General features: G+C 40.4%; 4 protein-coding genes across 7 annotated transcripts in view; 2 read left to right on the top strand and 2 right to left on the bottom strand.

Annotated features, from left to right (window-relative positions):
• The window catches only part of LOC140335395 (C-X-C chemokine receptor type 2-like), an 18,563-nt gene extending 1,597 nt beyond the window's left edge, over positions 1 to 16,966 (bottom strand). Inside the window, exons 1-3 of one of the 3 annotated variants that reach the window (XM_072417979.1) lie at positions 16,835 to 16,867; positions 4,630 to 4,690; positions 1 to 1,978 (exon numbers count right to left, since the gene is read on the bottom strand). The exon at positions 1 to 1,978 is cut by the window's left edge and continues 1,597 nt beyond it. In XM_072417979.1, the coding sequence (XP_072274080.1) occupies positions 902 to 1,963 (1,062 nt within the window). In that variant the 5' untranslated portion in view covers positions 1,964 to 1,978; positions 4,630 to 4,690; positions 16,835 to 16,867 and the 3' untranslated portion in view covers positions 1 to 901. Of the gene's footprint in view, positions 1,979 to 3,167; positions 4,315 to 4,629; positions 4,691 to 16,834 lie in introns of those variants that run through there. The other 2 variants (XM_072417978.1, XM_072417980.1) reach the window with 2 other exon arrangements.
• An 8,908-nt stretch (positions 16,967 to 25,874) lies between these two features.
• ARPC2 (actin related protein 2/3 complex subunit 2) lies at positions 25,875 to 42,553 on the top strand. The gene is made up of 10 exons (XM_072417977.1): positions 25,875 to 26,033; positions 29,162 to 29,196; positions 31,796 to 31,908; positions 36,205 to 36,250; positions 36,978 to 37,164; positions 37,716 to 37,809; positions 37,905 to 38,031; positions 38,648 to 38,748; positions 39,310 to 39,410; positions 42,217 to 42,553. The coding sequence occupies exons 1-10, from the start codon at positions 25,960 to 25,962 to the stop codon at positions 42,239 to 42,241; spliced, it is 903 nt and encodes a 300-aa protein (XP_072274078.1). The 5' UTR covers positions 25,875 to 25,959; the 3' UTR covers positions 42,242 to 42,553.
• Positions 42,554 to 43,977: 1,424 nt separating this feature from the next.
• Positions 43,978 to 54,003, bottom strand: LOC140335392 (keratin, type I cytoskeletal 18-like). Of its 2 annotated transcripts, none has more exons than XM_072417976.1 (8): positions 53,452 to 54,003; positions 49,736 to 49,818; positions 49,456 to 49,612; positions 47,868 to 48,032; positions 47,554 to 47,679; positions 46,797 to 47,017; positions 45,754 to 45,797; positions 43,978 to 44,120 (listed from the first exon to the last, which is right to left on the bottom strand). In XM_072417976.1, the coding sequence occupies exons 1-7, from the start codon at positions 53,821 to 53,823 to the stop codon at positions 45,761 to 45,763; spliced, it is 1,161 nt and encodes a 386-aa protein (XP_072274077.1). In that variant the 5' UTR covers positions 53,824 to 54,003; the 3' UTR covers positions 43,978 to 44,120; positions 45,754 to 45,760. The 2 variants fall into 2 exon arrangements, with proteins under 2 accessions (XP_072274077.1, XP_072274076.1); XM_072417975.1 differs by having other exon boundaries at positions 45,769 to 45,797.
• Positions 54,004 to 54,726: 723 nt separating this feature from the next.
• On the top strand, positions 54,727 to 68,541 carry LOC140335391 (keratin, type II cytoskeletal 8-like). Its single transcript, XM_072417974.1, has 9 exons — positions 54,727 to 55,120; positions 59,683 to 59,891; positions 59,977 to 60,037; positions 60,280 to 60,375; positions 61,573 to 61,737; positions 62,266 to 62,391; positions 63,849 to 64,069; positions 64,598 to 64,647; positions 68,128 to 68,541. Exons 1-9 carry the CDS (start codon positions 54,833 to 54,835, stop codon positions 68,265 to 68,267), a joined length of 1,356 nt encoding a protein of 451 aa, XP_072274075.1. The 5' UTR covers positions 54,727 to 54,832; the 3' UTR covers positions 68,268 to 68,541.
• The last annotated feature ends 3,227 nt before the right edge of the window (positions 68,542 to 71,768 follow it).

The following is a 71,768-nucleotide window of genomic DNA, read 5'->3' as shown; positions in this document are numbered from 1 at the left end:
GCCTTCAACCTAATAGCAGAGACTGCACAAAACCAAGGAGAACAAATAGTACTTGAGAACCAAAAATCCATGTAAATCACTAGACAAGGGATGCCAGATTTACTTATACTGGCTGGAATTCCTGCCACAACCCGAAAGCCCATGGTAATCCATGAACAATAACTGTCAGGTCCAGCTTCTAATAAAACTTTGTTAATGATATTGACAGACTGAACTATATGCTTTTTTTTCACAAACTTGTACACATTCTTACACTTAAGGTAATGTTAAGCCCCATCTTCTCTATCATTATATTAAACCTTCTTTAAAGTTTCAATGTAAAAATGCAAAGTACATTTGACATTTACAAATACTTATTTTAAATTTCCTGCAAGGTCCCGCCCCCCAGCGCATTGCCACCGCATGCTCACACATCGCATGCCCGCCCGGCATCTGCGTTCCTGACTCTGGCGATGCCACAGGCTTGTAGGGACCGGGTAAGCCCTTTACAATTCTACCCCGAGTGTGGCTCAGGGTTACTGCTTTTGGTACTGAAAGTCAACTCCAGGCCACACTCGGGAATACCGCCAGGGAGGTAAATGGTGATAGGAGGCATCTTGTCTAAATGTATTTTCTTAGGCTGGATGGTTTATTTCCTCTTTCTCAAAGTTTTTACCCTTGAGGAACCTTTAATATAATTTTAAGGTCTTGGGGAACCTCAGCTAAAACCAATTTGTTGGGGTTCAATGAAAAAAAAATTTTCTATAAACCTCTATAAACCTTTGAAGAAATCCTACCTCTAAAAAAACATAGCTTTCAGTTTACATTTCAGTCCTAATTTTGGAATGTATAAGTGATTGTAGAATCTGCATGGCTTCAGAGCACTCCTTTGAAATACAGTCCAAATTCTACATACATGCTGCTAGATTGTGGTTGACGTGTTTCCAGAAGAGGACATGACTGAGGAACTCCGGCCATAGTGAGATACAATTTCCTTGCTGATGATGCCCTTGCTGACCAAGATCCTGAGGAAGCTTTGTCTGAACTTTTGGCCAATAAACGCGTATAGAATTGGGTTTATGCAGCTGTGAGAGTAGCCAAATATTTCCGTCACAGAGAGGGCCACATCCAACCTGTTCCGGAACTCACATGTCTCATTGATGTAGTTTGTCCTCATTAATGAATCCATAATCACAGTGATGTTATAGGGAAGCCAACAAATCAGAAAGACCAACACAACTGCCAAGATGACCCTCATGGCTCTCTGTTTTTGGTTGTTTTTGGTTTGAAAGAGAGTTTTGATGGTGAAGCCATAGCAAAAGAGCATGATAAGCAGAGGTATGAAGAATCCTACCAAGTGACGTCCAATCCTTAAAATGATCCTCCACTGTTCTGTGTCTGCACCGCCAATGTTCTCATGGCAGACCAAACCGTTTTTGGGGCTTTTAAACACAGTCTTGAACCAGATGGTGGGAAGGGCTATAACGATAGAAAATACCCAGATGGCAAGGGCAACATACTTGACCAAGTGTCTCTTTTGTGTCACAGACTCTGTGGCATGGACAATAGCCAGGTATCGGTCAACGCTTATACAGGCCAGCAGCAGTATACCACTGTAGAAGTTAACTTCCTGTAGGATACTCACAAATCTGCACATGAAGGTCCCAAAAATCCATTCATTGGCTTTGTAGGCTGCCCAAAAGGGCAGAGTCACGGCAAACAGCAAATCGGCAATGGCCAGATTCAGGAGGTAGACATCCGTGGTTGACCTCTTGAGCTTGTTGTAGCTAATTACTAAAATGACGAGGCTGTTGCCAAGGATATTAAGAAGGAAAACTATTGAATAAATCAGAACATATATATATTTGTTTACATTCTCTGGTGACTTGCAAGGGGCTGCATCCGAAGATGGGTAATAATAGATTGTTGGATCTATTATATAGTCTTCAAGCCAGTCCGGATTTATATTTATTGATTTAGCCATGTCTGTCTTTCAAGTCTGCAGAATGATAAAAAAAATAATGAAATATGAAAAATCTTAAATAATCTTGCATTTGCTTTATAGGAATATTTATTACATTTAATTTATATACATTTAGGATTTTGAATTATCATGTGCCATTTGAATTCTTTAATGGATTCTTTATCTGACCTTTTTAAAAGCAGAGTGAACAGAAAGAGAAAACCCCTAAATAAAATGAAATAAATAGCAGTATATCAGATCTTAGATACGGTGACTGCAAATGTTTCTCAGTCTAGATCAGTGTTTCTCAGACAAGATTTCTCCAATGAGCAGTTTCTGCCTCTCAGGTCAGTTTAAGTGACACCAATGATCTTTATGGCTATCTGTAAGGGTGACATTCCTCGCACTGGCTAGCAATGTTAAAGGCATTCTTCTTACTGACCACCATGCTAATATACTGTGATCTGTGGATATAGTAATTATAGAAGAAGTTCCCTGAAGACCTGAAAGTTATCACAAGGGTTCCCTCATGTTACAAAGTTTGGAAAAACTGATCTAGACCCTTTATTTTCACCCAATCATCCTGCCATTTACAAATTTCCCTTCTTGGGGTGATAAAGTTGCTTTAGTCTATGGAGAAGCAGGGTGGTCAGCCTACGTTTCCCTTATTGTTTAGACAAAAAACTCCTTTACTTCTCATCTCCAATACATAGATGGAAATTGTTGTACAGTTTATAGAGAATAGCTGAGAATTTTCGGGGATTTCAGTTCAGTGCACTGGAACCATGTCAGACATTTGTCCAGCCAAGGACTGCACAGACAGCAAGATTTAGATGATTGTTTCATCTTGAGCCAACATCTCAGTCCAAGAAGTAGATGTCCTTGGATGATGGCTGAAGAGAGATGGCTCTGAGAGAAATGCAGATGAGGGCTCTATCAGGGGGAAAACTGTGATATCTGCAAGAGGAAATAGGCACCTTGACGTGTTACATGTATACAGGGGTGCATTAACCATTAAGCAAATAAGCACATGCATAGGGCATCAGGGGAAGGGGGCACCAAGGAAATAGCTGAATTTACCATGGTACATTTTTGTATCACCACCTTTTACACAATTGTTGACAAACTTGAAACTGAGATGAAAAGAAGAGGAGAGATATACAAAGAAATAGCAGAGAGATTTTCTTTTCTAAGTGATGTGCCACATAATGTCACTTCATCATACCATTGACAGGTATTCTCAGTGCTGTCAAAAGCTGATTGACCACAGGATTTCAACAGTAATTTCTCAGGTGCGCTTCAGCAGTTTCATGTGTGCCATAAGTTCAGTGCAACAAAAATGTAAAAACAAGATTCAGTCAAACTTTATAAAATAATTGTACAAGACAATATTGAGTGTCACAAATTGCTCAGCTGAGCGTTCATTTTCTCAGTTAAAGTATCTTAAAATTCCCAAAAACTATGCAACAAGGCAGGCTGGATGCCTTATCTCTATTTAGTATAGAAGCAGATGTGGTACATAAGATTAGTTTTGAGGATCTGATCAAAGACTTTGCAATTAAAACGTAGGAGAAAACGTTTCAAATATAAATAAAGTGTAAGTATACAAAAATAAACATTATTTTCAATCTTACTGTAAGTTTTGTTTAATTTCGATAAATACAATTTTATTTTATGGTTTATTATTGGTTATATTTTGAATTACATATATATAGGGGCACCAAAATCTTTTAAGTGCTTAAGGCTTTCAAGGGTCCTAATCCGGCCCTGCACCTATACATTACCATCAATGCACCTAACATGGAAAATACGTGACATTAGGTCCACTCTCATCCTAGTGAGCAAGGCACAAACACATTGCTCCACAGCCACAGGCATTGCATGCATTTCCTGACATGGGTGATGAAACCTTCAGTTGTGAAACACAAGGATGAATTAGCTGATAAGCATTACAAATCCCTCTGATGATGTAAAAATGACTAATGCTTTCAATGACTAATGATTTCAGTTTTAGAAAGGGCTATTGCATCTTTCTGTTACTTTTATCCAATGGCTTTGCAGCCATGCCAGTTCTTTTCCATCCTCATGCTCATCCGCCATGTTAACCCTGTTCCATCCTCATGCTTATCAGCCATGCCAATTCTTGTCATTCCTCATGCCGTGGCAATAAATTTATTTATATAAAAAGATTACATTGCATGCTGATCTATTAAAATGAGGACATTCTGAATAATAATTGATAGATACATCCATCAAACATTGATCAGTAAACCCATTCTTTGTTCATTTCATATGCAGCAGGGAGCGCTCCCTAACACCTGCTAGCCAATGGGTTGCACCTACACAGCTATGCCAGTTGTCAGTACATACATTGGGGAGAGCTCCCATTGGCTGACTGTAGTTAGGGAGAACTCCTGGCTGCGCATTAATAGTAACAAGGTAAATTAATAATATCTAGAGGCTATTGATCATTTACAGTGATTGTGCACCCATTGACCAGCTTCAATTCACAGATCAATTTTCCAAGTGATTAAAAGAGTTTTAACTTGACCATAACTAATTTGCATTCCCAAACTTTTTATATTTTTTAAATTCACATAAGGTTTATTATTGGTACACTGCTTTTATAAAAGCATTTTTAATATAGGCTGACAAGTGTATTAAAATCACAAATAAAAATTTCTTACCGGTTTTGTTAGCAAATTTGCAAAGCTTACCCGCTGAGCACTGCTTATCCTATGCTGATCTCTGCAAATGAGATATAATAAGATTTACATGACTTGTACTATAAATACTTTTAAATACCGTTATTGTAACTGACAATGTTAGCCCCAGCCAAAGTTTATTCATTGGCTGGGTTCTATTATATGGAAATTATCTGGGCAGCTGTAAAGCTGGGGGAAGCAGTTTGGTACGCTTGCCCTCCAGCTATCAGATCCTGGCTGGCTGTGATTGCTTGAAATGTTGGGAACTAATTGCTGTGCTGCTTTTCCTTCAACTGTCCAGTTGCAGGCTGGAGGTGGGTGCAGGGTGACCTGGGCTCAGAGGATGTTAGTTAAATGATGCCGGCTATCAGACTGAGGGCATCTAGAGGCAGAAGTTGGTGCTGCAGGAGAAATTGCAATTTTTAAGAATCCATGATCAGGCGGGTCATTAGTGCAGAAAGGGGCAATTGATGTCCCTTCTGCAATAATCCCCCCTTTCTGCTTGATCACTTTGGGTATCTGTCAAAAAGGCAATCCTGCATGTTCCCAAATTAATAAACTCCTATGCACCACTGGAGGAGTTACATCTTCCCGGCCAATCAAGATGACTAAAGATCATCTACAGCAAGTGAAGAAAGAAGAGATGGCAGTGCCCTCTAAAAGATTGATGAGCTGTAAAAGGTTTCCAAAACACTAAGGCATTTATATTTTTGTTCTGCAGTTCTGCTTTCAGGTTTAATAATTAACAGCAAAATGTCACTTGATAGCTCGAAATAGGAACCAGTTAATTAAGGAATTCTTAGAAACCGGAGAATTGTGCTGCACAATGGTAATATATATGCTGTGGGTGGGAAGGGGTTATTGTTCTCTATAGATATTTTAATTTAAGGGACAGCTTAGACCAGGGATCAGCAAACTTTTTGGACTACTAGGCCATTTCAGCTGGTCAAGAAGGCACACTAGGCCAGAAGAAACAAGGTGTCCAATGAAAGGTTTTTTCCAACCGTGACTGCAAGCGAGCAGCCTCAGTCTTCCGCTCATCCGCGGTGTAGTCCCTGTACGTGTGCGCGTGCTTGGCATCCAAATGCCCCTTGAGATTTGACTGCTTAAAAAAGTGCTGTTGGTGTCCTTGCACACTAAACACAGGGCTTTGTTGCCGCCTTGGATGAAGAATAATTTGTCAGTCCATTCGGGGTTGAAGACATGACATTCGAGGTCAACCTTCCGGAGACTGGTAGCTGCGCGCTGCTTCTGCTCTTTAGGCATAGAAATTGGAGTTACTGTGCGGGAACTCGATGATAACGTGGGAACTCACAATAACCCGACAACTCAATTAGGACAGATCCAAAAATAAATAACTAGGGGGCGTTAGGCCAGACTGGAATACTGGCTGGGCCGTATCTGGCCTAAATGCCGGAGTTTGCCTACCTCTGGTTTAGACCCTCAGGTAGTTAGACAAATACACAATATACCTTCCACCATGCTTCACAGTTGGGATGTTGTTTTGGTGTTACATTGTAATACCTAATTCTTCCAAACATAGCACAGTTCTTCCAAACAGCTCAGCTATATTCTTAGGTGTAGTACACATAAGTCACAAGACATTGTCCCTGAGACCTTGAGAAATATTCAGGTTCTCTTTTTCAAACCAGACAGGAGCAGCATTTTTTTTTGGAAACAGCTTTCTTCATCGTGGTATGAACACAATTTGTTTGTTTCAGTCTTTTTGTTTTCAATGCACGCAAGAGCACAGACATTGGCGAGATTAAGAGATAATGAGGAGGTATTAGACCATTTCATATCACCTTTCTCTGTTTACATAAGATTTAGAAAAAATACCTAACATTTTTTTTTTATTAACAAACACAATACAAAAATTTCACAGCACAGTTATTAGCTCATCAGAAAATAAAATGTTTCAAATCTCTAATCTATGGAGCTTCACCTTGGGACATAATGCAAAGAATAAATTGGATTGGCTGCCCAGAGCTCCTTAATGGTGGAATATCAGAGAGGAGATAACAGTAGCCCATGTGAACCTTTGCATGGCCTCTTCCATAGGCTAACACTAGTGCTTGGCCAATGCTGTCCATGCCCAATGCTATAAATCCTTTCGCCATGTGTGAGGGATTACCTTCCAACACACTTTTTACCAAAAGGTATTTCAAATTGCACTTCAATCCAGGGCATTCGGCCCACTTCTGTTCACAAAACATAAATCTTTTTTTTTCTCTTGCAAGGGATGAGGAAACCCAATTGGGCTCTATATTGGTCCAACAGACCTCAACTTTGGGAGACCTCCTGGGCTCTCTTAGCATACAGGTTACACTCAGCCTGTCCACTAAGCCACCTGGTCTCATGCTCAAACTTCCCTCTGTTTCAGAGACAGGTGCTCTTTTATTATTATTGGCCAGGTGCTCCAGCAATCTTAAATTTCTAGCATGGAAAAGTGAGGAGTGCCTGGCCCTCCCATTCCTTCCAGGACACTCCAGGCCTGGATCCCAAATAAAGAGCCACAAATCTGCAGCAACACAATTACTCATGGCCATATCCAGGCCATTTAATACCTTTCCACGTGAGAGTGAGGTTGATGATGCCAAATACCCTCTGAATTTTGGCATCACATATTTCACCTGGTACACATTCTATAGTACTGAACTTTTATGAACCCTGTGAGAACTTTTCCATTGGCTAGACAAATAATGCTCAATGGAGCAAAATGGACATGGAAAAAAAGGACCCTGCAGTCCAGAAGACCTGGGACCTGACATGTCACATAATTTGGGTAGGAGAATGGGATCTTATAAGTAGATTTATTTTAAAGTTTAGATTAGTTAGAATATGCAGGAGATTAGCTTTAAGGAGAAGGTCATAACTGGCCATTGTTAATCTACTGAGGAAGTTAAATTACGTGATGAGTAGCAGTGATTCAGAGCCAGATTGGTTGTTAGAGAGGGAGAGTGAGAGTTGCTAATTTTAGAGAGTGATCTTCCTCAATACTTATTTAAATAACTTCTGGAAAGTACACTGCAGTCCTGCTAGAAATGTACATTACAGCTTGATTACTGGAAATGCATGTTCTGCCCTTGTAATTGACTTTTTAAATCCAACTATGTAACTATGAAAAGTAAGTGAATGCAATCCAAATTTGACTTGATCAGTAGTTCTTACATAAGGCGTGGTGCATTCTTTAACTGATCATTATGACCATGTCCAATCTATCTCCAATTGGAGGTTTGCTTACGGTTGGCTAATAATTTTGCTTTAAATTTGATTTTGACTTTACACCAGTGTTTCCCAAGCAGGGTTCCTCCAGAGGTTGTTAGAAATTCCTTGAGCAATGAGCAGTTTGTACCTCTCAGGTCAGTTTAGGTGACCCTACAATGATCTTTTTGGCTGTAAGGGTGACATTCTTCCCAATGGCCAGCAATGTAAGAGGGAATTTTCCTACTGCCCACCATGCTAATGTACTGTGAGCTGTGGATTGAGTAATTATAGCAGGGGGTCCCTGAAGACCTGAAAGTTATTTCAAGGGTTCCCCTAAACCTAAAAATGTTGAGAAACACTGCCTTTAACCATTAATTTCTTTAAGGGACCCAACTAATGAGAATTTTATATTAGCTTCCTTAGTCCGTAAGCTGGAAAGGGCAGGACTATCTATACCAACCATTCCCAATCTTTTTAACATGGAGGAACACTTGAAATAGTTTTAGGAACTCGAGAAACACTTCCTAAGATTTATGATATGCCAAAATCATGGTACAATAGCCTTGTGGTTAATGGGAAGAATTCTTCTTACATTGCTGGCCATTGGGAGAATGTCAACAGATAGCCAAAAGATCATTGGTGTCAATGGTAACTGTCCCAAGAGGGACTAATTGCTCATTGCTTAAGGAAACCCCAGCTACCTATGGAGGAACCTTCTAGTTACATGGAACCCTGGTTTAGAAACACTACTCTCTAGCCTTGTGGTTCCAATGATGCCTTTTTTAATCTCTGTTCCACCTCTTTGTGCAATATTCAGGTACTTGTGGTTGTGCACTCTCGATATCTTCCTCATTCTTTATACCAATGTTGTCTTTTTTTTCTACATTCAATTTTGAACAAGGCAAGGTTCAGCAGTACATCATTTGTACCTTTGCTCATTGTTTGGGCAATGTACTACTGTATGTATTGTCCATTATACAGAGCCACAGAAGAGGATGCTATAAAAAAATCATAAATGATAATAATAAAAGTATTTGGTGAATATTCAAAGTTTGCACATCCATAGGTCACCCCTAAATAAAACCCAACTTGGACATAACAATTTTCTCCTTATCAGATATACTGTTATTCATGGACATACATTTTATTTTGTCACTATATCCATCCAAAGAGCTTCTCTGAGAACCTGTACTTCTGAAAACTGAAGTAGGTGTTTGTGAAATATACCACAGAAGCTGGATGAGGAAAGGTCTTTCTCAAGGAAGGTTTGGGTATGACTTTTTGCTTCCTCTTGAAGGAAATTCCCCCAAACAAAATGGGTGCAAATCACTTTACCATATTATACAAAACGAAAGTCCAACTTAGGTGCCTTCGTGGCTCAGACAAAAGTCAAGGGGAATCATATTCATCCTTAAATGATATGTTGATTGTCTATTCAATGAAAACCATTGGCATCACTGGAAGGCCACCTGTGTTCATACAGAGGTTGCTAGGTGTTAGTCGAGCAATGTAAAAAGGCCAGTTCACTGAAGTGAATCATCTTTGTACACCAAACTTGTCAAGTCAAGATGGAAAGATTTGTATAGTTGTCCTTTAAATCCTTTAAAAAAGACCATCACCAGGTCTTTTCTGTATACAAACCCCAATAGATCGACCCTGGAAACTGTGTATGCTTGGCAGATCCTAACCACGCCTAAGGAGCGTCCAACTACTCCCAACCTCTCGTTGTGTCATAATTTGTATGACCTCAGTTTAGGAATAAATGACATTTCTTTATGCATGTGCATAATGCTTCAGAACTGTGCAGCATGGATCTCCTAGGAGCATAGATATTGACATTAGAAGGGTAGGAAATAATTTCAAACATAATCGGGCAACACAGTGACTCAGTGGTTAGCACTCTGGCTTTTGCAGTGTTGGGTCCCAGGTTCGAATCTCGGCCAGGACACTATCTGCATGGAGTTTGGAGGTTCTCCCTGTGTTTGCGTGAGTTTCCTCCCACATTCTGAAAACATGCAGTTAGAATATTTTCTTCCCCCAAATTGCCCTTACACTGTATTAAAGACATATGACTATGGTAGGGACATTAGATTGTGAGCCCCTTTGGGGGAAACCTATTGACATGACTATGGACTTTGTACAGCACTACGTAACATGTCAGCACTATAAAAATACTGTGTAATAGTAAATTATACAAAAGTATAGTTATTCTTTAAAATCCAGCACCAAAGTCGCCAAAAGTTGAAAATCCCATGGGATTCTGGGCACTGTCCAACAGAATCCAAGACCATTGCATAGTATGATGGAACACTCTACAATGCTCTGGAAAAGTTGCAATTTTATGTTTGGCCAGAAGTTTTGACACATATTGCTCTAGGGACCCATCCACATTGGTATATACATTGGCATGAACTGCATTAGCTCCAACACACCATACATGTTACTATATTGCATTGCTATTCATGACACCCCAACATACTAAGGCAAAGCAACTCATAAAATATTAGGAATTCTGATCTGCCTGACTGTCATGGAGTTCTAATGATTACACAAGGAGAGCCCCATTCTCCGTGTGTAATCTGTGAGATTTAGTGATCAGTTTCTCAGGTCCTGAATTACTGTTATACATCCATTAAAAACCAAAGACAGCTTTTTGGCCAATTTTTACCCTTAGGTCTCATTCACATCAATGGAGTTTGTAATGACATTGATTAGAATGAATCGTCTAACTCACTAAAACTCACCCAAAGGTGCACATGGGGTCTCTGGCAATGCAATGATGTGGATTGTCCATGGGCATTGTCTAATTAGGTGCCGTTCAGAATCACCAATGCATACAACATGTGTTACTATACCATGCATTGCCACAATGTAATACTGTATATAGGCCACAGTGAACAATTAGTAGTTTTAGTATGAATTAATTGATTGCCCCTCTTCAGAGATTTGTTTTGCATTTGCGTTTGTTAATGTTTGTACATAATGAGCTTCTTTAAGGTGACAAATTGCAAAAAGTGCAGTTAGCCCTAATTAGATTTTAAAATGTAAAGCTGAATTTTAGGTTAAACCTTATCATTTTTATTATTCCTTATTTCCCCTCCCCTAGCATTTTTTTACAGTTTTGAATTCCATTTAGTTTTTGTGGCTTCTACACTTGGGGTTATCATTACTTTATCTGGGCAGCCAGCCTTTAAATCTAATGTACTATCACTGCCAGATGCCATTACATCCTGCCACTGCAGAATATAGTACAGGACATATCCAGTGAGTCTATCTGCCCACAGGAAAACAAAAATCACAGATCCTTACAGGAAGTCAAAATACGTTACTTAAAACAGTAAGGTGTGACCACATCTGAATAAGAAATATCTGTGACACCAAGGGCTCACGTAAACTAAACATGTGGCAATGTTTGTGTTGCGCTAACACGCATTGCAGTGCTTTCTTTTTCAATTTTATTCTTCTGTGATGCAGTGGTCTACAATATGACCAGAGGTCATAAGGCACATTAGGCCTGATTTATTAAAGCTCTCCAAGGCTAGAAAAGATACCCTTCTATCAGTGAATCTGGGTGATCCAGCCAACCCTGGAATGGAAAGCTATTTGTTAGCAAATGTTTTCTATCCTGGACCAAATCCCTTCCAGGTTCACAGGATCATCCAGATTTACCAATGGAAGTGTATCTTCTCCAGCCTTGGAGAGCTTTAATAACGTCCCTAGCAGTTCATTTCTTTCTGGTTTTATATGTCTAAAAGCAGTACATTGTTTTTCATGAAAATTTATTTTACAATATAATATAATAGTATGAGTATAATAAAGTTTGAAACACAAAATCATGTAAAAACAATAAATTGAATAAATTAAAAAATCTATAAATTTAAAAAAAAAATTTTGTTTTAATTTTTTTAAGTTTTTTTTTTAAAATACACATTACACTCATACTATTATATATACTGTAAAATAAATGTTCTTGAAAACAATGTACTGCTTTTACACATACAAATCCAATGTATTGCATTCAATACAGTTATGTTGTATTGAATGCCATACAAATGGATTTTGAATTTCACGCCCCGCCCCGCTGGCAATATACATGTGCACCAATGTCACCGGGAACTCTCCGGTGACTCATCGTGTGCAGAAGCTGGCCGGAGGAAGAAGAAAGAAGACGCAGATCGCGGCGGTGGATCAGGCAAGGCTCTATTTACTAACCTTCCCATAGGTTTACATACCCCGAGTGTGACTCGGGGTTACCACTTTTATCAACTTTTTTCTACCCGGAGTCACACTTGGGGTTACCGCTAGGGAGGTTAAATCAAGCCCATTGCCTTGTCCTTGTGATCCTTGGATCATACTGTGCAATGAATCCCAAAGCTCCTGCACTTAATAAGACCTTAGAAATAATTTATTGACTGAAGAAAGGACTGTCTGTGTTGCTTTAGGGCGTTGGCAGAGAGCAGAACATCTGTTAGACTGTCAATGTAGAAAAGCTTTGTAATTTGGAGATGCTGGAGGTATCTATTTGGTTTGATTTTGTAGCAATGGGATACCAGTGCTGCCCATCTGGCTTCGGTAGGAAACAATACAGCATCAAAACACTACTGTTAAAGTTTTGCAAAGGTTTTAAGTGGATGAGATATGCCAATGGAACAGTCTCAGAACTCCTGAAGAGGCAGACTCTGTGAAATGCAAGTTGACACTGGATACATTTTGTTGGTATACTTGTCAAAAGATGCAACATATGTCTCTCATGTTAATGTTTAACATGGAGCTAAAGTGAAAATAAAATATTCACACTTATCTTTAATAGGTCTGCAATCTCCTAAAATTCTTCTTCATCCTGGCGCTAAAGAAGCTCCAGGAGCCACCATCTTCACTTCTCTTCCATCTTCTTCTTGTCTTCTTGCTACGTCGCCCGATCTCGCACTGCGCAGGTGCGAGATTGGGTGACGTAGCCTGCTGTAAACGGGGAGAACAAGAGAGACGATCTCACTGCGCATGCGTGAGATCGGCTTATCTTTCCCCTTAGAGGAAAAAAAGCCCCTTCTGCTCATGTTCGAGATTGGGCATGTGCAAAAGGAGCAGCGATGGCCTCCCAGGATGCATGACGTAGGTATCTCAAGGTAGGCTCTGTGCATCCCCATGGCGATCAAGACTTTAACGGGTATAGTGGGGGTGGGGTTTGACAGGCGGGAACGCTGTGCCCTCCCTTTTTTTCAGAAATGGGCATGCGTGCCCACTCCTATTTCTTTGGTGGTCCGCGGCTCTGGCTGGTGCACCCCCGAGTGGGGTCAGGAGAAGGACCTCGCTTTGCGTCTCCCATATGCATCGTAGGCTCAGGGCGGTGGGCAGGTTGTGTCTCTAGACCCACCCAGTCACCCATTGCAGGCTCAGCTTGCGATGGCAGAGTGGGCAGGTTCTGGCATCATGAGGCCACTCTGGGGGAAGTTCCTTCCCTTTTCAGTTGCACATAGGCAGGGGTGTAGTGGGGCAGGCACATACCGGTAATTTTTTACGACTACACCTCTTGTGCTGCACCTTTTGGGTGTTGCACTTAAATAAAAAATACAATTTTTACTTTACATGTAAGGGTTGTCTGTGATTGGATAGAAAGGTGCCTTTAAAGTCCACTCAAACAGATAATACATTGTAAAAAGAAATTGGATGTGACACCAATATATCACAAATGTCCCTGTCAAATGAATAAAGGTTGAATATTGCTTCCCAATGAGCAATTATATTCAAATAATTAATTGGCTGGTTGGATGATCATTGGGTTGTGTACCATACTAGGCAATTATCAACTAAATATACCTGCTATTGGTCAAAAGGCAATTCAAAACTAAGCAACCATTTTTAAAATGTGCAATAAATGGTTACAAAATACCTATTTAGTTACAGTCATTGCGAGAAAGAATATTTGCTCTGTCATAAATATCAGCCAATAAAATATTAGCTGTGGCAACATATACATTTTAGTTTTCTGCAAGCAGTTTGATAACCAAGAAACGCAATAGAAAAATGCAAGGCAAATTTAATAGATTGCTAACAATTTGTAGCTGCTGATCACATAACATATATGGGGAGTCCCAGTTTCTTTATCAACACACCCTCCCCTCCATTGACTAGTGTTGGTTGGGTGATTGGTAGTCCACTCAAATTGAACCCAATTTTCAGGTGAATTCAATAACTGCATCTGAACTGCATTGCAGTAAATAGGGGACAAATCCTGATGTACAGACAATTCAACCTCAGCCTGTCATAGACATCGGCCCTGATTTAATAAAGCTCTCCAAGGCTGAAGAGGATACACATTTATCATTGAAGCTGGGTGATCCAGCAAACCTGTGTCCACTTGCTAGCAAATAGAAAATGGTTTTGAAAAAATCCATTCCAGGCTTGCTGGATCACCTGGCTTTACTGATGAAAGAATATCCTCTCCAGCCTTTGAGAGCTTTAATAAATCAGGCCCATGGTGTTTAGCTCGGCTAATCCATTTAGTGGACGATAACAGGCAGAACGTACAATGCACCTATCATTGCCCTAGCTCCCAAACCCAGTCTACAAACAACAGCAGTGTTCAGCTTTATTTGTTTGTTTGCTTTGGCTGGATGACTGATGTTCAAATGGAATTTGATGCAGACCTGAACCACAACACCAAGCCTGCAGCTCATCGGAGCCCTGTGCAGGAAGGATGGGGAGGTGATGGATTGCTAAAGCCCCAGGCTGCGCAATTGTGAGAACAGAGATCTAACTCTCCAACATGCTGCCAGCACAGGATATCTTTATACTTGCTTCAACTAAAGTTGTAGGTACAGTAAAATTCCAACTTAAGAAATCTGACCAGATGTGGAAATTCTAAATGGATCTGGTATTTTTAATGACAGGTATATTAATGGACCTGATTCATTAAATCTCTCCATAACTGGAGAAGATAGACGGTCATTGATGCAGCTGAGTGATCCAGCAAACCTGCAATAGATTTCCTAAAAATCATTTCCTATTAATTGGCAAATATTTTCAATCCTATAGCAGATCAATTCCAGCTTTGTTGGATCATCCATGAAAGTCTATCTTTTCCAGTCTTGGAGAGTTCTAATAAATCAGATTCAATGTCAGATTAGAATTTGGGTTGCTTAAATTCTGAGGTTGTATTTGACACTAATCAGAACTATTCGACCACCACTAACAGCAACCAAAAGGACAGTATAAGTTTTATTATATATATCCAGCCCGACCGATTCCCAGTATTATTACAGAAGGTTTGATTGAATGTTAAACTGTTGGCTATAATTATGCACAGTACAATCACCGGGAATATTCACCATGTGGATTTGCAGAGTTGGAAATATCAAAGGAAAGAAATGACTGTAAAAAATAGTTTGATCCACCAAACACTTTGAAATAAATAACAATCTCAAATTTCTAGACATACTGGTTGCTCATCTATCTAATTTAGAAACAATATAATTTAAACAGGATCATAGGGAACACCATGGAGGATTTTTCCTCAATCACATGGATAAATCAATTTGTAACACCTGGTAGGCACCTTTAAAACTGTCATAAATGTAACGCTTTGCAGGTCATTTCAACTGCTTACATTGTACCTAAGATTGTAAATGCAATCATAGGTAAGAAAGGCTTTAATCTGCCATATTCAGATTTACCATTACTAAAAATCCAACTGATCATCCAATAGGGATTCATGGGATTAGAAACGCTCATACAAAAAGGATCTGTAGGATTAGAATGCAGTAAAAATGTTTGCATTCTAATTGAGACAATTGGATTTTCTAGTCTGTGAATGTTTTGATGGATAAATCAATGGTCAATTAAAACCCTTGAGACATTGGATAAGTTGTATTAAAAGAGGAATAGACTGCAGAGATGGAGACATTATCCTGCCCCTGTACAAAGTATTGGTCAGACCACATCTGGAATATGCAGTCCAGTTTTGGGCAATAGTTCACAAAAAGGACATTGTGGAATTAGGGAGTGCAGAGAAGGACAACTAAATTAATAAAAGGAATGGAGGAGCTCAACTATGAGGAGAGGTTAGCTGAACTGAATCTATTCTCCCTTGAGAACAGACATTTAAGGGGGGATATGGTCACCCTGTATAAATATATAAATGGTACTGTCCAATTATTCACTTTGAGATTATTGGAGGAGGAAGTTTAAGGAAGTTTAATCTCCGGATAAGGAAGGGATTCTTCACTGTGAGGTCTATGAAAAGTGTGCAAAGAGCCCTGGGGAAGCCCCCCCATGGGGGCCCTAATTTAGTTCAGCAGAGAAGGGTCCCAAGTCAGTTCTGCACAGGGGCACACTGTTGGCTACGTCTGCCACAGGCTGCTCCTTTATGGATACAATACAATATATGAATGTTATCACCCAAGAACAGAAAGCATGCTGCTGACAGGCTCATTCATTAAATATAAAGAAACATCATTTTTTTCATTGCAGTATGTTGCCATTTGAGCTGATATTCATTGTGTTTTAGAGCAGCTCCTTCACTGTATTGGTCTGCCCAATGCACCACAATGCAAAGAAGAGTTAAGCATGCTGCAACTGACTAGTGCACAGCAATACATGGCAGTGCAAAGTATTACACTGGTAAGACACATTTGGGGTGCACTGGGGTGTACCAATGCATGTGATGCAGTGCTGTGCCCATATACACACAAAAATGCATATAAAAACAGAAAACAAATCACTACAGAATTCACTACATCTATGTATTGGTTATCTGCAATATTTTGCATGTTATCCTGCTGATGTCTAAACACAAACTGGAAGGTTCTTGGATTTCCATTCATACTGGTCCTCATGGCAGGTTGGAAGCTCTTGCAGTTTCCAGACTGATAGAGCTGGCTCAGTGTTTTTTATGCCAGCCCCAAATAAAAGAAAAAAAAAAAAACATTACAAATAACTAAACATTACAGATTTAGTTCAAATTATTGGAAGGATTGGCACTTACCTGGGGTTAGGATGTCCAGCTGCTGCAGATGTTCCTCTCACTACTGGAAAGACAAACTTAGGAAGAGGAACTTCCTTGCCCTTCCGTGTCTTCTATTTAGGGAAGTGTAGGAGAAAACTACAAACTCAACAATTTTGACGTGTTCAGATTTGCTGGGGCAATTTTAATCACTTGCCACAGAGAGATTTGCCCACTGCTTGCAAATCATCATCCTTATCAGCAGATAGATTTCCAGGAATTGTAAATGTGGTGGGTACATAGGGTCTTATCTCTTCTTAGAAAGACCCTAATTACCCCATAAGGCTCTCACCTCAACCAGCAGGCTAGGAATTGCATCATTCTGAAGAAATCTGCAATCAGCTTATCTGGTTACCAAAAGGAAGGACCCCAGTAGTAAAAGTGAGTGCTAAGGTTTCCTAATTCCATCCATTATGTTATCAGGATGGGTCATTTAAAACAAAGATATAGATTTCAATTTTGCAGATAGGTCACAGGACCTTGGTCCACCCAAAATTAAAAGTTCCATTTTTAGGGAGGATGGGGAGTTCACTTATCAAATGGTCTCTATTGGTAAAAATTCTCATTCTCTCCCTATACTTGTATACAGTCTATTATTTAGATTAACACAGCAGTTTTTGTTTTCTTTTACATAATTTTATTAGTTTTTGTTCTATATTTGTTTTTCTTTCTGTAACGGGATGACAACGCTGCTCATTCTGCAGTAAGATTGTCAAGCAGTGTGGTCACCATATGGGCACACATGCACAGTAGATTTATGTCTATCTGGAAGCCCACGATTCCTCTCTTACACCCCGGCTTTTCTATGTCTGCAGTGAATTTTTGTTAGGCTTATAGACACATCATCCTTTTACCTTCTCCCTTTTCTTCTACTCCTTTATAGATTCCCCCCTTGTTTTCCTACTCTCATTGCCCCCCTTCCCATTGGCCCTACCCTCATGCACCCTAACTTGGGTTTTCATTGAGTATGCTGAGCCAGCTAACCCACCTCTACCAATACTTTAATGCTTATGACTTATGTCAGAAATACTTATTGCTTCATGATCTGAGGGGCACCACCAGTTGAATGTCCAATGTCACCCTGTGCCTTATTTTTTTTTGTGTCAATTGCTGTTTTATACATTTTGCATCTCTGCCCTTTCTTTTTGCAACTAGTTTTAAGCCACATGAATTAAAACTGACTGTTATGTTTGCTGATTGTTGTTTTTTTTTTTATGATCTTATAATTTGTAACACTAGCCATATTTGATTGTAACTTTGTCAACTAGCGATTCCATTGTTTGTGATATTTACTATGGCACTACTTTACAGTATTTGTTTTGTTTTGCATATTGTATTATTTCCTCTCAAAAAATGAATACAAATATAAAAAAAAAACTGACTATTGTAAGTACCCTCAGTAATGAATGGTAAAACCCAACCCCTGTAACCAGATCAGTTTTAGGATAAAGAAAATAGGGCTATTCCCCTAGAATCTCCACCTTCTCCGTTGGAAAGAATGGCAGGGGGTGCAGGGGGTTGGAGTGCATTGCAAATATAGATCTAGTGGTAGGATCAGCAGGCGCAACAATTGCTAGTGGGGGAAATAAAAATAGACAGTCTGCATCATGTATATATGTTTTGATTTTGCACATGGTTAGATTTTAAATAGAGACAGTTGAGGGTCCATTTATAAAGTAGTGAACCTGACATTTAATGTAACATTGCCTGGTGGAGAATCTTTCAAGGCCATACGTTTCAATGACAATAATCGATTTTCCACCTGGGAATGTTTCAGTGAATGACAGATTTGCTTGCTATAAATTGACTCCTTACTATTGTGCCAATGCAACAATCAGAATTACTCTAGCTTACTCAATAGGCCCCTTACTTACTGAAATAAATGAGAGCTCACCTGCCAGCTGCCTAAGTCAAAAAGTTCTAAATTGCCTTCTGTATAGGCTTGCTAATACTTACTTGCTAATACTGACAGATTCAGTTTCCTTCCTTATTTCCGGCATGAATTTCAGATCGCATTTTCAATACAGGGATTGTAATACACTGTTTGGCAACTTATGTTCTGATGGCGCTGTTCTCCAGAAACAGCTGTTGCTTGCTACACTAAATACACGATGAGACGTCCCTGCTGCCTGCTCTCCAGGACTGTGCCAGATGTCCGCAGGTGCGACAGGAGGATGGCTGACCTGTGTGTGGAGGTAAGTATAACCTTCAAAAATTAGGAACTTTCGAAAATCCGGCACTCCTCAGGTATGGAAGTTGCCGGATTGTTGAATGTCAACTGTAATTAAAAAACCAAGCAGAACGGGTCCTCCTCTTGGATCTGGGTTGAAATTACAGAGCAAACACCCAACAAGTAGCTGGTTTTGCAAGTAAAAGTTGATGGATTACATTGTTACTTTTTAAAGTTGTTCACCTGTTGGTATTTAGGGCTCTATTTATTAAACAGTGAATCAGACATTTCCTCAAACATTCCCCGATGGAACTCATTTACTGCATTAAAACACATGGAACTTGAGGATTCCCAAGAGGGAGTGTTTGCAGGGATGTCTGGTTCCTTTTTTTTATAAATATAACCCTTCAAGGCATCTTTATAAAAAAAAAACAAAACAAAAAAAAAACATTTTTTTTCTGGATTACAACATACACATTCAGCTGTTCCAGAAAAGTTCATTAAAATTTGTTTATAAGATTTTTCTGCTATTCTGGGACAGTAAATGTCCAATGGGATCCCTGTGCTATATAATATGAAATATTTGCTAATTTTACAGAGCAATACATTTGACATTTATCCCTGCATCTAAGCATTCCCTAAAGATTGCAATTATTGGAGATCACATTGCTCCTTCACCTAAATCTACATAAATCTGTACAACCAAGGACTCTGCAACATTTACTGGACAACTTTACAAAACAAACATATCCTTCATTCGCCTGATCTGATAATTATTATTATTATTACTATATTAATAATAATAAACAATATTTATATAGTGCCAACAAAAGCATGCAGCTCTGTACAATAAATTGCAAATGACAGACAGATACAGACAGTGACACTGGAGGAGGAGAGGATCCTGCCCAGAGGAGCTTACAATCTAAGAGGAGGGGGAAGTATCACACAATAGGAGCGGGGATATGGATTGGTGGGTAAGTAGTGGGAGTTTTAAGAGACAGAAGTAGATGGGTAGGTGAGTTTGAAAAGTTGGGTTTTAAGTGCTCCTTTAAATGTGTAGAAAGCAGCAGCAAGCCGAATAGTACGAGGAAGACCATTCCAGACAGTTGGGGCAGCTCTAGAATAGTCTTGGAGCCGTGCATGTGATGAGGTTATGAGTGAGGAAGTCATTAGGAGGTCATTGGATGAGGGGGAAGAGCAGCTAGGGGGGTATTTTTCTACCAAGTCAAAAAGGTAAGTGGGACAAGAACTGTGGAAGGATTTGGATTAGGTCATTGGAGGTGCAAAAAGAGCAAACTATGGTCATATGAATCTTATTCTGCAACTAAATTCTATATATATTCTAAGTCATCCCAAAAATGTTAAAGAAAACCTTCACTCAGTATGCTTATTTTATGTCATTTTTGGCAAGCAGATATATATGTTGTAGACAGACATATACCAACAACTTTTAAAAATTGAATAGAATTACTTGTCTCTTCCACTGTACTTTGCACATTGGAGAATGCATTGCAGCAAGCACAAGATGTGAAGAACCCAGGCCCTGGAATGGAGCTGCCGGGGCAAGAAGGAGGAAAGAAGAATTTAACAAAATACAAAACATTGCTGGACAGCATCAGAAGGTTATATCTGTACTTTGTATTTCTTTGTAGTATATATATAATATATTATAAAATAAAAAGCATCATGTCTCTTTCATAACCAGTATTAGTCCCTAAATAATATGGTTCCCACAATGTTCTGCATTCTATATTAATACAAAAAAAATAAATTGTCAAAATATGATAAAAATAGTTTTCCTGCCTTCACTTTCTGTTAGGGGATTTTGGACTTTGGCTTTTTTTTTTACTGACATACACATTTCACATCTAACTTCAGAATAAGAGTACTAAAGAATCAGAAGCAGAAGTAGAATAAGTGTTCATGGGATGATTACTGTTAGGGTACAGAAAGTGTTACGATTGGGGTTACAGGTAGCTTATTGTTGGGATAACAGGGAGGGTAGGTGTTACAGGGATGGTAAATGTTATAGGTTGGTTTGATATAAGGTGGAATGTTCATATCAGAAAGATACCTCTGTTGACCTCCTTCTGAAAATACTCACTGACTTAATATTTCTCCAGTTTTATAAATTAAAATTAAAAAAAAGTTAAAAATATGTAAAAGATTTTTTAAATACATTTCTGTCTTCTTAGTAACAATATGTTTTTATCTCAGTGGAAAACTACCCTTCCAACAGGGCTACTGGAGGACTGCAAGGGGTAAATGTTGCACGGGAACACAGACACCTGCTCTGGGGACAATATTTCTGGGATGAAAACTTTGTCCACTTTGGAGAGATTTTCTATCATTTCTTGTTGCATCTTAAAATGGGAAGTGAAAGAAAATCTTTGTATGTGGTGCAGACTTAGACCCATGCACTATACAGAGAAACAACAGAAACAAAAAAACTGGCTTGACATACACTTTAAGCCTTACAGATGCAGTAGGTACAGAGCACTGAGAAGCATCATAAATCATTAATCTGTGCAGGATGTAGGAAGAGCAGGTGAAAACATTTGGCAAATAACAGTAAATTATTTAAAAATTCTATTCAAGGTTTGCTAAGTCACCCAGGTTCTCCCATGATAGTCTATCTTCTCCAGTCTTTGCAGAATGTTCATATCAGAAAGATACCTCTGTTGACCTCCTTCTGAAAATACTCACTGACTTAATATTTCTCCAGTTTTATAAATTAAAATTAAAAAAAGGGGGGAGGGGAGTCTGTACTCTATATTTCAGCCAATAAACTCTATAAATTGCATTTTTTTTAAATAAATAAGATGAGGAGATAATGAAAAAATATTAGGTCTAACATCTCACAGAATATAGGCAAAAAATTGAATACCAAGTACTAATATGTATTTATTTCATATCCTTTTTTTAAATAAAAAAAAGGATATTGCTACCAAACCCCCATACATATACAAAATACAATACCAATATACTCTGCCTTGACATTATGATGGGATGGGGCAAATATGGATATGAACCAGGTCACATCACCTTAGAGTTAATTTGTATTTGTAATTCATCCTGGTGAAATTAATATTTCTAATTATTTTTTTTTAAAGCAAAGATAACAAAAAGGAAAGAATACAACTTTTTTTTGTAGATTGTTTTATACAGCGTTCCTGTTTATGAATATTTTATACCAATGTACCAAATAATGCAAATACAAGTTCCTGGCTATGTAAATCAGTAAGCAAAGATTCCTTTTCCTGTGTGTTCAGTTTGTTTAACACAAAATATCCAGAATCTCTGTATGGGGAAGAGATGACCCAGATAAATGTTCAACCCAGAAATCATTTTAAGCTGGGTGGGAAGAAATTGCGGGTTGGTGGTATTCCCTGTACCACCCTGTTCTACCCAAAAAATAACCGGGTGTTTACTGAGAAATGCCAGGTGGTGTGTCCAACTAAGAGGCTGGGGAGAACACTGCAGATGAGATCTCCCTATCTAGATCCTGCGGGAAATCTCCAATTGATATCGGAACAGCTCATAAGGAAAGGATGGAGGCTGCCATTGCTTTGGATCGCTTCAAAATACTGGTTGCCTGGTTGTGGTTGGCTAACAAATTTTGGGTTACAAACTGAGAGCAAGCTTTGGACTGCAGTCAGAGCATCAGCATGACACCTACAGTATAGAACTACTCAAAGCTGCTGTTTATGGCAGCCCCTATACATTTCCCATGCCATTTTAGGGAGACCCTGTTAGGGTTTACATCGACGGGCATTAGTGTCCTGTGTTTGATATCTGTTTGACAGCAGTGGAAATACATTGTCCCATTTAGTGTTTGTGAATTGGACCTGTGCAGAGATATATGCAGTTAACTTTAGATAAAGGTGCAATTAGGCTTCACAATTGCTTAATTGAAAATAAGTGTGTTTAACCTAAAATGTAGCACTAATTAATACACTTCACTGATGCTGTGGTTGGATCAACTTCTCCCCATTTGTTCTATGTCAAGTGGTGTGCCTGTACTGTCCTCAGCTATAGGTCAAATATGGATGGGGTGATTTGTATTTTGTTGAATTTTATTCATGTTAGTCATTTGGGACAAAGGTCTGAAATGCCCTACTTTGCTCCTGAAGAAGCAGACATTATGTGTGAAATAGAGATTACCAAATGATTGATGATTTTAATTCACACTATTGTCTTGTGTTGATGTTTTTTTTTTCATTTTTGTATATGGATTCAATTAAAGATGTTGATTGCTTTGTTCTCAGTAAGTAATTTGTATGCCTCTAAAGTCCCTGGTATTTTTGAAAAGTTTTCCTTTCTTTTTCTACTTCAACACAGCAGTGAACGTAGCCAAAAGTCGACCCCCGGGCAGAACTGATCTGGGCTCTCCCGCCAAACTGATTTGGTGATACCATGGGGGGTTCTGTTGGCTGAGAATGGTCCAGGGCCCTCGTGCAGCGGCACATTTTGTACCTCCCTATGTCTGCCCCTGCATTTGGAACGAACACTAAACATCAAAATCCAATTGACTGAGCAACAGACATGGCAATTCCAAGGCTGCTTTTTCCCAGGTTTGCACTGTATCGTTTTGCACACACACAAGTGGCATTTGAACATCAACTGTGCATGCGTATCTCAGTATATGAGCTGGCACATAAGAATTAATGAATTCGAGTGTTGATGTGCGGATCAAGATGGCAAAAGGTCCTGAAGCTGGAAGAAGACCGTGTGGAAATGCTGGTGCCAGAAAAGGAGCAAGAAGAAGTGAGTATAAAATATTGATCATGCAGGTAAGTTTATTTTATTGCAGAAGATGAATACCCTGCCCCTTCTGCAAAAAACAACTTACCTGCTCGCAATATTTTAATGTGTAAGTTTTGCTCAGCTTTAATAATCAGAGTGAGAACAGGTTACACAGGGTGGCCATAACAAATGTTAGCATTACAAAAATAATAACCACCTCCCCAACCCTTGCCAAACACAGTGCCTTTCATTTCTGGGAATGTAAACTTTACACTGACTGATTAGCGGATTTTGAATCTTCAGAAAAAAATGAAGAATTTCTATCACTTTATTTCAGTGTCTGCTGAAGGTGCGGTCACTGTGACATTACCAGATAGGCTTATCTGCATTACAGCTCCATTGAAGGCGCAGGGTCAGTGTGTGCAGAGGATGGTGCAGGAATACGCCTTATCTGCATGCCTGGGGGATCAATTTATGAACAGGAGACTCGGGCTTTGAAATTTTCTCAATGACACCCCGGGTCAAGATTTTTACATTTACTTACATACCTAGGAATGTTTACAACCTTGTGAGTCTGAGATTCTAATAAGGTGTGTGCGGGAATCTTGAAATTATATTTTTAGGCAACAAATGGGCATTTGTAAGAGCACATGAGAAAGAAGCATGGGCAACAAACTAGGTAGTATTGTAAATATAAAGGTATTAGGAAGACAAAATGTCAATCCTGACACTAAGCGGGCAAGAAACAAGCAAACATGGGCAACAAATAGCTGATTCTGTCAATACATGGGCAAAGGACTGGCAAATGTGCAGCAAACAGGCAAGAGTGGTTGTATGTGGGCAAATTAAAGATTGTATTGTAAATGCACGTGCAAAATAGGCAATTGTGGAAATACATGGGAGACAAACTGACATTTGTAGAAAAACAAAGAAAACAAGCAGAAAAGCCTGACCACACCTTGGCAACAGACAGATAATTGTGGGAACAAATGGGAAAAAATGGGGCAATGTTGACAATACATGGGCAACAGCTGTGGGGGTCTGACAATACAGAGGCAATAAACTGGGCAATAAAAAGGTAGTAACGTAAATTCAATGAAATTACGAGGTCAAAAAGTGGTCAATCCTGACTATACATGAGCAAGAGATGGTCACTTGTGACCATTATTAGGCAATAAATAGGCAGTTGTGGCAAAACACAGCCAAAAAATTAGTAGCTATAGTAATATGTGGACAACATATTGTAAATTGGGGTAAAACGTGAATAAAAAAAAGGCAAAAAAGTAGTAATTGAAATACATGGACAGAAAACAGGTAACAGTGGCAACAACAGATAACTGGGCCCTGGAAATGCGCTGACGTCCCTGGTTTAGGTTTGGGACTCTTACAGGTCTGCCCTATTTACATTGCAGCTAATCATCCGATAGCCGCCAATGTACATCTGTGTCCTTCCATGGAAGGAGCGTTGTCACCCCATGACAGGAAGTGGAAATTTATTTACCTGGTATAGCTTTAATGGATGCTGCAGATTCAAAAAATATAAAACATAAAATATTTATTAAAAACTTATCAGTGTGATCGGGTTTACATCTGAATTTTAAATTTATTGAACTTTATCCTAAACTTTATCCTAAACTTTAATCCTAAACTTTAAACTTTGTCCTAAACTTTAATAACACACTGGGACGGTCCCCTTAAATCCTGAGCCTTTCTGTAACCATGGTGATGCGCAAATCAGATAAATGTCTGACATTCCGGGGAATGATTGGGCACGCCCACTAACCACGCCCTGTACATGTCTGTACCTGGCCAGTTAGAATCAGGCAGCTCTAAGACAGCTTTTTCTTGTGGGCGCGGGGACCTTCCGATCTTCTGTACGGCAAATGCAACCATATTGTTGTACGGCGGAAGTTTTGGCTTTCAGCCTAAAACTGAGAATAAAAAGACTCATACAAGTGATAAAAGCAACCGCAAGCGTATTTTACCCAAACAAAAGCAAAAAGGCAATTTATTGACCTAAAGAACACAGTGCGCTAGACACATACCGGGGAAGGGCGGGCTTGAATGGAGGCCGCCATGTTGGATTAGGGCGGAAGAGACAGGGAGGGCGGTGCCATATCGCGGTCCGGGTAGAGGGAAGTGGCGGCCTGTCAGTAAGTGACACCGGGAATAGAAAAACGCTGCCGCCATGATCTTGCTAGAGGTGAACAACCGCATCATCGAGGAGACCCTCACCCTCAAGTTCGAGAATGCGGCGGCAGGGTACGTTGTAGGGGCCCACTTTGGCCCTGGAGTGTGTAGTGTGGCCCTGTGTGGGTGGGGGCAGTGTCCCCTTAGTGGGTGAGAATGTAGATTTTAGTAGGCGGTGGAGGCCTGATAGGGTGCCAGGGAGGCCCTGGGGTGTGGTGGCCCTGAATATATCGGTGTTGGCCCTTGTGGGAGATGATGGGCCCTTCCTGGGGATGGGAGTGGCAGTGCAGAAGCTGGCCCTGGCACTAAAGGAATGTAAAGAAAGATAAATGTTGGCCCTGTGTGGTCATAGCTGCCCGGTAATGAGATCAGTCACCTGACCTGGGTGGTGGGGCCTTACCAACCGTGTTGGTATTCTGTAAGTGGCCCCAGGTTCCTGCCAGTGGGCATCAATGACTCGATAATCGGTAAAGGAAGTGTGCTTTGTGGCAGGATGCTATTAGACGAGCAGCTTGCTAAAAATCCAGACCAGGTGAATGTGATGCCAATGTAGCCCTGTGTGATTGTGGCTCTGATAGCGCCAACATGTTCCACTGCGCTGTACAATAAACTGAGCAGGTGACAAACCTGCATGGGAGGGGAAGATGATCCCATGTACCCAGTGGCATGCCATTGCTAGAAGCATTGGGGAATTGCACCCATGCAGCAGCTTCATTCCTTATATCTGACACCATGGTGTCCCTAGTTACACCTTCATGGCCTGGGCTTGTCTTTCACACTTCCTTATTATTGCACCTTAAACATGGCGCTCATGATGTGACCCCCTCCTGCCCTACATGGGAGCAACATTCACACAATAAATCAGGAGATTTATAAATCTTTGAGAGCTGTAAGAGTAGTGCTGATTGAATTTTCTTTTGTTGGGAGAATGTTAAGCAAAGGTTAGAACTGGGTGAACTTGCCTGGGTTTGGCTTATGAAGAATCTGGCTTTCCTTAATGTGGAACTAAACCTTTGCTACTCGCCTATCTATGTTCCATCGCCATCTTCCTTCTTTTCTTCCTCCTATAGATGATCTTTGGCCATCCTGATTGGCTGTGCCAAGATGACGGAATTCCCATGGAGTTCATTCATCCCCGGCGCATGCATAAGTAGTTGGGGTTTCCCTGGCAACCAAAGCTGACGTTGCGCATACGTAGCTCATCAGTTTTCTGCCTGATCATGGAAACCTAATCTTTTATTCAAATTCGATTAACCCGAAGGTCTATGGGAGACAAATCCTAAAAGATCAAATGTTCACTTTAGTACATTCACCTTCAAAGAACATTCAGTCACCCTGCATAATGATCACCACCACTAAAGTACATTTTAATTGAGAATCAGACATTCACCCTTGAAAGAATGTTGCATGAAATAGGGTTAAGGAACAAAAAAAGGGGGGGGGGACACTGGGTGTTTTTTGTACCTGTTGTGCAATTGTTGCAACATTCACACAGCAACTTGGTTTTAAATGTAAAATACTTCTCACCACACAAGAACAAATCGTTACCCAGGCTGGGTGAATGTTGAAAGCTCTTGGGATATTCTTAGAAAATTGCTCATTCACTCATTAGAAACAATAGGACCTGAACTTTTTATCTTTTTAGTAAAAGATTTGTCTTCTATATTAAACTTTAATAAAGAATGACCCGACTGAGGAACTGAGGAAGTTTCCATGTACTGGGTAGTGACCTAGAAATGCCTAAAACCTTTAACACTGTAGCAGAATGAACATTAACGCTCTGCACATTCACGTTGTTTCCGCGTTTTGCTGGCAGTCACGTTTTCTACTTTGGGTTTCCGCCCATAAAATAAATTTTGTAGCCTTTTTGCGGAAATAGTTTTTGTGAGCTGTAGGAAGGTGATCTGGGACTTCCTCTTCAGAGACATTTCAGTACAAGCCAGGGCCCGTATACCACAGATTCCCCAGCGAGCTGAAACAAGTCCCACAGGGAGGCTGTGACAGATTATTCTGTCATTGCAAATCATCTGCAAGGATTTTTCTATTCACCGTGCATTATATCTGATCATATTGGGTTTCTCAAACTTTTGGGAGAACCCTTGAAATAACTTTCAGGTCTTGGGGAACCCCTTCTGTATTTACTAATATACACAGCTCACAGTCCATTAGTGGTGGTCAGTAGAAAAAATTCCTCTTACATTGCTGGCCATTGGGTAGAATGTCACCCTTACAGATAGCCAAAAAGCCACTGTCACTTACACTGACCTGAGAGGTACAAACTGTTCATTACTCTACGAAACTCCAGGGATCCTGCCAGTAACAGAACTTCCTGTTGTAGGAGAATTAAGTATTAAGCAGCAGTGGTGTCACCCTTTACTGAGAGCTCCTTCAGTTCGCCGCAGACCAATAGACAAACCGAACAGAAGGAATGCTCATGGGATGCAGACATCGCCGCTGCTTATTATAGGAAATGGTTTAATGCCATCAGCCTGCAGCAGGAAGTTCTGTTACTGATAGGATCTGCAGGTAAGAAACCTTTTACCACTTTTTTATTATTATTAATAATAATAAACAGGATTGATAAAGCACCAACATATTATGCAGCGCCGTACATTTAATAGGGGTTGCAAATGACAGACAGATGCAGACCGTGACACAGGAGGAGGAGAGAACCTTGCCCCGAAGAGCTTACAATCTAAAAACGCTGAAGAAAACTGTACAATAGGACATATTGCAAAAATAAAAATGCACCACACGTGCAGAGCTCAGCAATGTGGTTTACAGATGCACCCATTGTTGTGCTGGCTCCAAGACGTTAAATGAAGACTGAATGAAAGCTGTGGGATGGGATTCTGAATGGTGTAATGCATCGTGAATATCAGAGAGTGAATAATGATTTCTGGTATAAATGAACCCCATTGTGTGAATGCAGCTTTAAAGGGCCAGTCCACCAAAAACATACATCTGTTTAGAAGCAGGTAAGTACTTTTTGTATCTGGTCTGTTTACCTACATCTGCCATTGCAAGGGTCCCACTCTGTCTTTTGATTTTTGTTTTATGTTATGGGGAAGAACAAGAACACTGGGAACACCCAAGCATTGGTGGGGCAGTGCAAACAACTGAAGGGAACACCCTAAACTCTGATTTCTTTTTTTCTGTAATATAGAAACGCCTGTAAAGTGTCCAACTTTCTTTTTTAGGAATAAACCAGAGGCAGTGGAGGTGACGTTTGCAGGTAATTATTTTGTTTTCTTATGTATGACCCTTTCTTTGTAATCTGGGAGCTACAAAGAAGATTATTGATATTAAACAGTGTTTATATAGTGCTAAGATATTACGCAGTGCTGTACAATAAATAGGGGTTGTTAGTGACAGACGGATACAATGACACAGGAGGAGGAGGGGACCCTGCCCAGTTATCTAACTTGAAAATCCTAAAATTGAGTGTTGGAGCAATCTAATCTATGTGTGTTCACAAGTTGATATTAAAATGATTTACATAACACTGACTGATTGCTAAACTCGTGAAAGGGCAACTTCCCTGCAAGGGGGGGGGGGGGGGTAGATGAGTTACCTTTATGGTGGCCATGTCTCCTCCCTTCTGTTTCATTGATCAATTTGTGATTCAACACTGCTCAGTTTTAGATGCATTTACCTCTCTTCCTGTTGGGATTTTCCGATAATGTTGTATTGGGTCAAAGAAAGGAACCATTGCACAGCAGGGAGTACATGCATACAACACTCCTGTAAGGGCCCAACAACTAAAATTTGAAGGAAGTTGCAGGACTAGAATGAAAGGGTGTGGGGAGACTTGAGGGGGGAGAAATATTACCTTTCCCCCAAGTGTGTGAGGTATGGGCACCTGGAATTCTGGACACCAGAGGATTTGAACTAAAGATTGATTATGATGGCTTTACCTAGTCTTACCTAATCTTTCCCTTCTCTTACATCCAAGGTTAATGAATGTATTCAATATACTGAAACACCCCCCTGTAAAGCTAAGGCAAATTATTGTTCTGCTGTCAGAAAAGCTCTCACTGATTTCTGGGAGGGTAAAAATAGCTACAATTCTTCAGGTGCTGCTTTAAGATCAGACCTGCAGAGCTTTTCAGAATTACAAATAATTCCATTCAGTAGAATAAACCAGCAATATCACAGAGTTCCCTATTATAAGGGAGGAATTGGCTTTTCTTTTTTTATCAGATTCCTTGTGGGATAATATTGAGTGAGTCATTTTCATCCTGTGCCCAGTTCTGTGTCAGCAGGTTTTTTTCTTTGTCTGTTTCTACATTTGTAGCAATCATTTTTATTGCAGTCATATGGTGCAAAATTTCTGCATCCATAAATCAAAAAAGACAGGAGAATACAGGAAATGCTTCTCTTTTTTTAAAAAGGGGCATTTAAAAGGCAGGAATAATCTGAGAAATGAGACTAACCCAGTGATAAACACAGACTACTGTTTTGTGTTAACCCCTTAAAGCCCAGCTGAAGTCACAAAAATCGATATGCAGTCGGAAGGCAGTTTCTGGCATTGCAGTTGTGTGGAGGGTTTAAGTGTAATAGGCCAGTAGGCAAAGAAGATAAACCCAGCACACATATTAATCATCGCCTGATTTATCAAAGACTAGAGAAGATCATGGGTGAACCTCTGTGATTATTATTATTAAACAGTATATATAGTGCCAACATATTACCTAGCGCTGTACATTAAATAGGGGTTGCAAATGACAGATATAAACGGTGAGACAGGAGGAGGAGAGGACCCTGCCCCGAAAAGCTTACAATCTAAGAGGAGAGGGAAGCAGGACACAATAGGAGGGGGGATATAGAATGGAGGGTGAGACGTGAGTGTTTAAGAGACAGAAGAAGATGGTAGGTGCGTATGAAAAGATGGGTTGGTAGGGCTCTTTTAAATTAGCAGAAAGTAGGAACAAGCCTTAATAGGATGACGAAGACCATTCCAGAGAGTCGGGACAGCTTTAGAAAAGTCTTAGAGCCGTGTGTTTGAGGAAGTCATTAGTAGGTCAATGGAGGAGTTAAGCAGCTAGGGGAGTATTTTACTTTTAAGGGGTGATCCAGCAAAACTGGAATGGATCTGGTTCAGGATTGAACACGTTTGCCTACTAATATCAAATAACTTTTGAGAACTCTATTGCTGGTCTGTTGGATGATCTGATAGTTTATCTATTCCGTTATTGGAGAGCTTTAATAATTTGGGTGCATTGTCTTCCTCTATATAAGTGGACACTTGTGATGAGGGAGGTGTGCATTACTAAGCTCTGCAGTGAGGGGCATGAAGTGGCATTTTCACTTCAGGGAGTGCGAGATTAAATTTGGTTAAAGCAGTTTATGTGCAGATTTGGTGAATATAATTCTGTAAATATCTCAAGGTTGACCAGTGATAAGACATCTGTCCATTCTGGAACCGTTTGCAGAATCTATATCACCACCAAGGTGGGATTTATCCCCTCTAAAAATGTTTAGTACATTTTAGTAAAATCCCCCTGCTTCTGACATGGAGAAGTATAAAGAAATATAATGTCACTGGACCAGCCAGATACCCTTGGGTAGTATGTATGTATGTATGTATGTATAAATGTGCGTGTGTATGTATATGTGTGTGTGTGTATATATATATATTTATATTTATTTATACATATACACGTGTTCTTTTCTGCTGCATACAAGCAAGTAGGGTTCTATGGAACATTTGCACAACCCTTTTTTTTTATCCACTGCTTCTGTGTATTTGTGTTTCATAGTTCTGACCTTCGTACAAAAGATCATCGTTTTTGCTTACTTCAGATTGAGCTTTTTTTTTTTTTTTTTTGCAGACTTTGATGGCGTTCTGTATCACATCTCCAACCCCAATGGCGATAAGGCAAAAGTGATGATCAGTATTTCTTTGAAGTTCTATAAAGAGCTGCAGGATCATGGAGCTGATGAGGTAAGGTTCGATGAATTAGAACATATACAGTATTCTCCCCATTATTGTTGGTGGGAAGGAGTTGTAGGTGGGTGGTGGCCCCTGTATTGTGACCCAACTTTTCAGTAACCACTAGAAAACAACCAGGTGGTTACTGAAAGGTGCCAGGTGGTGTGCCAAGCTAAAAGGAGCTAGGAAGGACACTGATATATGATGCTTTGTGTAAATAAATCTGTAAAACATATGTACTCACTTTGGCTGAATGCATGCAGCACCTATGCACTTATACATTTCTTCTGAGTGCTTCCCCATGCTCTGTTGCTCTGTTAGAGCCTTCACAAATACCTAGTGTTTCTAAATGTGGATGAACATGGGATCTTCCCCCAGAATCCTTCTTGGTACTAATTGAAGGTGGGGTAGAGAAGACCGTTCAACCTGTGTGAGCTCAGATAATAAACTGTGTGGAGTTTAAAAAGGTAATAGACTTGCAGCTCTAGGGAATGTGGAGCTGCAGGGAACTATGGAGAAGATGACTGAAGGAACCTGTCAAATAAACCGGTCACTTTGAATGGGCAACATGGATAGTTATGTTTAAAACCCATTCTCCCAAAAAAAGTTCTAAACTTATTTTTACTTACCTTAGTCAGTCTTGATACCCTCCTATGCCCCCTCCATGAGTGAAGCCTAGTGATCCAGGACTGCAGGCTGGGCGCCACTTAAAACAAGTTATGTCATCATATTGCAACACCTAAAAACTTTGTTAGGACCATGCCAACGGACTGAAGTATGTCTACATTCTGGGAACATCTAGAAATGTTAATTTTGCCTAGGGACTACCCTGATAGTTATGCATTTTTTTTTTTGAATACCCCCTTATAAATAACAGTTCTTCCTGGCATGGCCTAAACTATCCTACTCAGTAGCCTCATAGCTGTCATACGCTGCTGCCTCACTGTTCCTTTTTTGAAGATTCTGACATGAGAAAGCAAAGCCTTGCTTCTATTAATATGGCTGCCCCCACATATACAGTGCAGAACAAAGCATAACAAGTCTGTATAGGGGAAAATAACAGCTGCAGGGAGACATCAGGCATTACTGGTACTTTTATTTATTTTTTAGTGGGGTGGTGCAGCGTTCTTTAAGTAAAATGATCCAGTTTTAATGGACAATTTGCTGACTTCAGCACTTGTTACACAGACAGCTAGCACAGTACTTGAAATATTGACCAATAATTCAGGCTCACAGTAGTACCTCAGGATGTGTATAATGTTCGGTAGTTTCCCTAACACTACAGTAATTGTGTTTAGTGACTGTAGTGTGAGTTGTTGAAGGTTCCCTGGGCAGGAAAATATCTGTGATCAGAGGGGACTGTCAAACATCTGGATGGGATTCCTGCAGAAAGCTGTCATTGTTTTCTAGTATTTATAGATCTGTGTGTATACCTCCCTCATGTCGGAGAAGCAGATGTTCTTCTAAATGCAGATGGGTCGTGTACAGATAATCTTCAACAGCACAGGTCCTCATTGTCCTCCAAAAAAAAAAAAAGAAAAAAAAAGGAGAGTAAAGGACAAGTTACCAGTATTGCCTGCATCCTGCATCCTGCATCCTGATCATTTACCTAATATTGGCTTACCATGCCTTGTTCTGCTGTGTCCCTGAGAGGTTGCAGCCATCTTTGTAGAAGCAAGGCTTTTCTTACATTCCAGATGGCTGGTGATAGGATTTTGGGGTGATGATTTGGACCCAGAAGGAGAGGTGGAGGAGGCACAGACCTGCAGAATTCTTAACATCTAGAAGTTTTCACTACAATCTGTGCCTCCATCCTTTGCTTACTAAGTAACCATAAGGAACAGCAGTGCAGGTATAGAGAGGGAAAATGTAAATATGGTGTAGATTATTATTATTAATATTAAACCGTATTTATATAGTGCCAACATATTACGCAGCATTGTACATTAAATAGGTGTTGAAAATGACAGACAGTGACACAGGAAAAGGAGAGGACCCAGAAGAGCTTACAATCTAAGAGGTGGGAGAAGTAACACACAATAGGAGGGGGGATATGGATTGGTGTTGGTGAGTATTTTAAGAGACAGAAATAGATAGGTGGGCAAGTTTGAAAAAAAAATAGGGTTTAATTTGGGGCAGCTCCAGAAAAGTCTTAAAGCCGTGTGTGTGATGAGGTTATGAGTGAGGAAGTCATTAGTAGGCATTGGAGGAGCTAACAGAGCGGCTAGGGGAGTATTTTTTACCAGGTCAGAAGGGTAAGTGGGACAAGAACTGTGAAGGAATTTGAAGGCAAAGCACAGGAGCTTGAGTTTGATCCTAAGGTGAAAAGTCATGAAGAGAACTTCAAAGAGAGAAGCAGTAGAAGAGGAGCGGTGGGAAGGATGGATGAGTCTGGCTGCAGCATTCATAATATATTGTAGAAGAGAGAGTCAGGTTAGTGGAATACCAGAGAGGAGAATGTTACAATAGTCCAAGCAAGACATAATAAGAGCATGTACAAGAAGTTTAGTGGTCTCGGGGAACAGGAAGCTATTGGTTCCTCAGTGCTATGAAGACAATGACTACCAGTAAGCCTCTGTGCAATATCTTCATAAACAATCCTAGTTCTGTCATTGTTAATCAGATTCCCTCTTTTAAACCAGCAATGATTCTGTTTACAGGCAGTAGTTATTTTCCAGGTTTGATGTACTGCACTGCATACGTTTGTATCTCTTGGCTGGAGCAGCCTGTTCATTCAGTGTCAGTCCGCGGCTGGGCCGGGTTCAGCACGCTGTGTGTGCGAGCGAAAGCAACGAGCCTTTTATGGAATAAACAAAGCTTTGTCTTCAGTAATGTGTGCACACGCAGCAGTGTGGTCAGAGCAGGAAGTGTGTCAGACTTCCTGAGTCACAGCCCCAAAGCCGGCCTGCAACACATTTACATCTCCTATAAAAACCCAAATGCTGCTGGGATTCTCAATCAGCAGAACACTGACCAGATTGTTTATCCATGTGTTCCATGTCCGTCCCCCCGCAGAGCGCAGCCCGCTGGATGTGTATAATCTACCGCATTCATTCCTTCCTCCAGTAATACCAGAAGGCAATTATCTTTAACTAAAGAAGATTCTCACATTTTCCTGATTTTATTTCTTACAAATTTTCTTTTGTTTTATGCCTTTTACAAGATTTGTAATGTTAGCATGAAAGGATCAACCATCTCCTATGTTCTGAATACTCATTACAGCAAGAATTCATTGCAATCATTTTTTACTTTTTGAGTGACTCTGCTCACATTTGCCTGTCCCAGCTCCTTGTGTTACATTCTCCATATTGTAAAATAAATTATTATTACACAGTATTTATATTGTGCCAACATATTACGTGGAGCTATACAAAGTCCATAGTCATGTGACTAGCTGTCCCTCAAAGGAGCTCACAATCTAATGTCCCTATCTTAGTCATATTTTTTAATACAGTCTAAGGTCAATTTTGGGGGATCTAACCTAACTGAATGTTTTTGCAATGTGAGAGGAAACCGGAGTACCCATAGGAAACCCACGCAAACACAGGGAGAACATACAAACTCCATGCACTTAGTGTTCTGCTTGAGATTCGAACCTGGCACCTAGCTCTGCAATAGCCAGAGTGCTAACCACTGGGCCAACGTGCTGCCCAAGTAAAATAAATGAACAAACTTAGCAGGCATGCTGGGAATCTTATAGTCCCTCATAATGGGCACAACTGGTGTGCAGGGATGGGAGCGACCACTCATAATAGGCACAGCAGGCGTGGAATTTCAAAGCAGGGATGACAGGGGCTCCTTATATGAGGCACGGTATTTGTTTAACAAGGGGAACACAATGTAGAGATAGTCAGGAACGCACTCCTAATGGCTGTAGCTGGTGTGGACCTGCAAACACAGTGCAGGGATACTGGCAACGCCTCCTTATGGTCACAACAGAGGTACAGGCTTAGAAACCCAAAGCATGGTGAAACCCTCTTGTAAAGGGTAAAGCAATTGTGCAGAACCAGGATCCCAGCACAGGAATGGTGGGTACTCTTAATGAGCACAGCACATGTACAGATCTGGGAAGTCAGCACAGGGATAGTGAGAGTGCTTCATAATTTTGCACAGCAGTTGTACCTATGTGGAACTTAATACAGGCATGGTGGGTACAGTAATAATGGCACAACAGATGTACACATCCCGGCACTCAGTGTGGGGATGGTGGGAGCCCCTCATATGGGCACAGAAAGTGTTTATTTTTATACTGGAATTGTAAATAGAAGAACATTGTTTTTATGCTGGTTTCATCTTCTTTTCTGACAGGTCCTGAAGAAAGTTTATGGAAATTATCTTGTTTCTCCAGAGCCAGGTATGGATTTTCTTCTCTTTGAAATTATAAATAGTTCCTGTATTTCTCAATATATTTGCATCTTGCCACCAAATACAAATGGTAAATAAAAACATCTGGCATACAAGAACATTTCCCTGTGTACAGAAAAATACTTGCTGATCTGTAAAAATACACTCTGGAAGTCCTAATGTTGATTTACAACACTGCCTTTTTTAGACTGAATTAGCAATAAATGGTGTCAACCCTTCCCAGAATATTGGTTTGGTCGGGGAAGGGGGGGGTTATAATCCAAGATAAAAACTGTTCAGATGTCAAATACTAAACAAACCGTGAACTGGACAGCTCTGAGTTTATGGCATGATGTACGGGTGATTTTTACACCAAGGCTATGTGCAGTGAAACATGGTAACCAACTGGCAATGTCTGATTATAGTTTAGTGTAGCTAAGGGAACCCCTTCTATAATTACTATATCCTTTGCTCACAGTATATTAGCATGGTGGTCATTGAGAAGAATGTTACCCTTACAAAAAGATCATTGGTGTCACCTAAACTTACCTGAGAGTCACAAATTGCTTAGGATAGCAACCTCTGGAGGAACCTGGTTGAGAAACACTGGTTTAGTCTGTGATAGGTGAGACCTCATTGCCATGGGCCCCTTCATTTTTTTCTGTTGCTTTTTTTTCTGCTGCATTAATAATAAAACTGATACAATGGTAACAGGTTGAACTGTGTGCTTTGTGCAGGTTACAATGTATCTCTGCTGTATGATTTGGAGGCATTACCTCCAAACCGAGACTCCGTTGTTCACCAGGCTGGAATGCTGAAAAGAAATTGTTTTGCCTCCGTGTTTGAGAAATACTTCAGGTTTCAGGAAGAAGGTAGGGATGGAGAAAGGAGAGCTGTCATTCACTATCGGGATGATGAGACCATGTAAGTTAACTTTTCTTTCTTTTTCCCCTTTGAGGGTATTCAGTTTTTTTTTTAACATTTTGTCCGTTTAATGGAGGTTTATGAAACATATGAAGCTAAATATAACCATTTCGAAAGCTGCCTCATGGCTGAGAGATTAGCCTATAGCAAAGCAGGACCCCTTTGTATTCCCTATAGTAAATGGGCATAGCTGGTAATTCTGACATATAGGAACAGTGGGCGGCACAGTGGCTCAGAGGTTAGCACTCTAGCCCTTGCAGCACTAGGTCCCAGGTTTAAATCTCGCGTAGGACACTATCTGCATGGAGTTTGTATATTCACCCTGCATGGGTTTCCTCCCACTTAATTGGCTTCCCCCCAAATTGACCTTAGAATGTATTTATGACATATGACTATGGTAGGGACATTAGATTGAGGGACAGCTAGGCACATGACTATGGATTTTGTACAGCTCTGCGTAACTTACTGCCACTATATAAATACTAGTCAATAATAGTAACGTTTTAAAATTGAAGTGCCTGGCTTTAATTACGTCTTGGAATATTTGACAGGTATGTGGAAGCCAAGAAGGATCGAGTTACTGTTGTTTTCAGCACAGTGTTTAAGGATGATGATGATGTGGTGATAGGAAAGGTATTTATGCAGGTAAGTGTGTTTGTACAAGACTCATTTATTCTCATGTAATCATACGCCATCTGTGACATCCTGTGGATTGTTATCACTCTGATATTTTTTTGTAGGAGTTTAAAGAAGGGCGCCGCGCCAGTCACACAGCACCTCAGGTTTTGTTCAGCCATCGAGAGCCTCCTCTGGAATTAAAGGATACAGACGCAGCAGTGGGCGACAACATTGGTTATATCACGTTTGGTATGTCTGTCAACCAATCTGAACTATACTGGCGAGTTGTTGATGGTGCTTTGTAGGGAAGACATGACCAAAAATTGTCTGACCTAAAAATACAAGATCCACCTATGTCACTGTACCTCACATCTGCCTCCTGAAAAGCTGAGTGCTATAATTTCCAAGACAATGTTTTCCCAAGGGCCTTTAGGATAAAAGTCTAAAGAGTTAAACAGGAAGGCTGTCTTGGCTTAATTGTAGTGTATATGTAAATGTGGAGAGTGCAGTGTATGAATGTAGAAGGTCTTCAAACTCCATTCTGTTGGAGAACATTGGAGGGAGGGCTATGAGGACAGATTTATATCCCCAATACTTTGACAACTGTTTAGAATCGCCCAGACATCATGCTAAAACTTGGCAGATTTTTGCCTATGAAGACCCAATAGACCTGATTTATTAACGCTCTCTAAGACTGTAGAAGATAGACTATTATGGGTGAACCTGGGCGATCCAACAAACCTGGAATGCATTTCCTAAAATCATTGATTTCAGGAAGATGTTTTTGTGAAGTTTAATAGAAGTGTTGTTATTGTGTTCATTGATATTTAGTACTTTTGTCTAATAATTCCTGTCTCCTTCTCAGTGCTCTTTCCTCGTCACACCAATGCCAATGCCAGGGACAACACCATCAATCTCATCCACACATTCCGGGACTACCTGCATTACCACATTAAATGCTCCAAGGTAAGCTGTCCAAACCTGATTTTGGGTTATAAAGTGTACCTGTGCTTTACTCATTTAGGACTCTGTATGGGACGAAACAACATTCCACTTATAATATTACTCCAACAAAAGACTGCATAATTGTAACTCTTGATAAAAAATAAATAAATGCTGGTACTTTTTAAATAGTAGTCTTATTCAAGTAAAAAATTTTATATTCCTGACTGTGATCCTTATATTTATCATACATACTTGTTGGGGTCTGTAAATAGGCTACACTGTAAAGATCACCCTTTGTTCTTCTGGAATGTGTATGAACACTTACACCTTCAATTCCTGCATTAAAAGATTTGAATCTGAATGCAAAGCCACAAATATTGTATTTTATTATTTGGAGATTGTATTGTGACCCAACTTATCAGCAACCACCCTAAAACAGCCAGGTGATTACGGATAAGTGCCGGGTGGTGCACCCAGCTACAAGGGGCTAGAGGGAACACTGTGTCTGATGATAGGTGATAGTTTATTACTCACAATTTGATAGGAGACTTGTTTTTTTAACTTTTATATTGTCCCCACCAGGCTTACATCCACACCCGCATGAGAGCCAAGACATCCGACTTTCTGAAGGTCCTGAACCGAGCTCGTCCTGATGCAGAAAAGAAAGAAATGAAAACTATATCGTAAGTGTTGCCCTGTGTCACAACCTGTCTGGGTCCCTTAACGTGTAATTAAACTGAAGAACAAAAGTTCAGCTTACCAGTCCTTCAGTCCTTAGATGTATTTTCTTTTTGGTTTATGATTTTTGTACTTTTACCTTGTGATTCTCAGCACCTTCACTTTCTGTTCCACAAGGACAATGCTGTATCAACTTATATGTCCTTTACCTCCTCAGTGTAGGGCCCATGGTCCTCTTTGTGCTGAACAATGGTCATGTCATTCTGCCGATTTCCTTTTTTTCCCTTTTTAGCCCAGCTTGTTTATGTGCCCTTTATTGTCTATCTAATCCCACTGTCTGGGATGAAAGTAGACGCACTGTCTCCCTGTAAGAAAAATGTGGTGAATTCCACTTTGACAGCTATGTAGTTTAAAGTTTTTCCATCTTGTTAATATACAGAGCCATGGGATTGCTTTTATTAGGTCGATATAAGTGTCCAGTCAGCTATTGGGTATATCACTGTAAGAGAATGAGTCAAATAAAAACTAAGTTACCATACTATTAGGGACATCGTGCTGAGGAACGTTTTAGTGCATTTAATGCTGGAATTAGTTTTTTTTTTTTTTTTTTATACTGACTAGAGTTGGTAGGGATTAGGGAAAATTTCCAGAAGATCTCCTGGTGGAGCTCTTTCTGTCCCTTTGATGGTGTTTTTACCTTACACGAATCAAGGGAAAATCTGCAGGACAGGAAACGATACAAAATTACTTTGTCAGAGCCCAGGACAGAAGTAAAAACTAATTGGGTTTACCACCCCTCCCCATTCAAAACTAAAGATAAAAATGTGGCCATACTCCTTGTAACAGATAGGGTGGACACTAATTAATGACTTGTCTACAAACAATGGCTATGTAATGTACAAAGCTAATATGTTGGTGATATAATATTACTGTTTAATAATTTTGCTAAACCAGGAACACAATCCTGGTTTAGAAAAATACCAGACTGGCAATGGAACTGATTATTTTGGTCCATTGGCAATATAAAGGGGCAATATGTGAAGATAACTGCCCTTTCATCCATGTGCCCTGCTATAGCTGTCAGAGGATAAAGTGCAGGTTTTTCAGGACTTAAATGAACATTTTATTGGATATAAAATCTTGTGTACCTGGCATTGTTTTCTCCACCCTGAAATGTTTATGTACTCAGGACACTGGCCAGGATTGTCTGGGGATTGCAGCTTTCTACCATTGTTTTGAAAGGTGATACGGATCTTATCAGTAAATAGTTGTGGTCAGAGATGTTTTACATTTGCTTAGTATTATGTGGATGGTATGCACAAACATTCAGCCTTTATTCCTTCATATCTACATTATGGAACTGGTTTTAGGTCTTTAAAGTTAATAATTGTCCTTTAACTCTTTTGCTGCCAAAAATGTATAAAACACATATGGCATTAAAAAAGTTAAAGCCATGTAAAAGTGTTCTGCAGGGTTTCATTGTAGAAGTATTCAGGGGGGACGTAAAGCTGCTTGATCTCTTCCACTGACTGCAGAAGTGGTATTACTGTTAAGTATTTGGTCTGTTATGGGAAGTCAGGGGAGACATTACTGATGAGTGATGTCTCCTAATGCAAAACTAAACCTGCAATACTCACCTGTCCATTGCAGGGCGCTGCCATCTTCATCCTCCACTTAAATATGATTTTAGGCCATCTTGATTGGCTGGGCCTGGCAGGACCTAACTTTCGCACAGGCAGATGGGAGTTTATTCATTTCTGGCATGCACAGGGTAAGCCAGGATTGCGGCAAACAAAGCTGAGCTGCGCATGCAGAGGTCAGCTTTTTTGACAGTTTCTCGGAGCAATCAGGTAGGTAGGAGACATTTTTGCAGAAGGGACATCACCTGTCTGTCTCTGCAGTAGTTACCTACCTGCATTTTTAAAGGTGGAACTTTAGTTCCACTTTAAAGAGCCTTTCACTGCACAGTGCTATATAACATCACATATATTACTAGGCATATTTTGTAATAGTTATAAAGGAAAATTTAAAAAATTGTGAAATTAACTGTGAAAAACGTTAAATAAAAAAAAAAACATTCACCCTGCTCCCATTCATAAGCTTGAAAATATTACATGTGCATGAAAATGACAATTTAGTGGAATATTATCAGTATCACAGTGTTCTCCCCAGCCCCTTTTAGCCGGCACTTTTCAGTAACCCCCTGGCTGTTTTTGGGTAGTTACTGATGAGTTGGGTCACAATACAGGGGCTGCCACCCGACTAAAATTTCTTCCCACCCAGCTTAAAATAATTTCTGGGTTGAGCACTGTATCATTTTCCAGGCCAAGTATAGGCTGTAAAGTGATTGGTGTATACATATGAAGGTATATTGGGTATTATTTCAGGACATGTAAGATTATATAATGGATGGTTGATGATAGGTATAGTTAATAAACCCTACTCTCAGTACATAGGGGACAGCTCATTTATTAATAAACCCCATTGTACCTGGTATCTAGGAAATATTTGAGAATTTAACACATTTTTATCTCAAAGTAGTTTTTTAAATAGCGTATGTAAGGATCAAAGTCTGAATCAAGAGCAAGTCAGAATGAATACATATTGAAGGTTTACTGAAAATACAAACATTGGGTGATTTTTTTTTACTATGTTGTGTGTATTTATTGTGAAGAATTGTAATATGTAGCTGGCTATTAATATTGTGTGTGTGTGCCCTGGTGTGAATTGAACATAGCACCCACAAACCACTTTATATTGTATTTTGTCATTTTACATGTGCAGCAGAACTGATATATCTCTCTTTTTCAGGGGAAAGACATTTGCTGCTCGCTGACCCCAAGATTAGCTACTACTCACTGCCTAAGCGCCAGAATTCCCGGGTGGAAACGGTTCCTGTAGGGCGTGCAATCTGGGGTACAATTCCGTGAAATTCCATGTATTTGAAGCTGTGCTTTTGCCAAGACTGAAAAGTAATAAAACAGACCGGTGACCTTTTATCTTCTGTTTTATCAATATTTTTTTCCTCCCGCCATGTCCTGCTTTCTGTCATTGTTTTCTTATTGAAAAGACAAAGTCCTGGTGAGCATACAGTGTAAGAATCGAGAACGGTATGTTTTTCAAATTGTTGAATAAATCTTTCTATCCAGTTCCTGTGTTTTTGTTTTATGCAATTGAGGAATAATTAGGCCTTGCAGCCTGATTGATCAACTCCTTAATTTAGCATCCTTTGATGGGACTATGACTATCAGGAGGGCCTCCGTGACCAATGGGTGTTGTCCAATGCCTCTATGACAACAAAATCCTAACCAATGTGATTTGCTGATCATTCAGACTTGGATGACATGCCTAATCTCCATGTCAAACCTGAGCTCTGTATTGTAGCTGACACTTGAAGCTCCCATGGTGCTCCACAGGGTAGATTTGGCATCTAACATTCAGACACATCTCGAATTGTAAATGATCCCTAATTGATACCTTGAACAATTTACCTTCTGTCTTATTGTTCCCCCTGATAAATAAGAATTTCCTTCTGATGCCTCAAGTCTCATAGCTGCATATCTGCAGTTTAAGATCCAAGTTTGGATTTGAGTGAAATTTGGCAATACTACTATACTATTTACCGTTTTCCTTGCTGGAGAGGAAGCTGTACTGAAGGACCTACAGTGCAAGGATCCCTCAGCTTCTATTCATTCGTTTGTTTCCCCAATAGTCAGCAGATCACCAGTCATTAGCTGGGAACTCAAGTAACCAAAGGCCTCTATCTGCTAATACGGCTGCCTCCACATAGTGCAGGACAAGGCATGGTAAATCAACATTAATGTAGAAAGATCAGTTGCAAGGAGAGCTCTGAAAAGACTGTTGAGTGGTCATTTGCTCTCTGCTTGTCTTTTTATAGGCTCCCCTTCCATAGTTTAGAACAGAGTTTTCCTTTTTTTTTTTGTTTTGTTTTTTTTCTCAAATCAATAAAAAACATTTTGTAAATATTTGATATTCCTTTTTTGTAGAGGGGGGTACTCGGCAGTACTTTAACCTTGTTAAACGAGCCTGATCTTCACTTAGTAGCTCAACACAGTATGTGCTGTACTGTGGTACTGTGTGTTGGGGTCAGGTAGGTCATTCTTTGAAATGGGCTGCTTACTGAATCACTGCAGCAGGTGAATGCACTTTTTTTTCTTTACATTCACACTTCAATGGTGAGCTGTACTGCAGGTTGGCAAAAAAGTGTGTTGGGGTAACATTTGTTCTAAATGGCACTGCAGCGCACCAACATTAGCCACAAGTTTCACCTAGCAGTGCAGTACAGCTCACCCCTAGGTTTATTATATATACTAAATATTAATTAATATACAATACCTATAGTTTCAGAAGTGATCAAGTTTTATTTATTCTGAACAAGTAATACATTTAACATATTACCTCAGTCTGGTCACAGGGTCATTCAAAGGATTTCTATAAATGACAACATGTTCGTATTACTCATTGTATTGCAGCAACTCTGTGCAGAATAACAGACCAAGAATAATTGTGGACTGGAAATCCCTGAACAAAGAAGTCATTAAACCACATAAATTATTGTTGCAATTTTTATTTACAGAAGTTCAGATTTTCATTCCTGTAGTTTTATTTAACAACTTCCTTTGATGAGGAGGAGACAACTTTCCCGTTAATGATCTCCTGGTGGGTTGTTGTCACTTTCTGAATGGTCCCTGGAGCTGCAAGACAGGGGATCGGTCAGAATTCCTAAATCAGTAGCTGTAACCCATCACCACAATAAATTAGAAGCCTTTATGTTTATAAAATATCAAGATGTAAGTTCCACCTACTCCCACCACCGAATAATTTTGACTGAATAATCAATATTTGGCCATGGGCCATTCTCAGTGTACCCCACAATGTAACATCTGATCAGCCAAGGACTGTAAGATCGCTTTCTGTGCCACTGTGTGCATTTGCCTAAAACCTGGCTTAAAGAGGATCTAAACTGAAAACTGGCAAGAAAAATACACTTACCTTCAATCCCATAAGGCAGTCCGATCCTTCCAGGATATCCTATATCAGGTCCCGCGTTGTCCCAGAGCCGGCTGCAGGTGCCGCCATCTTCTTCCTGGTTCTTTATTCTACGTCACCTGACCTAGGCACGAGATCAGGTGACACAGGAGGGAAAAAAAAATTTGCCGAACTCACTGCGCATGCGTGAAATCGGCACATTTTTCATTTTGCGTGAAAAGGCTCCCTCTGTGCATGACCGAGATGCACAGAAGGAGCACCCAAGAGCCTCCCGGGATGCTTAATATTGGTATCCTGGGAGGCTTTACGCTCCCATTCATTCTCGATCGCCTAGACAGTTGAGAATTAGGCGGCGGTGCTGCACCCTTTTTTAAAAAAAAAACACCAGAATTTTCACTTTACATAAAAGGGTTGCCTTTTATGTAAAGTGAAATTTCTGAGTTTAGGTACGCTTTAACTTTCAGTGGTCATCCGATAACTAGATTCCAGGACTATCTAAAAAAAATAAAAGCTGTACAAAGTCTATTTTCTTCCAAAAGCAGCTGAAACCAAAATAAAAAATACTTCAACCGCCAGCGTGCCACAGTGAAGAAAACTCATTCACACACTCGCTCACGCTATGCTGAGCCAAACCTATAAATGCAAACTGCAACTCCTGCTCATTTATGATTGGACAGCTGTACAGGAAGCTACTTCACCTGCTCCCAGCCTGTGATTGGACAGTGAAGGGTGTTCAGCAGCCCATCCCTCATCTCTCCCTTTCAACTTTTGCCCTAATGCTGCCCTCCTCTCTGATTTTCTGTTATAAGAGGCTGATAAAGAGGATCCATTGTAGTATCATGTGGTAACACGGTTTTTTTTTTTTTAAGCTTTTTACAGTGTGCTGCCAGCCTATTCCTTCTTAATGCAATGCATGTTGATGTGTGACACCTTCATCAAGTTTTCTTTGTAGATCTAAATGGACTCTATGGACTCTCTTTAAAAACTATTTCCCTGTCCATTCCTCTGAAATTCGCTGAGAAGTGTTCTAATATCTTGTTTCAGTTTCTATTAAAACAATGACTCGTTCTGCCGCCTAATGGCCACTCATCAAAGTGCACAGCTGTCACAATGGGAAATGTTATATGTATAAAAAAAAGTTATAGGTGAATTATTGTTAAACAGTATTTATTTAGTGCCAACATATTACGCAGTGCTGTAGATTAAATAGGAGTTGCAAATTACAGAAAGTGACTCCTGCCCCGCCCCGAAGTGATTACAATCTAAAACAGGAATAAATTATAAATACCCCTCAAAATGTTTTTCATATTGCATCTTACAACATCTTTTTCTGCTTACCGGAAGGTCACTTACCCCCTTGTCCTGGGGTCTCGTGTCCGTCTCTGCAATAGAAAGGTCACGTGACTTTTTTTTTTTTTTATAACAGAACGCCATTTCAAGATAAGAATGACATATATGTAGTCTGTGATGATATTTTTTTTAAAAAGCTAATTATCTGGCTGTAATGCTGAACCTGGGAAAATTATTTTTTTTTAGGTATTCAGCTGCAAAAAAAATATCGATCCGAAGTTCTGACTTGACATAAATGAGTTTCAAGAATGGACAAAAAAAAGAAAGGCAACCACCATACTTCACTTGACAGGTTTCTTTTAAAGAAAAATGCCTAAAATATCCAATATGTCTATTTATAAAGAAGTGAATCTGACATTCACCAAAGATTCCCTGGTGGAGAAATCATCACTTCCAATAAAAACATATACACCTGGAAGATTCCCCACTAGCAACTGTTTAGAGAATTTTATAATGATGGCTTTATGAATGGAACCCTCTGTCTCCTGGGGTAGGTAATGGGCACTAACTCAGGTCCTGCTTGATGACATTACAGTCCTGGCACCATGTTGAAGCCCGGGATGCACAGAATTCATGTTTGTGTATATAAAGCGGAAGATTCTAATTTTATATGATGCAGCCTAGGAAAAGAGATTGCTGCAGGGGCTCTTGCTGGTAACATGGTATGTAGTCACATGACACTGGGAGAATTGGTCACATGGGCTGGGTTATGCTAGGAGTCGACCTCTGGGTGGAGGTAGAGGGGTCAACCCCTTAGCAGACTCTTGGTGACCTTCATCACTCTTGGTGACCAAATTCGGCCACCAAATGTACGGCATTCCTGTACCTAGAGATGGTGGATATTCTGCCAAATTCTCCCTAACCTAAACCTGTCTTGGCTGGGGGGTAGTCCAACTGCTTGATGTGCAAAGACTGGGGATGACTTATTGGCAAGTCTAAAGTAAGAGGGTTAGGACTTCTGCAATTATTTTAACGTTGCCCATGGCTGCCCATAGTGATTTAAGAATTCCCATTCTATATCCTTTGCTCACTTGTCAGTGACGCCCTCCAGCAGCGTTCGGTAGTCGTGAATTTCATTCTCCAGCTTGGACTTTAAGTTCAGCAGAGCATCGTAGTCTCGGACTTGGCGTTCTATGTCAGCACGACAGGCGGCCAGCTCATCTTGTAGCCGAGCAAGCATTCGGTTCAGATCCATTAACTGGGAGGAGAAGTGATCTTCTGTATCCTTCAGGACATGTTCTAAAGAATCCACCTGGAGGAAGTAATATTGTTTAAGAATCACGCAGTCAGGTATTTACAAATTCACACACCTAAGGTAATGCATGAAAGCCTCTCTGCCCTCCCTGCTGTATTGTAGAGGGAGTTTCAATCAGAGAGAGAGAAGGCAATCAGTTTCTGCTTTTTCCCTTCTCTTTAGAAAACCTGTAATGATCTGTCTATCCTGTGACATAAACACACACCATGTTTTAAATGCGTATTTGAGGAAATTTGTAAATGCATAAATATAAACTTATGTTACAAAACACATTTTTAATCATTCCAGCTCCCAAGCCTTTATAATTGTCCTTTATAGGTGGACTGTCCCAGTTCCCAGGCAGCCCACCCCTGAATTAAACAATAATGGGACTCTGCAGATAACTTGCTGTTTTTCAGTGTTGGTGGTACCACTGATCTCAGCAAACCCTGATAACCATGGGCTGCTGGGCATGCTGACACTTGTGGTTCAGCAGTGCCTTGAGAACCACCGACTGCCTTGATTAGGTTCCATGACACAAATCAAAACCTAACCGTCTTCTGCAGGGTCTGACGTTCCATTTCTAAAGTTTGCAGCTGACGGCGCAGATCCACCACCTCGTTCTTAGTCTGTTCGAGAGATTTGGTGTTCAGGTTCGCTTCCTGGGACAAAGCGTCAAACTGAGAAGGAGAAATGAAAACTTCATTTTATTATCTTACAAATCAAAAAGTCACAGTATGCTGCATCAGTTTTTAAAAAATCCAGGATATACAATGGGTCCAAGTGTTTTATATGCATTCTAAAATTGACATTGTGATTGGGCCACATGGCCACTTGAGATATGAATTGCGTTCGGTGAATTCCTTACTTTCGTTTTGTAGGTGTTTTCTGCCTCTAAACGGTTCTGCTCGGCCATCTTTTCATACTGGCTGCGGATCTGAGCAATGCTCTCGTTCAGGTCGTGTTTCTTGGGGCCGTCCACCTCTATCTTCACATTGTTATTCGCGATGAGGGCTTGAAGGGCAGCCACTTCCTGTAACAGACAGCAGGGGGGGCTATGATTACATTTCAAGGATACACGGATTGCTCACAATTCTGTACAATGAGTATCGATTTGCATACATTTCTAAACAATCTGTGTCTTGTATGAACTATTTCTGTCATACAATATCATCAATAGATTTAAAACATTCAGCAGAAGGCAAAAAGACCAAGGGATTCTCAAAAAAAGCCTAGAATTATCGTTAGATTAATCAGAAACAGCTAACGCGTTTCGGAGGCTTAGACCAATCCTCTTTCATCAGGGCTTCATGATGGAAAAGAAATACATTTGTACAATGTGAAATCTTTTTATAAATAAATATTTAATAGGTAAAAGAATGAAATGCTTATATTGCACATATGCATGACCAATATTTGTTAAAGGGGGGTTGTTCTGACCCCCACATTGTATTAGATGTTGTATGCAATCATTACATGATCGAGGATTGCTTCTGTACTCTCCTGGAGATTTGTTTCATCTTTCAAAATCCATAAATGCGGAAAAATCTGTAAAGTGCAGACACTTCACTACAGAGCACTAGTGCAACGCACCAGCAGCTGTTAGGATGGGTGCAGCTGCTGTGCCGTGAATTGAGGCAGCCTATTCTGCCTGGCAGTGTATTAAAAAAAAGATGCATGCATTGTTTTTGTTTACCTTTGCACAGCACTGCAAAGTACTTGTGTCACCTTGCACTGCAGCGGGATTCACCACAGGTCTGCAAAGTGCACTGGCACAGCATTCAGAATCAATTACACCGCAACACACAGCACCTGGCATAAATTTGGTGCATTTTGAGGAATACAATGCGTCCTTTGCTGCTTCACACAGTGTTGGACAGCAATAAAATGATAAAATTGAATCCTTTCCTACTCTGCCTTTATATGCCCTTTAAAGTGTGTTATGTTTTTTGTCCTTAATATGAATTAATAACAATTGTACACAAAGCTTTTATCATATGTATGTCCCTGTCAATATTTTCTTGCTGGTTGAATGCCGCAGAAGAGGGAAATGAGCAGAGTGGGTTCGTCCGGATGCAGAATTCTGTACACCTTCTAAATAAACATTGTGCTGTGTAAGGAACATTAACCCTGCTAACCCCAGCCAGCGTGTGTTCTATACGGTGTAGCACACAGCAGTGGTGTCATTCAATCGAATGCGGTGCTAGCAGAAGTGTGTTTAAATCACCAGCATGGCTAAGCAGGATAAGAAAAAACTTTGGCATATGGAAAAGTTTACATAGATTACATAGCAGTGATTCCTCCTGATTCTGGTAGTAGTAAGTTTCAATCAGACAGAAGGAGAAGTAAAGCGTGCGTTGCTGTCACTTAAGCTACCCCACAGTGCTCTGGGAATCCTTTGTCATGTACCAAATAAATAAAAAGTAACTGAGCTTCCCGTAAAAACAATTACTTACTTCCTTGTGATCCCGATTAAGATGGGCCAGCTCTTCCCTTAGCGTTTCCACTTCAGATTCCAGTTTCATCCGTAGGAAATTGGTGTCATCGATCATCTTACGGAGGCCCTGCGTGTCCTTCTGCACCCCATCACATATGGCTTGTTCTGCCTCCAACCTGCAATCACACGGCACTGATGTATAGGCAGGGAGAGGGGTCTGCACTGCTGGGGAAATCTGAATACTTATATATGGGGGTAGTTGGGACAACAGCCTAATATTTTGCATAATTATTACTCACTTTACTTTAAAGTCATCCGCTGCCAATCTGGCATTATCAATCTGCAAGAGGAGCTTGGCATTGTCCATGTTCAGATCTTCTACCTATAAATGAAGAAGTATTGAATGAATGAACCTGTCACAACCAAGCATGGGCAAGAATTGTATATTTCACTGATATTTGATTGCAAAGACTAATCTGTCAAATCTTTTCATTTCCCCTCTTAGTTATCTCCCATTATTTTGCTTGGATGAGACTAAGGCTTGAAGTAGAACTGTTGCTATCTTACTAACTGTCAGACCCTGTGCTATGGTTGCTTGTGGGAATACAAATTAAGCCAAGGTTTTCTTGGCCATCATTTTCCTAAAAGTTTATTGATTTTCTAGGATAGCTGTACAAAATCCCACCCAATGGAAACTCTGCACCTATATGCACCAAATTCTCCTGCAGCACGCGTTGTTCTACCACTCCTTTGCCTTACTCTGAAATTTTGGAGTGTGCTAATTCTGGTAAACCAGGGCAAACGTAGACATTGCAAACTGGGAACCAGAACTGCAAACAAAAACTGTTACAGCTACATACAAGTCACATTTCCCATCTTCTGCTAAGAATAAACTTGACTTTGCTGAGAGATGTGGAAAGTCCCAGAGCTACACCACTTAATGTTTATTACCAGTGTGACCGTTATGTCTGTATGTACATTCAGATCACAATGCTGACATCACTGGTTATATAAAATATGGCAGCCGGTAGCCCATTGGCTCCTGGCCCCTTATTTGGTGCCCTGGTAGTGATCTTCTGTATCCTTCAGGACGTGTTCTAGAGAATCCACCTGGAGGTAGTAAAAAAAATTTGAGATTCAGGCAGTCAGGTTTGTGTAAATTCACACACCTAAGGTAATATCCGCTCTCCCTGCAGTATTGTATAGGGAGTTTTGTTCAGAGAGAGGAAGAGAGAGAGGGGGAAGGCAAACAGTTTCTGCTTTTCCCCTTCTCTTTAGAAAACCTGTAATGATCCGTGACATGGCCACACCCAAATGTGTATTTGAAGAAATTTATAAATGCATAAATATAAGCTTGTTACAAAATATTTTTTTTTAATAATCCCAGCAGCTACACTACCTAATGCTTAATTTATTTTCCTGACTGTAATGTCTGTATGTACTATAGATCACAATGCTAGGAGCACTGGTATTAAAAAATATGGCAGCCGGTAGCCCATTGGCTCCTTATATGGTGCCCTAGTAGTTCTCTGCCTCAGCAGTTTGCCTTTGCTCCTGAACCTTTGGCAAAGTATCCCGGGGACATGAGCGAATGGGCTTTGTACTGGGCAAATGGGCAATCCCAGCATGCAAATTGATTGATGGTTGCATTCATTGTACATTTGCATTCCTGTAGACTTAAATGGGGAGAGAAGCAGTTCTGGTGGCAACAAAGGTAAGGCAAGGTGGGGTGCAGGAGATATCTCAAATTTTAAGTACTAAAGAGCGTTCTAGGGACTTGCTAGGTTGGATCGAAAAACGACAAGGGGGTAGGAGCAAAGTGGGTCTAAAATGTGCCAAAAATCAATGGCAGTTGGACATAAAACCTCAACCTCAAACCTCAAACCTGTTGGAGAGCTAAGTCACCAGACAGTTATCACATAGAGACTGGGCTCTTCCTATAACTCCAAGGCTAATGATGGTTGGACTGATTCTAAGGACTGATTCTTAGGATTACTTTCTGTATTATTTGAAACTTATCTTTTGCAAAGGAAGCTAAAAGAAATCTGCCAAATGGGGACATCATCAGTAATAAAAACCTGGTGGTTCTGTTGCTTTCCCAAAAGAATTGCTGTATCCCTATTAGGTGGGGTTTTACCATTCATTCTGGGGAGATTTCCCCTAATTATCTATTTAAACCAAATAAAAAAAAAACTGCAAAGTTTCCTAAAATAATATATTGGATTTGCAAAATACAATGAATCTGATACGGCAATTTCCCTCGCTGCCTTGCCCTAGAGCTGCCTCTGAGATCACTTCTCTCCACCATTGTGGTGCGAATCATTTGTTGTTCTTCAACCCAGAAATGAAAAACAAACAACCACCTGGACAAACCAGTTATTATAAGACAATGGATTCTTTTCAATTCCCCCTGTGCCCTCTGTCCAGATCCTGACACCATCCATGTTCCAGAATATAACTGAGAGCTCATAAAGCTAAATCCGGGCACAAAATTCTTTCTTCAAAAATATTCTTTAATAGCTACAAAAGATTTTCTTTGCATGGATCAAATGGGTTTGCAACCCAGACATTGCCTTTTGTTGTGTATTACTGAACTGTACGGGAAGCAGACCTGTGGGAGGGTCCAAGCAGCTCCACCTATTAAAGGCTGCCTGCAGAATGCTATAAAGGGGCGGATACAAGACCAGGCACCCTGCACAAATAGGGACAGCAGCATGAACTGGTCTGTGTTACAAGAAGCACAGTTGTAACATATTGGTGTTGGATCTTAGCACAGATATGGGTGAAACACCCCCAAAGGACACTATTTATGTAAGCTTTCTTGAATTCAGAAAATATGTCAACCTAGCTTGGCACGAGCTTTAGTTCTAAAGGCATTTCCCACAATACAAAAAAATCCAATCTCATTGTACAGAATCACTCTTTATGGGTAGCCTTTGGCTTTCTTATTTTTTTCCCTAGGAATACATAGAATTGGCCTGTATGTACTTTTATAAATTCTTCATTGTTTTAAATATGAGTGTTAAGAATTACAAATCCCTTTCTTAAAAATGTCATAGCTAAACAGATAGAAAAGTGATTATGGTCTTCCCTGTTGTTAATATTACACAGTATTTAGATAGCGTCGACATATTACACAGCACTGTACAAATCCATAGTCATGTGAGCTATCCATCAAAGGAGCTCACATGTCTCTAAAACAGACTATGGTCAATTTTAGAGGGAACCAATTAACCTAACTGCATTATTATTCATATAGCTCCATCATATTACACAGCTCTGTACAAAATCCATAGTTCACACTAACTTTCCTTCAAAGGGGCTCACAATCTAATGTCCCTACTATAGTCATATGTCTTTATTACAGTCCAAGGTCAGTTTTGGGGGAAGGCCAACTAATTTTACTGCATGTTTTTGGAATGTAAGAGGAAACCAGAGTACCAAGAGAAAACCCACACAGATATGGGGAGAACCTGCAAACTCCATGCAGATAGTGTCCTGGCAGAGATTCAAACCTGGGACCTAGTGCTGCAAAGGCCAGAGTGCTAACCTCTGAGCCATCATGCTGCCCATTTTTGGAATGTGGGAATACACGGAAAAATGTGCATTTTCTATTATTTAACCCATGGTACCATTGACCGTCATTAAAGTTACAATTCTCCTGTTCTAAACTCTTGTAAACTCTTTACTTGACCAACCTGGCCTCTCATAGATCACTCAACCATTCTGAAGGATCAAAGTTTCCCTTTGGGTATGTTTAGTGATATGGTAGTTCTCCATTGGGTAGGAGCACACCAAGACCTACAGAAATAACCTAACAGTCATTTGGCTTTTGCAAAGGGGCCTAATTATGAGAGAAGATGACCACTTCTATTGTCCACGATAGGGTTTGGAACTTGTCACCCATGTCAGCTACCAGTAATGGTGACATTCATCCATTTTGCCCCGTTTATTGAAATTTTGGAGGGCCATCTACCTCTTTATGGTCAACCTGACATTTATGACTTTAACTTACTTGTTTGCGGAGCTGCTGCAGTGGCGTCTGGTATGTCTCCCAGTCTCGAGCCACTGGGTTCTTCTGTGCCGACAGCTCATCGATCTCCTCTTCCAATTTGTGGTTTTCTTCCTCCAGCCCCCGGACACGTTGGAGGTAGCCGGCCAACCTCTCATTGAGCTCTTGCATGGCTTCTTGGTGATTATTTTGGTGCAGAGAGTCCATACCAGAGCGTATGCTGAGGAGAGAGGAATCCATGGTGGACCTCAAGGTGGGTAGGTCCATCCCAGAGCGCAGAGCTTGAAGCCTGGACCCTGACAACCTGTACTCTCCAGTCTGGCTGGAGGCACTGCTCCTCCAACTGGGGCCACTTAAAGGCATTTGGAAAGACATGGAGGAAAGACAAGAAATAAATGGACACTGATGTACTTAGGTGACTCTGGATCAAGAATAAGCAGGAACAACCCAATGCAGAGACCTAGACGGACAGGGCAATGGATATGGTGAGCCTGAATCTGTGCGAACACTTGCAGCAGATGAAGAATGCAGGACAGAGAGCTGTGACTGTCTGTGTTTGCATACAAGCAAGTGCTGTGTACATATACAGTCATTTTAATGAGTGGGATGGCCGGTCTCAGGTATGACCCCGCCTCCTTGTACAGGTGATAAATGAAGCTTTTTCCACAGGTATCTGAAACCTTTAGCTAAAAAACGAATTACAAACCCCAGCTTGCTATATCCTGTTGAAAAATAAAATGATCCTGCCTGTCCTGCCTTACATCTAAATAAGCAGCTAAAACACCAGAATACCTGGCATGCAAAACTGCAGGGAAACAAGTCCTAGCTATTGGACAGCAGATGGTCTCTGGCTGTCGAGGGAATAAACATGAAGAATTTGGGGTTGGCAAGGAAAGGGGGAATGCATGATTACATGCATGCCATAGAGTCTGAGTTAGCAATAAATATGCCAATGCAAAATTAAAGTGCTGAACACTCCGCAATGCCAGCCTAATAATAAAAACAAAGGCAACGTCTGCTTCCCCTATGGCAGATTTGCCTAAACGTATTCTTCTAGTTGGGGTCTTGGGGTACTGTAGGTGGTGGTCATCATTGATGGTCCATGTCAGTGAAGTCCCATGGAGACTTGCCAACGCCAGCACTGGGTAGACAAATGTTATTTGCTGATAAGGCGGTGTCACCTGGGAGTGGGATAGGGGCCAGGAACCAGTCCAGCCTCCATAAGAAGAATACCTATTCAAATATTGTGTCAATAAACAAGAAGGAAAGACTATCAGGTGACACATGAGCCTAGGTGGCTCGAGTCACAGCTTCACATCTCATTGCTGCAGGGCTCCATCCTCATCCACCAGACCCTCATCCATTCTCTTGTATCTCCACCACCATGAGTCTGTACAACAACCGCTATGGCACCACCAGGGGCTTCAGCAGTCGCTCCCATGGCTCTCTATCTGGAAGACCCTCTGTATTCCGGGCCAGTACAGGCTATCAACCTGGGCTACAGAGAGCTAGCAGTGGCTTCAACGTTTCTCGAATAACCCCAGGGTCAAGCACCTTCCTTCTCTCCTCCTTGCCTAACCTGGAGGTGGACCCCAAACTGCACCAAATGAGGAACGAGGAGAAGGAGCAGATTAAAGGGTTAAACAATCAATTTGTCAACTTTATAGACAAGGTAAGAGTTTTGTGTTATATCAGCCATTCTCAAACTTTTTGACATGGGGGAACCCTTAAAATATATTTCAGGTTTTAGAGAACCCCTGACAATAACAAAAGTCAAAGCTCAAAGCACATTTGCATGGTGGTCATTGCGAAGAATGCCTCTAACACTGCTGGCCATTAGGAAGAATGTCACCCTTACAAATAGCCAAAAAGATCATTGGTGTCACTTAAACTAACCTGGGAGGTCCAAAGTAGAACCCCTATCAATCTCTGGTGAAACTCTGGAGATTTATTGAACACTAGTTGAGAAACACTGCTGTATATTGTAACACATTGAATATACCCATATGCTGTCATGTGGATATGCTGATGCAAAAGAATAACTCCATCCAAGCAGCACGTATGAAGGTCAGAAGCACAGGGGGCTCAGGGCTGTTTGGTTATACGGTGGTGTTGACAATACCATTCGGCAAATGCATTTTGGATACAATTTACCCTTGTTAAAATTGGAGTTTCTGAGAACATTGGAGGATTCTCACCTCTTGTTCTGGAGACAATTTTGGATTCCTCGTCGTTTTCTGTCTTACTGACAATAGAGACCAGGACAAATAGGGTGAATCTACCCAACGGGGACACAAAAATTTAAGCTAAACACAGGGTCTAAGTCTTCCTAAAACTAAAATATATTGCTTTGTCTTTACAATGTTATATAATTTGAACACCCATTTAGAATTGATAAGAAACCAGCTAGTATCCCTTAACACATAGGAACTACCTCTGAGATGGGAAACTGAAAGACCTAGGGGTTGGGGGTTGTGTAATGGTTTTGCTATGAGACCCCCATTGTATAAAGATGTTGCAAAATTATATGTTAATAATAATTGACATTGTTAAATATGAACAGAGATTCAATTTTATTAATACCAAACAGGTACAAATGGGTAACGATGGAAAAACAATAATTGCCCTTACCGGCCACATGGAACATAAAGAATATTATGTCAGTGCCAGGGCACAGTGTCTATGATAAGATCTGGCACAAAGTAAATGCAGATCCAAATGAAATTACATTCAATTATACCATAAACAATTACCATGTTTTTAAATAAAACAATTGTTTTCCTCTGTTGCATCCCAGTTAAATGATTGAGGCCTCCTTGTACCCACTTGCCATGCCCATTTTTCAGTGCAGATTTCTTGATAACTTCAACATTGGGTGGTGCCTGCAGATTGTGTGTGTGTGTGGACACCCTATAGGGAATATATATAAAAGAGAAAGGAAATTTCCAAGACTTCTCCTTCATAGTTAGCTTTGCTATACACACTGCTTCTCCCCTATTCATAAGCATTGGGGCAGCAGTATGAAGTCAGCTTGGTATGAAGAAAACCGGTTATGTGACCTATCAAGCTCTGTGATTGGAGGGAAGCCTTGCCATATGTCCTGAAAGTTTCACAGTGAAGGGAAAATCTATAAAGTACAGTGAGATATCTGCAGCCATACTGCTGCTTTATAATGTGTCCCTTAGGCAAGTTCAGATAGACAGGTTTCAGTGGAAACAGGCATTTCTGGGTGGCTCCCATCAGTCGCCACCTTAAAGCCACTTGTTGTCTCACAATTTCAATATTGAACAGCAGGCGGTACTGAACCACTTACTATGATCCCCCGTTATTTCCTACGGGGAGCTGCAGGAGAGGTGCTACATGTAGCACGGCCATGAGGTAACCACATCAAAAGTTCATCGTCCGTTTCATTGATAGGACAAGTGACCAGGAGACATCCTATATTATTTCTTCCGCACTTACACATCCAGAACTTACATAAAAAATGTTGATGAGAGTCAGGTTTTAGGTTTTTGGAGAACAGCCAAGCACCGGCCTAAGTTTGTTCTTTGCATTGCATTATGCTCATTACAATATTTCGCCCTTAACAAACTTTTCTCAGATTTCTGTCCTCATCTGTTATTTACTTTGCATCTCTTTAATTAAATTCACAGCTTATTTTCCCAGCCTGGCACTGAGCTCCTGGCAGACCTGGGAACACGTCTCATACTATGAACCCGTGTGACATTGTAACCACAGGAGAGGGATTGGCATAACTCTGGGCAGAGGGCGGACACGGAATAATGGTGGGAAAACAGAGGTGGAAGCCCAGCAAATAATGGAACAATCTTATTTCATTATCTGCCCATTGTGAGCAGCGAGCTTGGTAAACACAGCAGGCGTAATCCCTGTCCATGGAACCTCCCTGTTTATATGCCCAACCAAATATTATCCTGCTGACCAATCAGCGCCAAATCCCCACTCACCTGGGCACTGGCTCTGTTTAGGTTTATGAATTTATATAATCTCTGTGTATATTTGACCTGACTCCTAGGGCTGGAGATCCTGCAGGATTATCTGATAAGGAAAATCAACCTGTAACTAGAAATGAGAGAAATATTGATTTTAGATTTCTCTAAACTGTTCATCAAAATCAGGTAATTTTGGCAAAATTTTTTATTATTGCCATGCATTTAATATAGCTATTATAACAGTGCTTACCTTATTTCTTTTTTACAACTTTTATACATATTTTTAAAATATTTTTCATTCAGTTGTATATTTGCAGTGGCTCAGTGCAATTATTTGGGTGCAACTATTAGCCTGATTTATTAAAGCCCTCCAAAGCTAGAGAAGATAGACTATCATGGGTAAACATGGGTGATACAGCAAACCTGGAGGGATCTGGTCCTGATTTGAAAACTATTGCCAACTAATAGCAAATTTATAGCTTTTATTTTTAAGAAATCCATTTCCAGGTTTGCTGGATCACTCCATTAGTTCTTCCATGATAGTCTATCTTCTCAAGTCTTGGAGAGCTTTATTAAATCAGGCCCATTGTGTAATGTTGCAAAGAAGGAAGCAGAGCTCGAGTATGTGATAAGACGCTATATCTGCCCCCCAGGTTTCCCTCATGTAAAGGTAACCCATCCTGAGACAGCCATTGCTGACCTTTTCAGAAAATGCTACTTGCCTGGCAGTCACCCTGGCACTCAATCTTTAATGCACCGCACCACTTATGGTTTAATTCTATAACTAGCTTTCTGGAACTTCTTCAACCAATGGACTTTGTATTGGGTCAACAAGGTGAACTTCGTCCTGAGAAAAGCATGTATATTGAGTTTTCATATAGAAGGCACCAATGGGAAGCCAATGTACTTCCCCATCCAAGTTACAATAACATGCAGTGCCATCTAGTGGACACATGTTTCTAAAATACAGAGTGAAGAAGTGCAGGTAACCTTTTAAAAATAAAAATATTGGTTCACATTTTTTTTGACCTAATAAATATTTCTGGCTATCCTGTTAGGCCACAACTGCTGCAGGTCCTAAGTGTGCAGAATGTATGAGGTGAGCGATTGCAGCAATTTAGCAATTATTGCTAAATCATAATTGCTTTCCAGACTCCCTCCCCATACAACAGCACACATTGACACCTAAAAAACAATTGCTATCTAATGAAGATGTGTTCTCTGCAGCATTCTCTTTTAGATTTGGTTTGGGGTGGAGCAATGACACCCTGGGCTTAAAGGAAGTGAGTTGAATAATGCTAGGTGTCATTGAAAATGGAATACAAGCAGCGCTGGGTCATTGGGTCTGTAGTTTTTTTTTTATATTGAGATGGGTACAATGGGTAGTGCATTTTTGTTTATTGATTTATAGATTACATATTTAGATTACTGCAAAACTTCAATTAGTCCCATCCTATTGTGTGTAAAATTCCCCCACCTACTAGATTGTAAGGTCTTCGGGGCAGGGTCCTCTCCTCCTGTATCACTGTCTGTATTAGTCTGTCATTTGCAATACCTATTTAATGTACAGCGCTGCATAATATGTTGGCGCTATATAAATCCTGTTTATTATTAATAATAATAATAATAATAATAATATTAATAATAATTAGTGCTTCACTTCAAAAGTGCTCTTAGCTCCATCTAGAGGTGAACTTTTGCACTGCAGCATTAAATCAGTCCAGGGGTCTTAAAATTCATTTAAATACACTGAATTGTAACCTTCAAGTCACCCTCAGCTGACCAATAGGGGGTCCAAGAAGTAATCATAAATGCCCTGAATTTACGTAATATGGCTTAAAGCCAATTTAAGGGATGCTGACTACATGGTAAAGCTGAACTGCAGTGCCAATTGCAACCTAACACACCTTGCTGACAATGCTTTCAAAAAGATATATGCAGCTTTGAATTAATGGACTGACTTAAGGCAACACATGGCATAATGCATATTAATGGACATAGAATAATACAAGAGGAAAGGTGAACTCAGCCTAAAGAAACCCCAGATAGCAATAAATACCCAAGAGGGGTTATAACCGTCTCCAAATCTATCAAACATTAGGAATAAAGTTTTGGCTGGACACTTTTCATAGCAATTTTATATAATATGTATTCACTGTTTAGCCAAAAAAGTTCTGGACCCCCTTTGTCCTCTGGTGGTCACCCAGCCTACTCTGACTAGTTACCCCCTCAAATAATCTTGCAGCCTCTGTGATGATAATAACAGATACCTCCTTCGTTCTAGGTACGACAGCTGGAGAGGCAGAACAAGATCCTGAAGACCCAGCTGAAGCTGCTGAAAGAAAAGGATAACTACAAGTCCAACATTGACCAGATCACATTGGCCTCCGGCAACCACCTGAAGCAGGAAATAGATGCATTGCTGCATGAGAAAGACAAGCTGCAGGCCGAGCTGCACAACATGCAGGCTGTGGTGGAGGAGCTGAAGAGCCGGTAACTGCTGAGCTTTGCCATATTGTATATTAGTAACGTGCACCTCTGTGTAATGCCCACACTGATTGCTGGTCTTGTTTTACAGATATGAAGATGAAATTAACCGAAGGAACCAATTAGAAAACGATTTTGTATTAACCAAGAAAGTAAGTTGTCTGGTGCAATATTTGTGTATCTTTGTGCAGTATTGTAGTTATTTAGTTGCAAGCATTTGCAGCACTGAGATTCCAGGGCTTTGAATGCACATTCTCTTATTCTAGGGTGATAATTTTCATTCACAGTACTGTATCAAGGCATAATGACTGTAAGCTCCTTTGGAAGCAGATACTTGTTCTCTATATTTTGTAATACTTTGTAAAAACCTAAATTCTTGATCTGTGTCTCATAGGATCTTGATGATACTTACCTGCACAAGGTGGATAATGAGTCCAAGCTGGAGAGTCTGACGGATGAAATTGAGTATCTGAAGCAGGTTTATAAGGAGGTAATGTAATCTGTGTTCTGATTGGTAGTTCTCAGGCATGCAAAGGGACAGTTTTTAAGATGTTAAAAACATTTTAAAATAATGTTCAGGAGTGCTGGGATAATACAAATGAAAATATAATAATGATTAGAAAAAGTGAAAAAGAAATCAGCAGGAAAATAATAGCTAAGGGAAAAAGGGTAGGAAGGAGGTGTTTAGGGCTGATTAGGGGTAACTGAATGTTAATAATAGGCTTTACCTAACATCAACAGCAGAATAAAAGTCATTCTTTTAATATTCATATAAATGAAACAATGTAAATACAAAGTAACAATAGTATTGTTACATTGTATTTCATTCTTTTAAAGGGGAACTAAACTTCCACTTTCAAAATTTGGGATCAAGCAAGGCTTTATTGTAGAACAGGGCAGGTGATATCCTTTCTGCAATAGGCATTCTTACCGGCTTGATCAATGTCCTGTTCTGTAAAAAATTGGTGAGCTAAGCAATGCTCAGCTCTGCGGCTGCCGGGACTGAATGAACTTCTGTGCGCTTATGTCTTCCTGCCAAATCAAGACAGGCAGAGATGGATAAAAGGATAAAAAGAAGCAGGAAAATGGTAACACTTGCAACAGAACAGGGACAGGTGAGTGAAAATAAAAATTGCAATTAGGCAGGTAAAGTAATTGTATTGCAGAAAGACGTCACCTGTTCCTTCTGCAATACAGGACCTGCCTGGTTGCAATTATTTTTTAGTTTTTGGGTTTAATTCTGCTTTCAGATGCTTCATTTTATAGGCTGTAGATGATGGATAAACAGGGCAAGTTACAGCTGTCAATTTGACAGCTGGTAATTGAAAGAATAGGTGGAGGAAGAGGAGCAGAAGTGCAAATAATGGCACTGCTACAATGGGGACATTTCTGCACCACAGCACCACCTATAACATGCTCCACCAAGGGAGCTGTCTTTTCTGCTTTCGGGTCAGGCCGTGCCTGGTTTCCAAGATATGTTGCTTCACTTGACTGGGTTATGAGGATATAAAAAAAGTCAAATATTATGACGCATATAGGGATGATGCTAGAGCTACTTGTATCAGCTGGCTGTAAATTGCATATTTACATATCTGAAAATGCTTTATCATTTTTATAATTCAACATAAAAAGGAATATAATAAATACAGAAATATTACATAAAGCCAATATTCTGTTGACTTTTTAGGAAATAAATGAGCTCCAGTCCCAGGTCCACAATGACAAGGTGACGGTGGAGCTGGACAACAACCGAGACTTGGAAATGAAGCACATCATGGAGGAAGTCCGGGCCCAGTACCAGACAATGGCAGACCGGAGCCGCCAGGAGGCCGAGCACTGGTACAAGAGTAAGGTACTGCGCTTTTATTCCCCTATCCCTCACTGATTCCTCCTTGTGCACCATGATAGTTGGGGGACTGGCAGCTAAGGAGACAATAAAAAGATAAGAGTAATATATTATATTTTGCCACTTTAAAGGAATTATCACCAACTTGGGCTTTAATATTCAACTTTCCTATACTGTCTCTTGGAGTAATTTAGTTTGGCCACTAGATGTCCTCAGACTTAAATTTAATCAATCCATAAGACTGAGGACATACTGTGAGTGGTGGAGGGTGTAATGGACCCATCCATCAAAAAGCTTTCACTGTGGCACTCAAACACAAGTCTAGAGATTTAGGAAAACAATAAGTATGCAAAAAGAAAAAAAAATAGTTCATTACTAGTTGTTGGTGCCCCCTATAGAAGAATCCCAGGTTCCCTCCACTGGGTGTCTGACCCCACTGTCCTAATAAATAATTGCAATACTTGAGGATTCTTGCCACAGAACCCCCAAAATAAAACTGGAACTCCTATTGCACACCATATTTTGTTTTTGCAGATTGATGATATGATGAATCAGTCTAAACGCACCAATGACGAGCTGAAGGCCCTGAAGAATGAACTGGCAGATCTACACCGTATGATACAACGCGTCAACAATGACAATGAGGGCCTGAAGAATCAGGTGTGATGATAGGGGAGTTCTTTCTAACTATCATGAAGCAATGCTTGTCCCAAAAAATGCCAAACTTAATGTTAGTGCCAACCCTGATTGTAGCTCTATTATGACGCTAACCCCAGCATTATTCCTAACCCTTTGGTTCTTAACTCTAGTCAGAAACATAACCTTAATCTGAGCACCACCCCTGACTTCAACCCTAACTCAATTTAACCTGATTCTAATTCTAGTGCTAAACTTAACTCTAACCCAAACTTTAAAATTAAATCTAACCCTACCTTTAGTAAGAACCCTAATTCTAGTACCTATCCTAGCTCTAAGCTAACTATAACCTTAACTCTAGCACCTGCCGTTACTCCAATCTCACCTTTAAAACGGACCCTAACTCTATGAATAACCCAAATGATACAAAACCAAACATTAATGCTAAACTTAACTGTAATCCTAACACTAGTACTGGACTTTACTAAATTCCTAACTCTAGTACTAACTACTAATCTTACCTTAGCGCTAACCCTACTTTTAGTATGATTCCTATGTCTAACTCTAGTTCTTACCTTAGCCCTAACCCTACCTTTAGTATAAAACCTAACCCTAATGCTAAATAAAACCTTAGCCCTAACTCTAACTTCAGTGCAAACCCAAACCCTAACATTAGTTCTTACCTTAGCCTTAACTCTACCCTGAGTACGGACCCTAACCCTAACTCTAGTACCAAACCTTATTTAAACCCTACCTTTAGTACAAACTCTAACTAGCTCTGATTCTGGTAAAAGACCTAGCTTCAACCCTAACTCTAATGCTACACCTAAATCCACTTCTGACTTTTATTAAGTAGTAAGTTAAGTATCAGTAACAGAGGAGGTGAGCTATCAACCTTTCACTTTGCCCTATGTACAGTATATATGCAATTAAAGCAAGTTTGAACCCCCGTCCTTTTCTTTGTTTGTTAGGGACCAACCAGTCCCAATTACCACTTGGAGTTTGAGCTCCATGTTGTCTTCCAAAGAAACTCTCTGTGTGACGATAACAACAACTCAGAAGTACTTTGGATGTTCATAGTTCTAATCTTTGCTCATAGTTGGCTGGCTGAGGCAGATCCCTAAGTTTCTCAGTAAATTCCTTTACTAGTAGCTTCTGTTCCTTTCTTTTTGTTTCTGTGCACATGGTTCTTTACAATAGACTTGTACACTTAAAATTCTTATTACGGCTTGCGGCATTGACACAACTAAATACCAAGAGCACCATTTACATTTAAGGTCCTGAAGGTGGACACATCCTTTAAATGTCACTGAATGTTTTATCAGAAGTAAAAAAAAAATATTTTATGTGTATTCTTTAATTTGCATTGGTTTTTTCTGCTCTTCTACTGTATACAGCTGTCTATATGACTGAATGTTAGTAACTACAGGCTCATGGTAAGTCTCTGATTCTGTGTCTTCTTCCTGATCATCTCCTTTTAGCGTGCAAATCTTGAGAACTCCATTTCCCTGGCTGAGGACCACGGTGAGCAGGCTGTCCAGAATGCCAAATCCCACGCTCAGGATCTGGAAGAGGCCCTAAGGAGAGCAAAGCAGGACATGGCTCGCAAGGTGAAAGAGTACCAGGACCTGATGAACACCAAACTGGCTCTGGACATTGAAATCGCCACCTACCGCAAATTGCTGGAGGGAGAGGAGACCAGGTGAGCCAAATTCTGCAAAAAAAGGAGCAGCACATCTGCACGAATTTGTTTTCTTGTTTATTGCAAAAGTTTGGCATAATCCTACTTTAAAGCCCAATTAAAACTGCAGGTAAAAAAGCCAAATACATTCCAAGTGCATCCAAACAAAACATTTTTTCCATACCAGAATGCTACGGAGAAGGATATTTGCTTTGTAGTGAAGCGATGGTCTCTCTGCAGAGGTCTGATATGCTCCCTATTAAGTCAGTTAGATTTTTCCATTCAAGCTGTAAACTTTGCACTGCTTTTGTGTTGATTCCCCAGGATTTTATTGCAGCTGATAATTCAACTAGGCTTTAAATGCCCTGCATAGAACAGTGCCTGGTATTGTGATAGCACAGATTTTACTGTTCATTACAAATGCTGTTTAGTATTTGTTCAGCTCCATCAAAATCCAAAAGAATGAATGGATCTTGTAAGATCCCCAACCATGTGCAGGTGGAAGTCAGGGCATCAATATGTTTAACCAGCATGTGCTTCCTCCTGCAGACTGAACAACCATCCTACCAGTGCCCAGGGCAACGCCATAGACAAGCTGGGTGAGTCCATAATTTATAAATATTTATGAACATCAATTGCTTGATTTTTTTGTTACATTTTAAGTTGGAAAGATCTAAAATATAGAATTTAAATATGTAATGTTTATCCTTGTTTAGTGCAGAGATCTGGTGAGTAGAATAATACTCAGTGGTTTTATATAGCTGGTCTACTGCAGTGCTAGAAAGATTTAAGCAGCAAGATCCTAGATTACCTATATACAATAAATGACACAATCATCCTCCTTTCCTAATATAAATGGTTGTATCCAGATATGTCATTTACATGAGCGGCAGTGCAAAGCTAGTACTGGGCTTTCTTATTAGATAGGGAAAACATCTCCCATATACAATATATATTTTATCTGCACAGACATGATGGTGGAAGTTGCTCCTAGGTCGTTCATAACTAAATCCCTCTAACCTCAATTCTCAGATCCAGAGAGAAGTGGGAAGTATGTTGGGGTGATTTGGGGGCATCAGTAAGAGTACTGGGGGTCTTTGTGTGCCATGATATAAAAAGGTTTGGTTATAAAAGTAGGTGTATCGGCACAATGCATACCTCTGCCCCTCTACTCACAGCCACAAACAATGCAAATGCTTGGGGCCAGGGCCAGCAATAATAAACCCCAGTTAGGGAAAGCAATAACCTCCAGCACAAAACCCTTAAACAGGACAATAAACACAAGCACAATAATCCTCAGCCAGCACAGCCACATCCCTCACCTACTAACCTTTCAAGACACCATAATAACACCCGCAGTCAAAGCAACAACCTACGTTCCCAAGCAGGCACAGCAAGCCCCAGCCAGCACAATAACATAGCCAACCATCTCATCACACTAAACCTACCGCCTACCCAACAAGCACCTGCTCCAGCAAAGCTACCTTCCATCCTGCTACTGGATTTATATTATATCTGGCGGGCAGCAGATCTCTCCACTCAGCATAGCAAGGGAAGGAAGAACAATTACCAGCCCTATACTGGAACCTATAGTATTACAGTGGCCCCCAGAGGATAGGGCCCACCAGAAACCCCCTGAGAAGGAGAGAACATGGAGCTTAAGGTTTACTTTAATTGCCTTCCATTAGCCCGAAATCTGGATCTAAACCAAAAAAGTACTTACTGCGGACACACACCTACATTTGTGGTGCCAAATGTGTCAGTATATATTATTCTGTTTGGGTTTGCAGGCCCTGATTACACAAAGATCTGTTTATTAGGGCTTTTTATTTCTGGGTGTTATCCGGAGTGTTTGTGTTTCACTTGTGGGTGAGGCTTTTTGAATGTATTTATAGAGATTTAAAGAGGTCATGCTCACCGAAAACCAGTTCACAGAAAGGTGCGGGACACATAAAATCAGAATCCAGGTGCTAAACAAATAACACGAGAACATTAGTCACATGCTTTATTTATTTATATATTTAGTTAGGGAAAGTCCACCCATAGGTTATAATTCAGATGGTGGTGGGGCATGTAACAGCAAGGTCTTTCTGCCTTTGAGTTTTAAGAGGTCTGGATTTCTAGCACAAACTACTAAGCTCCCCCAAGGACAGTTGGAACTGTAAGGGCTGGAGTTCGTGTGCAGACCACTGGATTTAAAACCCAACTCCATCCAAACTAATATTTTCATCTCCGGTATCTGACAAAACAGAAAGGGCAAATTTTTGGCATAGTTGCTGATGTTCCCAGAAAACACAGGAAGACATATTGACCCAAGAACATTGTGTGCTGCCTGTGGAGAATTAAGTGGGCATTGTGAAATATAATGTAAAATTCAAGGACTTTCCTAGAGAAAGAGGAATGTTCTTCCAACTGACCGCCAATGTGAGAAATGTTCTTCCAACTAACCAACAATGTGAAGGACATTTTGACCGACCACCATTGTAGGGAACATTTTTTCATTGATCACCAATGTAAGGAACATTCTTCCCAATAACCACCAATGTGAGAAACATTCTTCCCAATGACCCCCAATGTGAGGAACATTCTTCCCAATGACCCCCAATGTAAGGAACATTCTTCCCAATGACCACAAATTACCCACCTTCCCACCTTTTAATTAGCATTGTAAAGGAATTCTACTCTCAACATCCACCCATCCAGGATGCCCTTAGCTTACCACCAATGTAGGAGGCCATTTTCCCCTCACCCTCAGTATATAGAACATTTTTCTCAATGATCACTAACATAAGGAATGTTCTTTCTACTAACCACCAATGTAAGGATTATTCTTCCCACTTACCATGAACCTAAGGAACATTCCTAACGCTGACCAACAATATGAGGAATGTTCTTTCCACTAACCACCATTGTAATAGGATGTTTTTTCCTCGGACCACCACTGTAAGGAACGTCAACATAAGGAACATTCTTCCCACTGACCACCAAATGTGGGAAACATTGCTTCCTTCTGATTACCATTGTAAAAGAATTCTACCCTCAATGACTACAGCTGTAATAGGGTCTTCCCCCCCACTGTCCACCCAACTAAGGGGCTGTTAGCTGACCACCAATAAAGGAGGCCATTTTTTCCCTCATCACCAATGTAAGGAACATTCTTCCATCTCATCACTATTGTAAAGAAATTCCATTCTTAATGATCACAGCTGTAACAGGGTCATCCTCCCAATGTCCACCCATCTATAGGGGCCATTCTTAGCTGACCACCAATATAGGAGGCCATTTTATTCCTGCCCACCAAAGTAAGAGGTTGCTTCTCCCTGTCCTGGCCACCAGCATAATGGAGCATTTGAATTTTCATTGTCTGTATTTTTCTGGATCTTATCCTACTAATTAGCTTCTTTGCATTACTATGGAACAATATATTGTTGTCATATAGAGCAGCTCAGGGAATCAAATAAGCTTAATTTTCTGCTCCATTTGATTTGAATGATGCTCCGCATTACAGAGCACAGTACTAAGCACAGTACTACGTAAAAGGTGTAAGGGCTTTGCCCCCTGGGTACCACCAGCACTATTGTTTCCTTCTATTTACCCTTTAATGGTCAGTGATGTCAACACCAACAGTAACACACTTGCCCCAATTTATCAAAGCTCTCCAAGACATGAGAAGATAGGCTATCATGGGAGAACCTGGGTGATCCAGAAAGGGATGGGGGTGGATATAAAGGGGTGGAGCATGGAAACCCAAGAAAAAAAAAGACGTGTCTGAACAAAATGAAAAAACAAATCTGCTTATAGGTAAAAAAATGCCAGAACACCAGATGACAATGAGTTTTTTTGGCAGATGGAAGAAAGCAAAGGGCCGAGAGCAGGAAAAGTCCTGGACATGACCATGGTTACATTATAATAATATTGTATAGCATTGTATTGCTGATCATTTTAATATTTTCATTTATTTCTGAAAACATTCTCAAATTTGGATCTGAACTTTAAATAAAGCACATTTGCCTTTGTGGCACGGCTCTGTATTATTGGCCTGATTGTATGATATTTCTCACCGAGCATTGTGTCTACAGCCAATCTTCTGAACTTTGACACGAAATCCTCTCCTCCGACCCGCAACCCAGCCAACCCAAAGAAAATTGTTCTTGTTAAGACCATCGAGACCACTGATGGCAAGAAAGTATCCGAAGCCAGCCACTATTCTGCGGAGTAAACCAGACCTGAGTTGTCTTGTCTGCTGGTGCATAGGGGGGTGCAATGTTTGTTGATTTCTGTTCTGGCAAGTAATGCAAAGGGTGAATGCTGCCGTCTGCCATATCGATCAACCGGGGGGCTCTTCTTTTCTATCCTCCTGCAAGAAAATGAGAGCTGAAGCTACAAGCAACGCAGACCTTTTACTTTTTATACTGAAATAATTCTCGTTAACCATTTCAAATTAATGCTTAATACCAGTAACTTGAAAATAAACTGTAATACAAAATCTTTTACATGGTCTCTGTTTGTGTGGTTTAGGCTATATATAAATCCTGACAATGAGATTCTCCAATTGGCTCCCTTTTGTTCTGTTAAAATGCATCCGGACCTCCAAAAATGTTATAAATTGCAGCTTACTGGCATTTAGATATGGTAGCTTAGTTTTATTTTCTCCATTATTTTCACCTGGTGATCTTGCCAGTGTCACACTTGCCATCATTCCAGGTCTACACTAATTTCTAATCTGTATCGATGGGGGCAGCCATGGGGTTGGCACACAGGCTGGACTTAAGTCATGTATGTATTTGTTCATCACCATTGGGTGGAGAAAGATTCCTCTGTCTGGTTCAATTTCAGAGAAAAGCTACTAAAGCTGCAAAACGTACCCACAATCGATGTGAGCATCAGGCCTGGATCATGGAGAAATAGAAGACGTTGGTCTCGTATATCATGTTTTTTTCCATGTGGTTGGCCGGGTGTTGTTTTCACCTGGAGAAAGGCAGCAAGGTGCACTATAGAAAAATGGCAGCAAGGATGCAAAAAAGGCTCCCAAGGTCTTGGTGCCAAATACTAAAGGACAGAGGTCTTATGGAGTCCATACCTTGATGGGTCAGAGCTGTTTAGTGGCACAAGAGGGCCCTACAAAATATCAGGCAGCAAATCCATTGCCGTTTTGGCATCTCTATTCTTTCTGGCGAGAGGGAAAAAAGATCTCCTCAATTTTTTTTTAAAAAGTATTAAAAACAAAAAAAAACGCAAACAAGGGATAGCCACCCATTTTTCTAATTTTACAAATTTGGTGATAGGTCCACTTTAAACCAACTTTAAAACAATAAAGATCTGGAGAGTGCAGTCTAAGGGATGGACGGCAGGTGGCGCTGTTCACCAACAATACTCATAGGGTAAAGTAAGTAAATCAAGTTCTCCCAATAAATAACTGCAGGATTTGGGAAGATGGTGGTGTTGTAGGAGGGCCGAGGCAATATTTTTGGTACTGGTAAAAAAGTAAACTGTGAATCGTTTAGGTTCAAAATTAAAAAACAAAAAATTATTAGATTGCAATCTGATTTCAGTTGGTAGATTTATTTTTGCTTGACACATCTTCAAAGCATTGAAATAAAACAATTTCCTTTATACACACACTAAATCCAGCTGGGTCATTTCCATTCTCTTCCATTCTCATAATATCACAGGTCACTATTCAATCCAGAAGAAGACAGGGCTTGCAGCAGAATGGACTTTCTGTAGGGAACAGAACCAAGAAGGAGGGGAATTTTGCGGTGAATGCAGATTTTTGGGATATTTTCCGCCTTTTAAAGTCTTTCTATAGCAAGTGAGAAAAAAAGCAGCACAAGAAGACAATCAGAGCCTCTGCAAGCAAGAAGCATTCTGGCAGCAAGAGAGAGAGAAGTGACAGAGAGATGAGCTCCTCAGTGTACTTCTTTTCTTTCAGTGTCCAATCACAGACTAGGGAAGGTCCAGTACATTCAAGACTAAAAAAAGTGGATGCTGGACACCAGACTGGCAGAAAACAGAACTGCAGGGGAAACATCTAGACTGAAGGTGGTTTTGGTATTTTACCTTTTAATGAGCATTTCATATTACCTAATTAATCAAATGAATGAGCTTCAAAACAATCACTGATTTTGCAGCTGCTGGCACTGACATAATAATACATTGTAATTGTTAGGCAGGTTAGAATAAGTAAAAGAAAAATCCCTAAGGGGCAAAAAAGTTTTTTTTAAGTGGAATCAACTTTGTATAATGAAAAGTTTTTGTATGGCAGAAGAGGCTGTGAAGACTGGGCCAATGAAGATGGTTTAAGACTGCAAACCCAGAAGAAGAATGGATGAAGATGGAAGAACCAAAGACCAATGTGAATGTGCTTCTTTTCCTGCAGAGTTAGTGATAATCTCCAGTGACCTAAAAACATGGCAGCTTCTTTATATCACCATGTGTTGCCTGACCTCTTCATCTGCTGGACCTCTAAAGCCTGGGGTGGATGGCTCCTGCTGCAACCTCCTGCCTTGTGGGGCAGCATGGTGGCCCATTGGCAAGCACTATGGCCTCTACAGAGCTAGGTTACAGATTCACATCTCAGCCAGGCCACCATCTGTATGGATAATATTAATACATAGATTGCAGTGTGAACAGTAAAGAAGACTGAAGGAATGCTTCTTCCTGCATGCAGCAGACTAAAGACATTATCTAAACATAAGCAAAAGAACTGTGTTGTATGCATTCGTTTTTAGGGGGGTTAGCAGAGTTTTTTTGGGTGCTCTCACAATATCTTAAGAACACATTGGTGATATTTAGTTGCTTGAATTCCAGCTACCAATGATAACCCGCATGGAAGTACAGCAATCAGGTATCTGGATGTAGGAAGTGTGATTTTTCTATAATTGATGTATGCATTACATAGAACATCCATCTGACTTTCTTTGGGATTGTTATCTGGGTTCTCCTTCACCTGACACTTCCTTTCCTCTCCTATCACCCCCCCTTCCTATTCCCCATCAGTCCCAGACTCCTTCGCATTGTTTGGCTTCTCCTTCCTCCTGGACAATCTACCTGGAACACTCTGCCTTTCATAGGTTCTCTTCTTGTCTTGCCAACAATGCTAATCGCTGATGGATCAGAGCCCAGAGTCTCCGTACTGCCATTTAATCCTCCGACTTCACCGAGGTGCAGACACGGTGCACAGGGTAGAAATATGGGCTTCTTATGGAGCAATGTTAAGCTTTTAGGATGCCCAGTGGCTTAATAAAGAAAATCGCTCATATAGGAAGGGAAGTGATTGTGTAATGTAGAGCAAAATTGAAGCAACGCTACAATTGTCTTATAGCAGTGAGGACCATTTCAGAAGGTAACACCATGTTCGCAAGTTGTGGGCAGATTTGCATGGGGCTGCAGCAGTGCAAATCTTTAAAGAACAACCATGTAACATTTTTGGCAACCGCTCCTTGATTTTGCAAAAATTAATTCTCAACTTTTCATTCATTGGGACCATGGCTGAGCCCATGGCAGAATGCTGCAGCTCATCACGGGTCTGGAATAAACCCAAGGTTTGGTCAGACTGGTGGTGAGGTTGCAATAGGGATTTCACTTCCTTGGGTGAGACTACATGCAGCATCTCACCAGCATCGCCCATGGAGAATGAATGGGGGTGGCAGTGAGCGGTTCAGTACCAGCTGCACAGAAGTGCCCGGTCCTTCCCCAATATTTTAGCTACCAGGGTTCC

The sequence above is a fragment of the Pyxicephalus adspersus genome, chromosome 7 (genome assembly GCF_032062135.1).
Source record: "Pyxicephalus adspersus chromosome 7, UCB_Pads_2.0, whole genome shotgun sequence".
In the NCBI taxonomy this organism is placed as follows: domain Eukaryota; kingdom Metazoa; phylum Chordata; class Amphibia; order Anura; family Pyxicephalidae; genus Pyxicephalus; species Pyxicephalus adspersus.
This window is presented reverse-complemented; position numbering and strand designations above follow the sequence as displayed.

Bases quoted from the DNA above. Each gene is read 5' to 3' on its own strand.
- ARPC2 (XM_072417977.1), top strand. From the start codon at position 25,960: ATGATCTTGCTAGAGGTGAACAACCGCATCATCGAGGAGACCCTCACC. The intron at 26,034-29,161 runs GTACGTTGTAGG...TTTCTTTTTTAG, and splicing joins TTCGAGAATGCGGCGGCAGG to GAATAAACCAGAGGCAGTGG. The intron at 39,411-42,216 runs GTAAGTGTTGCC...TCTCTTTTTCAG, and splicing joins AAAGAAATGAAAACTATATC to GGGAAAGACATTTGCTGCTC.
- LOC140335392 (XM_072417975.1), bottom strand. From the start codon at position 53,823: ATGTCTTTCCAAATGCCTTTAAGTGGCCCCAGTTGGAGGAGCAGTGCC. The intron at 47,680-47,867 runs GTAAGGAATTCA...TCTCCTTCTCAG, and splicing joins AAAACACCTACAAAACGAAA to TTTGACGCTTTGTCCCAGGA. The intron at 45,798-46,796 runs GTGAGCAAAGGA...TTTCTATTGCAG, and splicing joins CTGGAGGGCGTCACTGACAA to AGACGGACACGAGACCCCAG.
- LOC140335391 (XM_072417974.1), top strand. From the start codon at position 54,833: ATGAGTCTGTACAACAACCGCTATGGCACCACCAGGGGCTTCAGCAGT. The intron at 59,892-59,976 runs GTAACTGCTGAG...CTTGTTTTACAG, and splicing joins GTGGAGGAGCTGAAGAGCCG to ATATGAAGATGAAATTAACC. The intron at 64,648-68,127 runs GTGAGTCCATAA...TTGTGTCTACAG, and splicing joins CAACGCCATAGACAAGCTGG to CCAATCTTCTGAACTTTGAC.